At 42.4% G+C, this 72,089-nt stretch overlaps 1 protein-coding gene across 1 annotated transcript; it reads left to right on the plus strand.

Moving 5' to 3' along the window:
- The first annotated feature begins 6,245 nt into the window (after nucleotides 1-6,245).
- On the plus strand, nucleotides 6,246-55,378 carry LOC149455145 (pancreatic alpha-amylase-like). The gene is made up of 10 exons (XM_089686606.1): nucleotides 6,246-6,445; nucleotides 18,692-18,838; nucleotides 21,174-21,371; nucleotides 25,321-25,551; nucleotides 28,668-28,801; nucleotides 28,900-29,022; nucleotides 33,622-33,721; nucleotides 35,113-35,234; nucleotides 44,129-44,254; nucleotides 55,152-55,378. The coding sequence occupies exons 1-10, from the start codon at nucleotides 6,266-6,268 to the stop codon at nucleotides 55,339-55,341; spliced, it is 1,551 nt and encodes a 516-aa protein (XP_089542732.1). The 5' UTR covers nucleotides 6,246-6,265; the 3' UTR covers nucleotides 55,342-55,378.
- The last annotated feature ends 16,711 nt before the right edge of the window (nucleotides 55,379-72,089 follow it).

The following is a 72,089-nucleotide window of genomic DNA, read 5'->3' on the forward strand; positions in this document are numbered from 1 at the left end:
GTTATGAGCATCCTGCAATTCATAATTTAGCCAGTGACCCCATCCCTGAGATGTCTTTTCCCAGTGAGCAAAAAAACTACCAAACAGAGCAGATCAATTCTGAGGCTATGAAAAACTCTTGAACTAAATAAGTCACTGTACCTTTAAACTACAGTTAAGGATCTTCTGCGCACTTGATGGGGCACAAGTTGGTGCACTTTAAGAATTCAAATCCCTCTGGAAGCAAAGGTAGAAGTTCCTTAATAAGGTGTGAATAAAATGGAAAGGAGCTGCCCTATTAAATGGCAGGTAACCTGCAAAGTTCCCCTTAACATACAAAGGGTGAGATGTAAATTTATGTAGGGATTAAAGAATGAGCAGAAGCCCTTTCTGTAGGGAATAATTCATCTTGAAACCCCAGTAGTGAACTGTAGCAGTGCAGGAGCTCCTTGGTGAATGTGGACCGACTGCAATGGAAGCAATGATGTGGCTTAACTCGTGGAGGGCAAGGGCCTCAACAAGTGTGTGTTTATGAACAATGCCAGTTAAACTAGGCAGAAAGCAGCAGGCTTGAATAATGTCATTGGCCACTTGAATGTCTTGAGAATGGAACTCTCTCACCTGATCTGTGGCACTGGTCAGGTAGCTAATGGTCTCCCTGTAGATGGGGGTCCCCAATGTTCCTGTGGTTCCTCCTTCAAAGATCACTTCGGACAGCAGCACTCTGGACTACAGACCTGCAGGACAGCTCACCAGACTCATTAGTGGGGTCAGCGAACAGCAGCTTCTCCATCTCCCCTCTCTCTCTGCAGCCTAGCCTTGCCAAGTCCTCCAGTATCCCACACGGCCTTCTCTTCCAAACTTGCTCTCACCCCTCACTTCCTGCCCCTGGGTTCCCAGGCTTCTGTATTTATCTGCCTCAGCCCGCGATCCAGCTTCTTTCGGAAATGTAGTCAATTAGCCCACTGTCAAACAGCAAAGTCCTGCAGTCAGCCTATGAATCCCACAAAGCTTGGAAACAGGGTCTCCACAATTGGGCTGCAAGACGCTGCCACCTTGTGTTCATTTAACATCCTGCAAGCAGTATCATGACAGGGTGTTACATAATCATACTACTTTCATGGGTTAAATCACATCTCTGCTACTAGTAAAATTACCTTACATTTGTATCTATGTTACAGGGGTCTGAATAAATTGTGCATGAATGAGACTGGCAGAACTACCCCACTGTAGAGCTCTTTCTTCCTTTCTTTCCCCACCAACACAGATATAGATATCATCAGGGCTTTTTTTCAGCAGGAACGTGGGGGAACACAGTTCTGGAACCTCCAGCACTGCATGTATGTGATGGCATGGGGTGCTGGGGTGTGCTGAAGGGCATTGATACAGCACTGAGCAAACCTTTTAGCGCTATATAAATACTGTATAATAATGATAATAATACTTGCTGCTAGGGGATCTATTGTTGCTGTAGGGGATTTATGTCTGAGTGTGGGTATAATGTTGCTGGTGGGGATCTGTTGATGTTAGGGGGGTCTTATGTTTCTGGGAGGTCATTTGTTGCTTGGAGGGATCTACTGTTGAGGGATGGGTCTATTATTGCTGGCTGCTGGAGGGTTTAGAGATCTGTTATTGCTGCTGGGAATCTATTGTTGCTGGGAGCATCTGTTGTTGCCTGGGGGTGTGTTGTTGCTGGCTGCAGGGGATCTATTGTACTGCTTTTCTTGTTATCATTAACAAATTTCAAATGACTTAGCACCACAATATGATACTTGGTTCTGTATACTCTACAAGGGGCAGTACTGGCAGCTTGGTAGGAGGTTGAACCATAGATGGGTGCTTGGAGGAGGGTAGGAGGTGGAGACAAAGGTGACTTAGAAGGGGGGAATTCCTGCACCTATTCCCTGAAACAAAAAGCCCTGGATATCATTATGGATTTTTCCACAATTCCCATAGCATCACAAGGCACACCATACACATTACACTCTGACCATACAATGTCTGTACAATTTATCAAAACTATGTAATAAAAGGACCTACTGGAACTATCCAATTAAAGTGGTTCTAAAGGCTGAAGGTTTACAAAACCTTCAGTGTACAGCTCCCCCCTCTTGTACTTACCTGAGCCCAATCTCGATCCAGCTATGTGCACAAGAGCAGTGGCTCTCCTGGGTCTGTCAATCACAGCCAGTGATGAAGGAGCTTAGCAGGCTGGGCAACACTCTGTGTCTTATGGACCCACAGAGGAGGCTCGGGAGTGAGCATGCATGAATACTCCCAAAGCAAGCAGCTTGTTGTGGGGACACTTGACAGGGGGAAGAAGCCAGAGATGCCGGCGAGGAACCGAGGAGGACTGGGGCTGCTCTGTGCAAAAAAAAACAATACACAGAGCAGGTAATTATGACATGTTTATTATTTTAAAAAATACAGTCCCTTTAATCTGTATGCAATTAGGCAAACCCTTCCACTACATACTTATTTGTAGATCTAAAGGAGATTGAAGAATTAGAAAAATCACGTCTCAGCCCAATCCAGTTTATGTGGTTAAAATGTGTAAGATGACCTCAACCTTGCACCACTCCACAAGCCACTTGTTATGTTCGAGATGAGGGGGTGCAGAGGAGGGATCATTTCGCACATGGTGAAGAGCTGCTTTAACTAAACCTTCTGAGTCTCCTCCAAATTCTTCTTTTTTTTTTGCTGTGATTTGACTTTCTGTGGCTATGCTTGTTCTCTATGATCCTACTGTATGTATAGATGTAGCCACCGTCTCATGCTCACTCCTGAGATGGACTAGGGGCCATGGGATTTGAAGTGTGCATAGAACAGTTCACATGACCACAACTAACATGCACTGCTCTTTCCAAGCAAACAGAATTAAGAGGGAAAAGGTGAGGTTCGGTAGCTCATAAAGCAGGGCTTAACATTTCAAGTTACTAGCCAGGCAAAAATCTTACTCTCCACCAGTTGCCCCACCCAACCTTGCCCAGGTCCGCCTCCACCCCACCCCGGCCCATCCCCCAATCCCTCCCCCAGCCCTGCCCCCAACCACGCCCCCTTAAAGCTTATGAAAGTACATTTTTCTTTAGAATAAAGCATCCAAAATACAAAAAACAGCAATTATAACATAGCTTTATTATGTCAATTTAGACATAACATCAATAGCTTAATAGCAATAGGGTGCAATTACAGCCAATAAGGAGAGAGATGGGCAGGGACGAGCTGCGGCTCTGCATGTGAATTGAACAGGGTGCCCCATAGCAAGCTGCTTGCTCTGGGGCAGGGGTAGGCAACCTGAGAGCCGCAGGAGTACAAGTTCCATCATGTCTCTGCAAGTCAGAGCTGTGTCAGTTTTGTAATCTTTGCAATGCCTCATGGGAAATGTAGTTCCACAATAGCTAGAAAGCCACAGGTTGCCTACCCCTGCTCTGGGGGCACTCAGCAGGAGGGAGGGGCCAGGAGCGCAGGAGGGGGACCCAAGAAGAGGAGTATCGGACCTGCTCTGTGCAAAACCACTGCACACAGCAGGTAAGTATAGACATGTTTGTTATTTTTTCTTATTCAAAATAAAATTGCCTTTAAAATCACTTGAACCTCTGACAGGGGCAGCTTAGCCACACTCTGAAAAGCAATCCACCATGGATCACTTTTCAGAGCAATGAAATAGTGTGAACCTACCCTAAATGTGTGGAGATCTTTGAAAAGTCAGTTTACAAACTTCAGAATAATAGGAGCAGAGTGGGAATAACTGAAATCCAGTGTGAAAATCAATGTATGCTTTGAGGCCAGACCACAGAAGCCAAGAGTTACCCCACAGAGATGAAGGCAGCGCCCCCTGTCAGGGCCCCCCTCACCTGCACTCAGTCAGGCCCAGGATACTCCATGCAGATAGGTGACCTGCCCCCAATCCCATGCCCTGTCCACTGACACTCACCCTGTCACTGCTGTTGTCGTGCTCAGGCTCCCCCGGGCCTCTCCTCCGGAGCTCAGACATGTCGCTGTGTGTGGTGATGAGGGCTCCGGATTAGCAGCAGATAAATAGATTGAGGAATCAGTGGGGAGGGGGCGGGTCCTGGCACTCCTCTACTCCCAGCCCGTTACCAAGGGACACAAAGGGCTTCACTGCTAGTAAGGGCTGTCCTGGAGGTGACGGTAAGCTGCACCTTCCCCTCCTCTCCTCTCTGACAGCAGGGCGGGGCGAGCTCAGTGAGGAAGGGCCACTGTCCATTCACATTGTACTGGGAGTGGCTGTGTGCAGACCGCACCCCCCGCACCTGCCTCGGGACGCGCCTGCTCGACACACAAAAATTTCCACTCACATTGGGCGAGCAGCTTTTTCAAGCCCTCTTATAAAAGATGTTACAAGGGGGAAAAAAGACAGTAAGGGCTCATTCACATTTGACTAATTTCTAATTCTTGCCAAACGCCCCTATAGCGTTTGACAGGCATTAGGCAGGAGTTTGGGAAGCTTTTTCAACGCTCCTCAAATGCTCCCCAAACGCCTAATGTGCATTTTTGAGGCGTTTGATAGGCATTTTCCAAGCATTAAGACCGCACCACAAATGCCTATCATGAATTTTAATGGTATTAATGCTCCGCAAACACCTCACAACCACCTCACAATCGTCCACCAGCTGTTTGAGGAGCGTCACCATAGACTTGAATGGGAGGCTTCAACTTCTCCTGATTGGACATGAGGTGTCAATTTTGCTGCGACGCTAAGTCTTCAGTGTGAACAGCACTGTGTGCTGCCATGTGTAGAACTTTCATAGGCGTTTGAGGAGTGTTAAAAACGATTCCCAAATACCTGTCTAATGCCTGCTAACAAAGCTAGTGTGAACTTAGCCTAAGAAACAATGTCATGAAAAATAGATTACAGGGTCATTAAATTGTGGGGCTGCCCAGTGGCTAAATGGTTAGCACTTCCACCTCTAGGTAAGACTCTTCTGATGTGGTTTGTTATTTAGTAGCGGCTTGACAAGAGGAATACGACATTTGAAGCCCATTTCCAGGATCCGTCTGTGTGTGGTGGCTCTTGATGCACTGACTCCAGCCTCAGTCCTCTCCTTGGGAAAGTCCCCAACACTTTTGAATGGCCTTTTCCTGACAATCCTCTCCAGGCTGCGGTCATCCCTGCTGCTTGTGCACCTTTTTCTTCCACACTTTTCCCTTCCACATAACTTTCTATTAATGTGCTTTGATACAGTACTTTGGGAACATCCAACTTCTTTTGCAATTACCTTTTGAGGTTTTCCCTCCTTATGGAGGGTGTCAATGATGGTTTTCTGCACAACTGTCAGGTCAGCAGTCTTTCCTATGATTGTGCTTCCTACTGAACAAGACTGAGAGACCATTTAAAGGCTCAGGAACCCTTTGCAGGTGTTATGGCTTAATTAGCTGATTAGAGTGGGACACTTTGAGCCTAGAATATTGCACCTTTTCACAATATTATAATTTTCTGAGATTGTGGATTTGGGGTTTTCATGAGCTGTAAGCCATAATCATCACAAATATGACAAATCACGGCTTGAACTATCTTGCTTTGCATGTAATGAGTCTATCTCATATATTTGTTTCACCTTTTAAGTTGCATTACTGAAATAAATGAACTTTTGCATTATATTCTAATTTTTCGAGTTTCACCTGTATATGTATGTATGAATGTAAGTTAGGGACCTTAGATTGTACACCCTTGAGGGTTAGGGACTGATGTGAATGTTCAATATATATATGTAAAGCATTGCATACATTATATTTATAGTATATAAGTACCTGAAATAAATAAATAGCAGATGTGTATGGATAATTTGTGATAAATAAGGATAATGTTTAGTGTTACTTTAAGGAGAAGAGGAAGCACTGCAGAACTTCATTCTGATTCATTTGGCTTTAGAGAAAGTTTAAATGAAACCATTTTGAATTCACTAAACAAACAAGGAACAGATTGCTAATGTCCTAAAATAAAGTGATACAAAATTTCTAACTGAACTATACACCTTATTTTCTCAGTACCTTGTCTCGGCACAGCAACATTTCCACTAGTTCATCTGGTACTCCTGTGCATAGTGAGAACAAATGTATCATTTTTTTCTTACCTGCTGCAGAAACAAATGTGAATGAATGATTTATAGCAACACATAGAATGGGCTTGTGACACAGATGACCTGGGGGTTCACTTCCCACAGACAGACAAGAGTATGGGCGTTTTCTGTCCCGCCTCCTCCAGAGCTTTGTATATAATTAGGCGAGCACAGGATGATATGTTGTAGTAGAGCAGTGTACTACGATGAAGATGTGGCTGAGTTCTGTGCTGGTTGGAGTGTTGGCTGGAATCTGTGTCGCACAGTTTAATCCCAATGTGAACTGTGGAAGGACAAGTATTGTCCACTTGTTTGAGTGGCGGTGGGAGGACATTGCCGCAGAATGTGAGCGATACCTAGGACCTAATGGATATGGAAGCATCCAGGTAATGAGTGACTCATTGACTGATTAGCTGAACTAGTATTGCATGGGCTTTGTTTTTTTTTTTATTGCAGCACATTGTTAAGTCTTCATGCACACGGGTGAATTTGCCCATGCAGTGTAAGGAGGCTGCGTATTTTTGGTGTCCAGGATGTCCTGGAGCTGCAAACAGTTGAATAAGGGCTTTGTGCACTATTTGGGTAAAGTAGTGCATGGGGACAGACGTCAGGACAATATGTCTGTGTTCAGCCTCTTTCACCTATTCGTGTCAATGGATGGGTGTACATAGTTACCAAACACCAAAAAAATGCACAGCCTCTTTACACGCATGGGCAAATGTGCTCATGTGCATGTAGCCTTAGAGCTTAGTTGCTTGTAAAGGTACTGGTGTGGCATACGGCATGTGATTCGCACAGGAACTGCACACCTGTGCAAATCACATGCAAATTACAGTATTTGTGGTGTGATTTGAGCCATTTTGTACCATGTACCCCATGCTCATTCACATAGAGGGGGGGATTGGGATCTGGGGGCAGATCTTCCAGATTCCGATAAGCCCCCTGCTTTCAGACCCCCACAACCATCAGCCACGGTTGTGGGAAAGAGGCCCTTGTCTCCATCAACATAGGGACAAGGTGCTTTGGTGGGAGGCCCCCTCTGCCCCAAAGCACTTCCCCATGTTGAGAGCATCTGGCCTGGTATGATTCAGGAGGGTACGGGTTTACTTCAAAATCCATACCAGACCCGAAGGACTTGGTATAAATGGGGGGGCCCACGCATTAAAATAAAAATAATTACCAGGTAACTCTAGCAATTCTTTTTACATTCAGCTGTCACTGGAGAACCATGCTGACAGCTGCTACATTAAATGTTTTTTAGTAGCTGTGCGGTATCTTACTGCTTAGTAAATTGTCCCCTCTGTTGATCGTGAACCAAACAGGGGGGTGTTTTGCCCATCACTAATTACATGTAATACACTATGCCAAATGATTGACAGTTGGTGTATGTCACGGATCCAAATGCACACGCCCACAGCAACTAGCTATCGAGGCTTGCACGTCCGGCCATGACTTGGAGTAAAGAGGGAATGAGGGGGACTTACTTAGAACATATAAGACTGGCCGTGATACACCGTAAGGGCATGAATATGTGAGTAATTTACAAGGCTGTTAAGGCCTTAGTATATTGTTTTTCCTTTTAAAATAGTAGGCCATATAGGCCAGTTTTTTTTTTTTGCAAGTAGGTCGCCCTTTATAGGGTTTAAAATGATATGCCTTTATGCTACGGTCGTACCAGTTTTTGTGTTTCTGTTACTTACTGCGGTGTGCCCTGGAGAGGTATCCAGTTTCTATTTTGTTTATTACCAGTATGATGGCTTATGTTATTTATTTTGTGTATTTTTTTACTTTTGTATAAAATTGTATGCTGGTTGCAAGATCTATTTTGAATAAAAATATTTCCAGCTATCCTACAAGCTAGAACCCCGGTGTTAATCACTCTTCCACTGTCCACACCCCCCCCACACCAGACACACAACAAACGGTAGCTTGCCACCACCCAACAGTTGACCAGCAGACTGGTCTGCTGGGCCACCACACACACAGATCTCCATCTGGCAGATGGATGTCCAAAATATTTGATTGCTGATTGCAGTTCATTGTAAACTTTAAGTTTAAACTGTTACACTTAGTGGTTGTTCAAGGTTTTTTTTACCTTCATGCATTGTATGCATGAAGGTAAACCTTCTGTGTGTAACAGTGCCCCTGGCCCCCTCAATACTTTCCTGAGCCTCATCGCGATGTGAACGACTGTCTCCGGTGGCCTGGGTCCTGCCTCCTCCTTGGCGGAGACAGCAAGCGATAGCCATTAGCTCTCACTGCTGTCAATCTGACAGTCAGCCAATGAGAGAGTGGGGGCAGGGCCAAGCTGTGGCTCCGTGTGAATGGGCACACACAGCAGCTGTTGCTTCCATAGCAAGCTGTTTGCTGTGGGGGCACGTGACAGGAGGGAGGGACTAGGAGAGCCTGCGGGGGACCCAGGAATAGGAGGATCCAGTCTGTCCTGTGCAAAACCACTACACACAGAAGGTAAGTATAACATGTTTGTTATTTTCCACAAACAATTAACCTTTAGAATCACTTTAAATATCTCTACAAAATCAACAAACTCCTCTAAGGAGCCAGTCCAAATCAGAAACACATCAATGAATCTGCACCAAACTAAGACTTTGCCAAGAACCTCCTGCAAATCTACCCTAAAGAACAGGTCACGCTCCCAACCCCCAGGGTGATGTACGATGGGGTACATTTAGTCCCCATCACAATGACCTGCGCCTGAAGGTAGTGGGAAAACTCAAACATAAATATGTTGGTCAAAATAAACCAAAGTAGGTCTAGAATTAATTGATTATAGGGGCCAGCCAGGATCCTTCGCTCCAAAATGAAGCCCTCCACAACCTGAACCCCCATATCATGGGAGATCGAGTTAGAGTGCCTCCACCTCCACCAGTCAGGCCCCCCACAGGACAAATATCCCATCAAGGGCTCTAGGTAGGTCCATGGTATCCGGAATGTAGGAAGAATGCCCTAACACAAGTGTGCAAATAGTCTTCTACCTGTTGACTGGTTCGGTCAAACAGCCTCTCCCAGAGACTATGGGTTGTCCCAGGGAATGGGTCATACTCTTATGAATCTTTGGCATTGCATATAAGGTTGGAGTCCTGGGAATTTTTTAATGTTAGGGCTCCTAAGTATTTTTATTGCTGACATTATTATGGTATGCCCCTCCAATGAGGCTTCTATATTGGCTTATTACACGACCAACAAACCCATCGGCTATCCTCCTATACCACTCTGTTATTGAGGATATCCAACACCATCTGTTCATACTAAATACGATCCATAACCACTAAATTTCCTCTTATCTGAAGGTTTTCTAATGATCCGCATATCTTGTTGCAGAGCAGGGATTGCTAATTGCTGTGCAGGAGTAAGACTGGATAAAGACGGCCCTTTCCATTTTGTTTTTTTTTTAATTTCTTTGGGGACTTGTTTGGTAAACACCATAATATTCAGATTACCATGGAGTAGTGGTAATGCCTGAGATTTAGGTTTGTATTATTGGGGGGAGGGAAAATCTGACTTCTTTGGAAATTCCCATCAGGGACCCCAATAAGTCAGCGTTAGTAGATGACTCCTCCTCGAAATTACCCTCCCCCCCCATAATTCCATTAAATCATTGAGGGCTTTCATGTCATTTATAGTTAGATCTCTCCAATAGGAATTGTCTAGGGATCACGATTTTGAAGTCTGATAGTTTTTATCATACAAAACCTTAAACATTAGTTTCCAAGAAATTAGATGGACATCTTTCATTAGTTCAAATTGATAAATTTTTTGTGTAGGAAAAAATGTTAAACCTAAACTCAAAATCTGAATCTGTTCCACTGAGTGAATAGGGAGACAAGTTTATTACTTCGAATTTGGTTTCTTCACCGGAGGTTTTAGATTCTCCACATTGAAGAACGTTTTGGGATCCAGTGAAAATCAACCAAAGACATACCCGTGTTAGTCTGACTTGCCTTCGTCGAGATCAGTAAGTTTTGTGCTTGAGAAACAGTGGAAAGTGTAGTGCCCGGATAACCAAAAAGAGAGATAATCTTTTGGTGGTACAGTTGTGACCAAAATTATTCAACCCCCACTGAAATTGAGTGTTTTGGCCAGTTTGACATTGCTTTTGATCATTCAGTCATCTTGCTTACATTTACATTAAAGAGGCACTTGTAGGTCAGACAAATATAACATAACAGTTATAATGAAATAACCACAAATGTCTTTTCTGTGCTCACAGCATTATCAGTTTTATTCAACCCCCAAGTGACATTCAATCTTAGTACTTAGTACAGCATCCTTTTACAGTTATAACAGCTTTTAAACGTGAAGCATAGCTTGACACAAGTGTCTTGCAGCGATCTACGGGTATCTTCGCCCATTCTTCATGGGCAAAGGCCTCCAGTTCAGTCACATTCTTAGGCTTGCGCACTGCAACTGCTTTCTTTAAGTCCCACCAGAGGTTCTCAATCGGATTTAAGTCTGGTGACTGCGATGGCCACTCCAAAATGTTCCAGCCTTTCCTCTGCAACCATGCTCTAGTGGACTTGGAGGTATGCTTGGGATCATTGTCCTGTTGAAAGGTCCAACGTCTCCCAAGCCTCAGGTGTGTGACGGACTGCATCACGTTTCCATCCAATATCTCCTGGTACTGAAGAGAATTCATGGTACCTTGCACACGCTGAAGCTTCCCTGTACCTGCAGAAGCAAAACAGCCCCAAAGCATGATTGACCCTCCACCATGCTTCACAGTAGGCAAGGTGTTCTTTTCATCATAGGCCTTGTTCTTCCTCCTCCAAACATAGCGTTGATCCATGGGCCCAAACAGTTCTAATTTTGTTTCATCAGTCCACAGAACACTATCCCACAACTTTTGTGGTTTGTCCACATGGCTTTTGGCATACTGCAGTCGACTCTTCTTATTCTTTGGAGACAGCAAGGGGGTACGCCTGGGAGTTCTGGCACGGAGGCCTTCATTACGCAGTGTGCGTCTTATTGTCTGGGCTGAAACTTCTGTACCCACATCTGACAAATCTTTTCTCAGTTCCTCAGCAGTCACACGGGGACTTCTCTCCACTCTACGCTTCAGGTAGCGCACAGCAGTCGAAGTCAGCATCTTCTTTCTGCCACGACCAGGTAGCGTTTCAACAGTGCCCTTTGCCTTGAATTTGCGAATGATGCTTCCTAAGGTGTCTCTTGGTATGTTTAACATCTTTGCAATCTTCTTATAGCCATTGCCCTTCCTGTGAAGAGAAATCACCTCTTCTCTTGTCTTCCTGGACCATTCTCTTGCCTTCACCATGTTTGTAACCACACCAGTAAATGTCTAGAAGGAGCTGAGTATCACAGTCATTTTAAAGCTGCCTAATTGGTGCTTATTATGCTTGATTGCTGCTCGGTGACATCCACAGGTGTTTTCAATACCTGATGGAAAGCACCTGTATGAACCTCTGTTCTTCAGAGTGGTAGTCTTTAAGGGGTTGAATAATTGTGGCAATGAAGAAACCACATAAGAACCATTTACTACTGTATTACATAAACAATTGATGTCATTTTAGTTGCATTTGGGTAGTTACAACGTCCTTGTAGGATTTGATTCTGAATACAATTCCAAATGTACACTATAGTCCCTAAACCCCTTTACAGCATTGGGGGTTGAATAATTTTGGTCACAACTGTATTTAATCACCACCTTGGTTTTTTTTTTGCATTTTCTTTTCTTCAATTCTGTTCTAAAATTTTGCAATAAGTAATTTTTTCTTTATAAATTTTGGCCAGAATTTATACAGATACATTTCTTTGGTAAAAAATAACCAAAATCTGTGTATATTATTTGGTTTAACTATGCTGTTTAACTTGTAAACAATGCAAAAGCATACCATTTTATATGGACCTGCTTACATGCTGCTGCAAGGAAGACACCGCTATAGAAAGTGAGATTTTGTCATTCAGTAAACATGCCAAAGGAGTTAGAGGGCCTGTAAAGAGCACAATTCAGTCCATGGTATTTGTGTCAGATATCATTTAATTAATTGTATTTATTACAGATACTTATATAGCACCATCAATTTAAGCAGCGTTTACATATGTATTGTACATTCACATCAGTCCCTAACCCTCAAGGGGCGTACAATCTAAAGTCCCTAACCTACATTCATACATACATATACTAGCGCCAATTTAGACAGGATTCAATTAACCTACCAGCATGTCTTTGGAGTGTGGGAAGAAACTGGAGTACCCGGAGGAAACCCATGCAGGCACAGGGAGAACATGCAAACTGCAGGCAGGTGGTGCCATGATTTTCGTTTGAACCAATGACCCTAGTACTGCTAGGCGGAAGTTAACCATTTAGCCACTGTGCTGCCCATATAGTAAGGATATGTTCTAGAATAGAACTTCACATCTGCAAATATTTTATAATTTGATTTTACTGGCAACAGGATTGCATAAATCATCAAAGTGTAAAATGTCCTAATCGAGTTAATTGTTTGCTTTCTGTCAATATTTCAACATAAAACAAACATACCATTGCAAAAAAAAAAAAAAAAAAAGAATCCCTTAACATTGGGATATAATGACTCCTGTTATACATTGTATGGCTTTGAGCTTTTTCCTTAATCCATAGGAGCACACAATTGATTCCTGTCTTATTTTAGGCTCCCCTTCAGAGACATACAGCTGTAAGTGCTAGTCTGAAGTATACCTGCAATGGCTATTTGTAAAGCATCTTGTAGGCTTCCAGCATGTTTATTGAACCCTTCAAGCACCTCCTGAGCTCCAGTGTGGAAATGTTGAATTCATACACAATATTGCCAAAAGTATTGAGATGCCTGCTATTCCACGCACATGAACTTTAATGGCATCCCAGTCTTAGTCTGTAGGGTTCAATATTGAGTTGGCCCACCCATTGCAGCGATAACAGCTTCAACTCTTCTAGGAAGGCTGTTCACAAAGTTTAGGAGTGTGTCTAGGGGAATGTTTGACCATTCTTCCAGAAAAGCATTTGTGAGGTCAGGCACTCGTGTTGGACAAGAAAGCCTGGCTCACAGTCTCCACTCTAATTCATCTCAAAGGTGTTCTCTCAGGTTGAGGACTCTGCCCAGGCCAGTCAAGTTCCTCCACCCCATAATCACTCATCCATGTCTTTATGGACCTTGCTTTGTGCACTGGTGCACATTCATATTGGAGTAGGAAAGGGGACATCCCCAAACTGTTCCCATAATGTTGGAAGCATGAAATAGTTCCAGTGAAGGGAATTCTTAAGGCGTCAGCATACCAAGACATTCTGGACAAAGGGGCCAAGCCCAACCCCTGAAGAACAACCCTATGCCATAATCCTCCCCACAACAAACTTTACACTTGGCGCAATGCAGTAAGGACAGTACCATTCTCCTGGCAACCGCCAAACCCAGACACATCCATCAGATTGCCAGACAGAGAAGTGTGATTCGTCACTCCAGAGAACACTTCTCCATTACTCTAGAGCCCAGTGGTGGCGTGCTTTACACCACTGCATCCTACGCTTTGTATTGCACTTGGTGAAGTAAGGCTTGGATATAGCTGCTCGGCCATGGAAACCCATTCCATGAAGTTCTCTAAGCACTGTTGTGCTAATCTGCAGGAAATGCAAAGTTTGGAGGTCTTTAGCTACTGACTTTGCAGACAGTTGGTGACTTCTGCATACTATGAGCTTCAGCATGTGCTGACCCCACTCTATTATTTTATGTGGCCTACCACTTCATGGTGGAGTTGCTGTTCCCAGTTGCTTCCACTTTATTATAACACCACTAACCATTTACTGTGAAATATTTAGTAACAAGGAAATTTTACGGATGGACTTGCGCCGGTGGTAACCTATCACAGTACCACACTTAAATTCACTAAGTTCCTGAGATTCTTTTACAAATGTTTGTAGAAGCAGTCTGCATGCCTAGTTGCTTGATTTTATACACCTGTGGCCATGGAGGTGATTGGAAAACCTGAATCCAATGATTTGGAGGGGTGTCCAAATATTTTTGGCAATATAATGTACCTTAAACTGAACCTATGAAAATAGAAATACAGTAGCAGATTTTCATTTTTGAAGGAGCAGATTCCTTGCATCTCTTGCTAGTAACTTGTCCTGGAATAAACTTTCATCTGGGTTAAAGCCTAAATTTTGTCAAAGTAAAAAAGAAAACAAAAATCAGCAGATGGGGCATTACTTGCCACTAATTGTGTCCCTTGTGCTGCTGGCTCCTTCTTTACTTTGAAGTCTTCATTAGTCAATCTACCCCCCCCACACAGCTGCAATCTTCCAGTGTGGTAAGACATCAAAGAATTAAAGGAGCTGTGACAGGTCAAGAGTGCCCAACTATGCCCTCTATTTGTGGGGTAGGTGCAATGACAGAAAGCACACAAGTCCCAGATTGCAGTAAACGGTGAATTGCAGAACTTTTAAAGCAGTACAACAGGCCGGCGGGGAGGAACATCCAACCGGGAAACTTACAACAGTTTATGCAGAGAGTCAGCAGCGTGTAGGCCTGAGCTGGAGACAGCAACCCAAAGGGGATCTTTCTGAGATGCAGATGAAGTCCCTATGCTTTTCCCTACTTTTCTGGAACCTCTCCCTACCACTAGTGTTGTCCCTGACAGGTGCTCTGTACCTACACTAGCCACTACTCAAATACTTAGCAAAACCTGGGGGCTTGACTTAAAAAGACTCTGCATGACCCAAGATGGCCACCAGGTCGCCTTGATCCTGCATAGCCAACAAACACTGCCACGGAGGACTGAGGAATTAATTGAGAAACCCATTTTCACTTGCCTTCCTACTGCAGCTGCATTGCCATTCCGGATGGTAGCCACCTGCAGTGGAAAATGTAGATGGCATCTGCCTATACAGCTATAGAAGCCCTACTTCAGCTTCTATTAATGTAACGTGATCTGTGAATGGTGGACAGGCAGATGATTGAAAGGTCTGACCCTGCCATTCATAAATCCCTTTTCATTCATTGAATCTGTAGTACTTCTTGTATGCATGGGGGAGGGTGGCAGAAAGGGTGGGGAATAGTCACACACTCTTGGTGAGTGCCTGTCACAGCTGCTTCAATTTTATTAACCCTTGAGGGTCTGAGGATGAAGATTTCAAGAAATCAGGAGCCAGCAGCCCAAGGGACACATAGGATTAATAATCCTTTTTTTTCTAACTAAACTCAGGCTTCAAAGTTTTACTAAAGTCTCTAATTTTTTTTTTATTATTAAAATAGAAAACATGTTATACTCACCTGGTCTGTGCAATGGTGTTGCACAAAGCGGCCCTGATCCTCCTATTCCTGGGTCTCCTACTGGCGATCTTGGCTCTTGCTCTTCTTCATGTGTCCCCATAGCAAGCCATTTGCTATGGGGCACATGGTGTCTGCTCATTCATTTTTAATAAATGGGTCTACCCCTGGTGAGCCATACATATTACATGATTGCATCAGTAAACATAACCAATTTCTTGATGTCACTGGCAGGACTGTCTTGGTCATTATATGCTCTGAGTTATCACAGATCTTGCAGGCTCATGTTTCCTGGATCCTTGTGAGCATTCCATGACTTGCACACTTTTTCCAACACTTGTTGGGTCCACAAGCTGGGATTATGTTTTAATTCCACTTGGCTGACAAGTATTTAGTCCTTTGATGTGATATGAGTACTCCTTATCCCTGATGAAGACTTACAAGATGCACTATAGAGCCAAAAGTATTGGGACATCCCTCCAAATCATTGGATTCAGGTGTTCCAATCACCTCCGTGGCCACAGGTGTATAAAATAAAGCACCTAGGCATGCAGACTGCTTCTACAAACATTTGTGAAAGAATGGGTTGCTCTCAGGTCAGTGATTTCACGTTTGGCACTGTGATAGGTTGCCACCTGTGCAATAAGTTTATCCATGAAATTTCCTTGCTACTAAATATTCCACGGTCAACTGTTAGTGGTATTATAACAAAGTGGAAGCAACTGGGAAAAGAAACTCGGCCACAAAGTGGTAGGTCATGAAAAATGACAGAGTGGGGTCAGTGCATGTTGAAGTGCACAGTGTGCAGAAGTCACCAACTGTCTGCAGAGTCAGTAGCTAAAGACCTCCAAACTTTGTGTGGCCTTCAGATTAGCACAAAAGTGTGTAGAGAGCTTCATGGAATGGGTTTCCATGGCCGAACAGCTACATCAAAGCCTTACATCACCAAGTGCAATGCAAAGCATCGGATGCAGTGGTGTAAAACATGCCACCACTGGACTCTAGAGCAGTGGAGTGTTATCTGGAGTAATGAATCACGCTTCTCTGTCTGGCAATCCAATGGATGTGTCTGTGTTTGGCTGTTGCCAGGAGAACGGTTCTTACCTGACTACATTGTGCCAAGTGTAAAGTTTGGTGGAGGAGGGATTATGGTGTGGGATTGTTTATCAGGGGTTGGGCTTGGCCCCTTAGTTCAGTGAAGGGGACTCTTATGGCGTTGGCATACCAGGACATGTTTAGACTATTTCATACTTCCAACTTTGTGGGAACAGTTTGGGGATAGCCCCATCCTGTTCCAACATGAAGGTTCACAAAGCAAGGTACATAGAGACCTGGATGAGCGAGTTTGGGGTGGAGGAACTTGACAGAGTCCTGACCTCAACCCAATAGAACACCTTTGGGATGAATTAGAGTGGAGACTGCAAGCCAGGCCTTCTTGTCCAACATCAGTGCCTGACCTCACAAGTGCTCTTCCGGAAGAATGCTCAAACATTCCCATAGACGCACTCATAAACCTTGTCAGCCTTCCCAGAAGAGTTGAAGCTGTTACAGCTGCAAAGGGTGGGCCAAGTCAATATTGAACCCTACGGACTAAGACTGGGATGCCATTAAAGTTCAAGTGTGTGTAATAGCAGGCATCTCAATACTTTTGGCAATATAGTGTATGTGTAATATGGAGAACCCCCTATACAAAGGATGAGTGACATTGTTACATCAGCCAGTACTTTTAATGTGCTTTAATTTGTGCTACAATATGTTAGTGTTTTCTACAGCAGAGCCACTGGTTATGTCGGGTCTTCTGTTCTTACCTTGGCAAGTGCCTCAGCACCACTGACATTTCAGGTATACACGTTTAGTAAAGATAAATTAGTCATTTTTGTTATTGCGTTGGGGTCATCCTAAAATGAAGCCAGAGACCATGTAGCAAATAACAGGGTATAATGTCAATTTAATTATCAGGTAAAGAAGGTAAAACAGTGAAAATTTTAATGGCGTACACAATACACACAGGATTTCTTGAGATGTTTATGGCATTACAATAAACTCAGATCTGACCAGCATAAACTGTAGCTCTTTTCACTAGCAACAAAAGGCAACCAAGATAAGTCGCAAACACAATTAGAGGCTTGGTTGGCAATGGGCTCTTGCAACGAGGGAGCTAAGCCTAGGCTTTTGTAAAAGAAGATTGCAATGTAATGAAAACTGCCCTCAGTTGTACGTGAACTATGTACAGTCCATAATGGTCTTCTGCCAGCACATTAGGGCCCTTGAAAATGTTGGCACACATAATAAATTATGTGATGTGGGGTATTTCTACTCTCCGTGAAATGGTTTTAGAAAACAATGGGTTCCTTGGAACACTGAAATGGAAGGGGCCAGCAAAGGTGTTAATGTTCTGTGGTATAGGCCAAACTAGTGGACAGTTGTGAAATAACAGTAAAGATAAGACTTTCTAAGAGGTATGCACAAAATGAACAAAGAAGTCACTAATGGATCAATGACCCACTCAGCAGCGCCACTTTATCTGTTGTAGTATGCTTTCTTCCATAGGGGGGGACCCTCTTTAAGATAGTGTTGATTCCAGGTAGCTTCCTGCAGAGATCAGATGAATAATGGACTCTGACACATCAGTGATCTCTGCTTGGGTCCTGCATGGCAGCAGTAGCAAGCAGCATACCTGTGCTCTATGCTCCAGATCCCCTGGCAGTGCAAATGACAGGCCTCTGTGCGGAACTTGACCACAGCAGCCAGCTGCACCCTCTTTGTCTTAGTCCAGCAGTCTTCAGCTGATCGATTGGCTCTCCAGAACTGATAGGTCCCGCCACCCATACAGCACACAGTCTCATTCTGACTTCCTAAATTCTCTCACTCTCCCTGACAAGTTCTTTCCTTCTCCACACACTGGCAGCAATCTCCCAACGGCTTCCACTCTTTCCCCGGCTATTTATATTACTCCCCCTGCCTCCGGGCACCCTGGATCCTGTAGCTTCTTTGCCTGAAATAACGGCACTGCTCCAAGCCTAAACTACATCTACCAGCATTTAGTGCTCCATGCTTGTGCCTTAAAAGTCCCAGGTGAACATTCTGTTTGATCAGTGTAGGGTTTATTTGCTAAAGCTGGAGATTGCAAAATCAGGATTCTGCATGGAAACCAATCAGCTTCTAACCTCCGCTTGTTCAATTTAAGCTTTGGAAATAAAACCTGGAAGCTGATTGGTTTCTATGTGGAAAAGAGCCTGATTCTCCAGCTTTAGTAAATAAACCCCAAAATTTGTAGGGATGTTGACACATGAGTATGGTTATAAGTCTCAGTCAGTTTCTTACAATGGTTCCTAATTTTAATGCAATCAGTATTTCTTAACTTGTTTATTTCAGATTTCTCCGCCGAGCGAGAACCTGATCATCGAAAACCCTCATAGACCATGGTGGGAAAGATACCAACCAGTCAGCTATAAGATCTGCACCCGCTCTGGGGATGAGCAACAATTTAGAGACATGGTCACCAGATGCAACAATGTGGGGGTATGAACCTATATATTCTGTTTGATTTAAAATGCGGTATTTTAAGGGCAGTGCATGGAGACAGATAACTAGAAACTAACTTCAGTTTTAGGTACATGCTTAAAGGGTCATTCCTCCATTCAGCTTCAAATTGTTTTGAGACCAGCTCCATCTAACACATGCAAACAAGTCTTAAGGACTGTACACGCGATGAGGAGCAATCAGTCGATAACACTGTTCAACAAATTTTTATTTTTTGCCAGTTTTGGAAACAAAAGGATCCATTTCTTAATGAATTTCACATTCTGAGTTCAAATATAACAATGAAATTTGTCAATTGGCTCTAGTTTTTCTGTAAACGGAAAGTTTTCTACTATAGGCGTTATGACTATATAATGCACAATAATTATATAGATAGATGTCTTTCCACAAATATAAAGCAAGTGATATTGACTACATAACAAAGCCTAAATGGCATAATATATTGCATAGGATTACCAAGAAAAATTATAGCCATAAGCTAAGTTGAATCATTTTAATACTTAGGATTCTCACTAGTTTTGTCTTCAGTTTGTGTTGGTTTTGCTTCTCTTGGCTTTTCTCTTGTATTCGAGGAAAGGGCTATCTCTTACAACTGCACGTGACTACACGCTTCAGGTTCTTCCTCACTTGACTCAACCACGAAGGATTCTGGTGCTTTAGGAATTGGTAGCCCCTCTCCATGAGGAACTGGACGTATTGCCGATGGAATATTTGGATAGTGCACAGATAACTTTTTCTTCTTATTTAGCCCTTTTACAATTGGAGGCACCATACAAAAGTAACAATTACTAACATGATCTGTTGGCTCTCTCCAAATCATTGGCACAGCGAAAGGCATAGATGCCTTTTTTCCATTCAACCATTGCTCCAGTGCCGTCCCACAAGAATTGCAGCATATATGTGGTGCCCAGCTCTTGTCCTGGTCTCCTATCTTGCAGCCAAAATACAAGTTGTAGGCTTTCTTAATCATTCCTGTTATCCTCCTTTTTTGTGAGATAAAAGTTATTTCACCGCAGATATAGCAGAAATTATCTGCTTTATTCACACAAGTTCAAGACATTACTGAGTAGCCTATATAAGCATAAAACGAAATGTAAAGTCGCTGTCGAACTACAATCAGCTACAGATACTGCAGCTTTTATGCAGTGAAGTGATGCAATTAAAGGCTAATATTGCATCATCTCAGTATACATGCAATTTTCTATTGGTCACCAGTATCAATTGCGCAATATGCAGCTGAAGTTGCATCATAATTTTGAATGGCTTACGTCATTAGATGGGTGAATATATCATGGAAACTAGAGCCAATCAACATTTTTTAGGGTCATTTTCGTTTTCAGCACCCCAAAATTATGTAAGATTAGCTAATTTTATGCCCAAAACTTTTTACCTGTTGAACAGTGTAATCTGTTCATTAGTATAGTACTTTTGACAGCCTATTCTACCTGTTTGGATGAAAAAAAAAATTAAGGTGCAAGCTAGAAATGTTTTCTCAGTCGTTAACATGTCTAATTTTGTTCAATGTGTACAGTAATTGTACGGAAATAATTGTATAGGAAATGCTGCGCATGATCGGAAATAAAGAACAACCCAGAAGATGGCAAGGAAAATACAAATTGTGCAGAAAGGACTTTCATATTCTGCATCATTAAAGAGCCACAAACAGTGAATAGTAGCATATTATTATTTTTTTTCTGACAATCGCGTTGCCTTAGTACATAGCTTTGTTTGCCTACCTCATTCCAGAATTTATGTACAAGTTAAGATCATTCTTGGTTACATGATATGCACCTCCGTGGAAAATCAGATGATCATTCATCCGATTTTTCTCATATTGTGTATTCTGCTTTAAATTGAACAGTGTGGAATTGTTTAAAAGTGACCAGCACATGTGGGTGAAACATCTGCAATATTATAAACTGTAGGCAGCCTTGGGCATATTGGGCAGTATTTTGGCAAATGGAAGTAGTAAAGGTGTCTTATAAACACCACAAGCCTTCCATGAAATGTTTGCTGGAAAAAAAACACAAATGACTTTCATTCATTTGACACTTTATATATTGCCCTTTTTAGAATCTCCCACTACTTTGTATTTATAACTATGTATGTCTGTCATGAAATTATATAATGTAACACTATATATACTCGGGTAACAAGCTTGTTGGGCACGGATTTGCTAATTTATAGCAATAAAGCCACTTTGGGCGCTAGCTGAATATGTCTGTCTATTTTACTGGTATTCAATTCTTACTTGGTTGTGTTTTCTTGTACATCACATTTTTTTAATCGATAAATTTATTAAATTTTTTTGCAGGTTTATATATATGCTGATGCTGTTATAAACCATATGTCTGGAGCTGGAGCTGGAAAAGGAAATTCATCAACGTGTGGCAGTCCATATGATGCAATTAACAGGGAATTCTCAGCTGTACCTTACAGTAGTGCAGACTTTAATGATAAAAAGTGTAAAAGTCAGAGTGGTGGCATTGAGAACTACCAGGATGCTAATCAGGTAGAGTACAGTTTTACTTAAGCTGCTTTTGGCTATGATTAAGGATATAATGAAAATTGAGATTTTGCCTACCAAAAAAAATTACTTTGGTTCTTACGGAGGAGGATGTTATTGGTATATTCTTTGATTTTAGACCACCCAAAAGGAATAAGAAGCCAGTGGGAGATTTACCTGTTTGCTTTTAATAGTAAGCAGTTGGAGGGACTTGCTGGCATATTCTATAAACTACTCACCTGTATCTGACAACATGCAGGTGGAAAAATCCAAATTAAACTGACTTGACTTGGAATATATCACTCTGAAATCTTGAATCTTCTCATCAGAATATAAGACATACCATGTGAAATGCTAAATCTTTCAATGAACCTGTGAAAATAGAAATACGGGAGCTGCCATTGCTGATGTGTTTTTAAGGTAGAACCTAGAAACAGAAAAGTGACAGTAGAAAAAAGACCAAATGGTCCATCAAGTCTCTTCTTTCTTCTTCTTCTTCTTCTGTTCTTGAATTTAGCTTCATATTGAAAACACTGCTCTCCTGAATCTTATTCACCCCCTTGATGCATTTAAAGGTTTCAATAATGTCTCCCCTTCCCTCCTCCCGACTGACCTTATTAAAATTACTAAACCCAGGACCCTGCATTCACTATATCTGGTCTCCCACAGTACACAGACCATGGAAATGCAATTATTTTAGTAAATATAAACTGTTAAATACATTTTCTCATCAGCAGTTAGAGCAGTCTTGTGATTTCAGCTGAGCACTGGTTAAAGCTTGTAGGAGGAGTTTTCTTTCTGATCTAGGAGGAAGTAAAACCCCTGACCTCTGCCAGTAGAGTGCTGATTGTTCCTGTGGCGATCACATGCACTCTCCCAAGAAAAAAACAAAACCTTGCAATACACATTAAACTGAGCATGTGCTGAAGGCTACGGGTTCAGTCTGTCTTATCAGCATGTGAACATTTGAACAAAAGGAGGGGCAGAGAAGTCAGAATCAAACAGCCTTTTTACACAGTGCAGAGGATTAACCCCCTAGGTTCCACAGTGAGTACAAAAAGCATGCTTTACTGCACATACAGACTGATTTTACTGTTGTGGGTTTAGTAACACGAAGTTCCTGAAGTCTCTCCTGATATGTTTCATCCCCCAGACCTTTCACCGTTTTTGTTACCCATCTCTAGACATGGTCTATCGTATCTATCTTTCTGTAAGTGAGGTCTTCTGAACTGGACACAATATTCTAAATGAGGTCTCACTAAAGATCTATATAAGGGAATCAGGACCTCCTTCCTCCTATTGATGACCCTTCTAGTAATGAATTCTATTTGCTTTTCCCTCTGGCCACACTGTTTGCTTATTTTGCAATCATCTGAGATAAGCACATTTAGAAACACAGATCTGCAGTTTCCACCACTTTGACCAATCTTCCAGCAATGCCAAATCCTGTTTCATGTTACAGACACCTCCCAGGATAGCAACCCTATTTCAAGAAAAAGGGGACGATATTATTATTATACAGTATTTATAAAGCGCCGATAGTTCGCTCAGCGCTGTACATTACAAAGGGGGACAGAACATGTGACAAAACAATACCAATACAATGCAAAACATGAGGGGATTGAGGGCCCTGCTCTTTCAAGCTTACAATCTAGGAGGGAGGGGATGGTGGCGCAGGAGGAGATAGCTGTGGGGGATGGAGTGGTAGGAAGAGTGGAGGAGGTCGGCAAGTTAGCAGGGGGTGGGGTAGGCTTCCCTGAAGAGATGGGTTTTCAGGGTGCGCCTAAAGGAGAGGAGAGTAGGTGATAATCTGATGGGTTGGGGCAGGGAGTTCCAGAGGATGGGTGACACCCTGGAGAAGTCCTGGAGGCGGGCATGGGAGGAGGAGACCAGGGAACTAGAGAGAATGAGGTCTTGTGAGGAGCGGAGTGTGCGTGTTGGGTGGTACTTAGATATTAGGTCAGTGATGTAGTTCGATACAGAGGAAACCACTGTAACACCACACAGGGGAATCAAATATTGTGTTAACTAACCAAAAAACAAGGTGCGGTTCACAGTACTCAGAAAACATTAGATAAAAAGATATATGGAGGAGAGTCTCCATAGAAAAGAATGTACTCTCATGTGACCCATCACCATTAAAATATGACAATGTTGTCACTTAAAACTAGGAAAGCCCGGGTAAGATGTAAGATGTCAATCCCCAAAATAATATATTACAAGGCTCACATTCATCACCACAAAGTCCTCCCATATGACCTGGTTAAAGAAGACGTGTGGGGGTGGAGCACAGACATAGCAAATAGGGGAATAACTAATCCTAAAGAGATGAAATCATGCATATAAATCAATGTTGGTGTCAAATCGAGATTATACAATTTTTAGCCATATATATAATTGCAGAAATTCACCACTTCAATTAGGAACTCAAAAACCTAAAAGTCCTATCACCCTCATAAAAGTTGTGCTGTAAATGTAACTGTAAAACCTCCACTAGATGTGAACATACTACTGGAACCTTATAACCTGATGTAGTTCAATACAACACAGAAGAAAAAAAAAAATATATATATATATACTGTGTGTGTGTGTATATATGTATGTATGTGTGTGTGTATATATGTATATAACGGTCATCAAGCAATTTAACATTTTTAATTTATTTTATCAAAAGTGGATGGATTGCACAAACTATTTATTCTCACCTGGAGGTTGATGGAAATGATAGGGAAACTCATACAAGTGAGCGCAGAAAGGCCACTCCAGGTGGAAACATGTGAACAGTTAATCATGAGCTCACCACTGTTGCCTTGTTCATCACTTGCATGATGAAGAGAACTGAAAAGAATAGGAGCTGTGGAAAATGCTCTGTCAAGCACCTTAATGAAGGTGCATCTTTATTGGGTGAGACAAAGTAGCAAATATAATAAAATTTGACAAGATGTGAACATACTACTAGAACCTTATAACCTGATGTAGTTCAATACAACACCAAAAAAAAAAAAGGTTGACGGAAATGATAACCTACTGGAGCTGGAAAGGTGTGTGTGGTTTTTTTTTATTTTCTCAGGCAGTAAAACCACACACACACCATTCCAGCTCCAGTAGGTTATCATTTCTGCCAACCCCTTTTTTTTTTTTTTTCTCAGGCGGTACATTTCAACATGTCTATTTGGTACAAATATAATACATAGTCCTATTTACTTGTTGATTTTTATGTGATTTAATGATTAACAGATTAAGATTGTTTCCTTTCTCCAAACGTACCCTTGTGGTGATTTGTGCCCAAATATTTCAATTTTGGTTAGAAAAAATACCTTTCAACTTATTTAAATGGGTTTTTGCATACTTGATGTCCCCACAGCATTAAACACAATGTATAGACCCCCTAGTTTTGCCACCTCCAGTGATACAAGGTGCACATGTCCATCGTTTTGTTACATAATTGTTGTAAATCGTGTTTGCCTTCCTTGCTCAGAAAAATCCCTACAATGCTCTGTCTGAGAGTGCATTTAGTTGCTAGCCGGGGCTGTACTTCAGGCCCTCTCCACCAGCTCCTGTCCAGTGAGAAACTTTGCCATCCAATAAATGCACTTGTTGGACAGAGGGTTGCTAAGTGGGCCAGGTATAGGCCCAAAATCAAGGCCACACTAGCAAACTGCAATCTTATGGGGTACTGGAGAGGTTTCTGGATAGCTATGTTGTAACCGGCAACTGTGACGCTTGCTGTTGAGCAACATCTTGTTTTAGATTTTCAGAATTTTTTAGGAGGGTTACTTTTTAAAGTAAGACAAAGGATTTTATTCTATAATTTGAAGTAACTAAGTTGCATAGCAATATGATAAACACGAGAAGGTTAATCCTGTGGTGTTTTATTTAAAAACAAAACGAACTTAATTTACAAGATAACTTGGTAAATACACATTTTTCTCTTTGCATTCTTGCTTACACAAAGGTGAGAGACTGTCAGCTGGTAAGCCTTCTGGATCTAGCTCTGGAAAGAGAATATGTTCAGACAAAGATTGCAGAATACTTAAATCATCTTATTGACATTGGAGTAGCTGGGTTCAGGCTGGATGCAGCCAAGCACATGTGGCCTGGAGACATTCTTGCAATTACAAGGAATCTGAACAACTTGAACACTAGATGGTTCCCCAATGGCACACAACCATTCATCTACCAGGAAGTAAGTTTGGCAGAAATCACTGCTGTGTCTATCAGTTGCAAATGTATCTAATATTGATGAAATGCACATATTAAAGGATTGGAACACATTTTGTTAACAATTTTAAAAAAGTATGTGAGCTGCCAAGCTAAATCCTCACCTTCCATTTTCACTGCTTTTTTTTTTAATTGCTGAACTAGAACTACATGGTTGGCTAAGCCTGAAGAACTTGTTAAAGTAGAACCGCACTTCATCTGAGCACCACAAACCAAAAATGCTATTTTTAATTCATTGTTAATATTCAAAGCAAAGTCACTTGTCCATTCATGTCTCTATTCTTTATTTCGCTGATAAATGATTTTGAAAAACACCCCTTAGTATTTCTGGCAGTGGCCAGCTTGAGTAAAGGCAGATGATTAATGTAGCATTTATTTCTAAGAATCCATCTGCCCTTTGCTCAGTCAATGGCTGAGAGGACAACCCTCCCTCCCCTCCTGAAGACTGCTGGAATGTATGACATAATTTGCTTTAGCATGGAAGTAACTGAAGAAATTAAAGTATAAAATAAATAATATACTTCCTATCCATTTACTAGTGACGTTCCACATTAAGTCAGAAGGGACATCCTGCAATGTCTTAACAGCTTCCCTTTAAAAAGCCAGGGAATTAATTTGTACTGCTAGCTTTAATATTTTCGGGCAGATTAGTTAACACATTCTTGGTATTTTATATACCAGTTGTGTAGTATTTCATTTCCACTGTAATTCAAACCACAGAACACTGAATGTGATTAGACCATTAGATTAGACCATTTGGTGTACTAATAATGTGCCATATGAGCTTGCCATCACATAGTGTCTCTGTGTTCCACTAAACTTGTAAGCAGTGTACACTGCTGCCCCTAGAGGCTGACAGAGGTATTTGCCTAAACACATGTAGTGGCTTTAAGGCAGTACTCTCTACAAATGGATAGCGCTTCTCTCAAATGGACATCATCCCTGCTCTTCTCCATAATGATTCTACAGCTGAATCCCATTCAACCCGTACCATCTTGTGCAGAATCTGAGGTGGTGCCAAATAGTTTGACTCCACCTGCCATCCCAGTGACACAGTTGGGCACACTTAACTCATTTATTCAGATAAAGCACTCCTAATCTGCATGTTAACATTATTGTATATTGCTATGTATTCCATGAAGCACAGCACAATGCTTTAATCCCCAAAGCCAGATCCCTAGGACTCCCTGTACTGCAGTTGGACTCAAGTTGTAGGATAACAACTGCTAAGGAAGGGACACAAGTTCACTGATCCCTTTACTACTGGGGACATCTGTCACAGCACCAAGTTGCCCAGCTTCCTGGCTGGTTACTGTTAGTAGTGGACACTTGTACTGTATTTCCCTGGCAGCAGTAACCCAACCGCAAGGGTTAACTTAGCAGCACATTGTACACTTGTACTGCATCTTCATCTTACAATGTCTGTCTTTCCCTTTTTAAGATAACCTTGTCTGGAATACACCATTTGGTGTCCTCCAAATAACTTCAAACCAGGCAAAGGTTTTCCAACATAACACTTTCCAAATTCCCATCATACATCTTTTTAAAAAATTCTAACAGCAAAGGATTTATAAGTGGCTGCTGTGAAACCTTGACCAAGTTCCTGCTAGAGGTGACTTGAAATGTGGAATGTTCTTGCATCCTGCACAAGTGTGTGTGTATTGTAACTGTGCAGGGCCCTGTCACAGGATAAAAATAGTCAGAAGTGGTCAGGTAATGGACACAGGGTCTGTATATGTGCAGAACTGCAGAGCGTAGATTTTGAGTGGAGAAAAGTGCTGTTGCAGGTTTCTCTGGATTTTGAGATTTCTGGATGGGGCTCAGTAGTTTGGAGATTTCAAAGTGCTGTGGGAGGGAAGAAATCTCCAATCCAGTGTATAGATTTTGTGGTCAACAAGCAGGGTGCAGGCCCAGGTGGCCACAGCCCTTATGATGGTCTGCTGAAAGTTGCAGGGGGAGTGGAGTGCAGTTGGAGCAGTGGCTACCATTTTTGAGTCTGTGTGAGACGGAGGCTGTGTGCATCAAAAGGGCTCAAGGCTGTGTGCATTTGAAGTCCGAGGCGGTGCGCCAGGAATAGCCAGTGGTCTGGGAGACCCATACCAGCAGAGGTGCTAATGAGTAGCCAGGAGGCTTGGCATTTTTCATTTGTATTTACCACTGGAGAAGAACCCCTATGTGGCAAAGCTTATTTTGGACTTTGTGTTTTTTGTTTCTTGCCTTTTTAATAAGTGTGCTACCAAGCCCTGAAAAAGAGTTTGACTAGCATGGACTCGCTTGGAAAGCATCTACCACTAGAGCTAATCACATATATATATTATGGCACAACAATACCCCCCCCTCCAAATTCCTACCAAATGCAGATCTCCTCCTGTATTTTAAGTATATGCTCCTAATCCTAAAGTCGGTGAATACTGGAAATCCCCATGACTAGGTAACAAAGTGAACACATTAAGTTCTTTGAGCACAAGAGAGAGACATGCGTGGTGCAAACAACATTTTACAAGGAAAACATAACTTTTAGCATGCACAATAACATATCATAGGCATCCGCCTTCAAGACTCCCTTCGAGCAGTTGCACCAAAAAAATAGCTTGTTGGCTGCACTGGCTTTTTATGGCTGATCACTATCGTTTGAGAAGGTAGAGGACTATATTAATATACTGTGTGTATGAATATTATGTCCGTTTCAAGATTATGTATGACTTTACTTTGTACCATTTTTTCTTTTTTTTTTTTATTAATCTTGCATTGTGGATTTATGGAGTGGATAGGCCTGCTTGGAAACAGGGAATGACAAAATCTACTTTAATCTCACTGATGTTAAACTGTGGTGCTTGCACTAGCATAGCATACAAATTTGAAAGACCACTGAAAAGCACAAAAAAAAAACAGGTGAAATGCATATGACATCTGTTTTTCCACTTGGAACATATACTGTATGTATTTATCTACATCAATGTCTGAGGTTTATACACCTCTGTCAAAGACTGCCTGGTTAACACTTTTTTTTTTAGTTATAGGCTTTAACAGAAGTGTATGTGGGGTAAATATTGTCTCAAAGCTAATAGGGTTATCTTGCAGGTGATTGATCTGGGTGGGGAAGGTATCTCAGCAAGTGATTACATCAGTATTGGACGTATCACAGAGTTCAAATATGGGGCTAAACTTGGAAAAGTAATTCGCAGATGGGATGGAGAAAAGCTGGCCTATTTGAAGTAAGCTTAAAGCGGAATAAAAAGTGCACAGAATGTTTTGTTTTTTGGTTTTTTTTTTCTTGTAAGATGTGTCTAACTTTTTTTTTTTTGTAATACAGGAACTGGGGAGAAGGCTGGGGATTTATGCCTAGTGACAAAACCTTGGTGTTTGTGGATAACCATGACAACCAGAGAGGACATGGTGCTGGAGGAGCCTCCATACTGACCTTCTGGGATGCTCGGTAAAGCATAGCTGTTAATATCAGGGGTACCTGTTAAGTACAGGGTAATGTCCTTTAATTTGTGGAGTTTATCAGTTTACATTACCAAGGCTAAACTTACAACTTTGTGCAGTAGGTAAAAAATGTAGAGTTGAGCTTTCCAGCAAGTTTCTTATATTTGGGATGAATACCACATGTAAGATTCCTCAGACACATATTGCATTCTATAACAAACTAACTCTATAACCATCTGATTGCAAATGCAAGCTTGAAAGGGTAAAGCCCCTCCCCACATTATTTTTTTCAGTTTTAATACCCAAAATCTAGAAACTTCTCTAATTCCCTCAAATTAAAAAAAAAAAAAAACCCTGGGTTGAGGTTTTTTTTTTTTCCCCACACTTCACTCTCAACCTTGTACATTGATTACTGATTGGCAATTACTTTGTCTTAGTTTCAGGGACAAGCTGATTTCCTTACCTGTTGTAATTCTACATGTATTATTCCTTTTTAATGTTTGAATGTAAAACCACTAAAAACAATGGAAGCCATAGAGGCTCTAAAGATTTTTCACTGATAACTTTATTGTAAAAATACTGTAATTGTTCCACTCCTTGTCTTAATCATCCATAAAAAGCTCCCTCATACAAAATCTGCTTTTTCCAGACCACTCAAATGGATGCAGTGAAGACCCCTTTTTGCCATTGAACAAATTGGTTATTTTGAGCCTTGTTCTTCCCATACTACATACAAGAGTACAATGTGCTGTGATGTTTCTTTAAGAATCACCCTGTTGTTCCCAGGAATTAATATTGGGCCATTCAGAAGTCTGGTAGGAATAGAGTTAACAAATATCAGATTACCCTTTTTTTTTCTCAATCCAGATTATTTAATTTGTTGTCCCATTTCCCCTGCTGCATCACAGGGGAGCACAATGTAACCAGACTGCAAATAAAGCACAACATCATTCTAGAAAAAAATGGTCAACATTGAGCATGCTATAAAACCATCACAACATTAACATTTCAGCATGACTAAGTAAAAATTTATATTTTCCCAATTAACAAATTAGGTTTAATAGGGTCCTTCTGAAAGAGTTTGTGGTTCTAATGTGGAGGTCCAGAAAGTGTACTATTATTTTAAGACACTTCACACAAGAGTTTCTTTTTCTGCCCAGAAAATTTTATTCTGAAGTTGTCTGTATTTCACTCTACAAGGTAGCTAATATTTCCGTCTTATTCATTCAGTAAGGCAGCTTAGAAGTTAGTATAAAGAGTGCTAACTGAAAATCAGGTGGACAGACCTCTATTAATGCTAGTAGTGATGCTCTAGAGATCTGTGAGACAGTAACTCTGATAAAAATTTCTTTTTTGTGTAGACCATCCCATGCACTGTAGCCAATTCTTTTCATTCCTCTTACGAAATTAATGGAATCCAAATCTGTACTGGACACTGTGCAGACAAAGGTCTAGTCAGGAACAAATTTAAATCCTGTAGGTCATCCCTGTGCTCCTTTTCTGCTGCTGTTCTCCAATACAGGTTCCATCCTCCTTTTTTCCTGCAGGGCAGAGTTATGGGTGGAGCTTAATGCACCCTAGTGGGGACACGGTAAAACTGCACTCGCTAATACCTAAACGTGGGCATGGAACTGCAGTCATATGTCGTCAACATTAAGGCTGATCTCCCAAACTTAGAAGCGAGCAGCACTTGCACACTTACCAGAGGCCAAGCTTGTTACATTGCTAATACTAAAAATGCTACACTCAATTACTTGTTAGAGAGCACCACTTCCAAGGTGTGCAGCATTTAGGAACCAGCACCACAGAGCCTGTACTGTCCTGCTCCAATGCAGCAGTTCCTGACATCTCACTCCTAGTGACATGTCTGACTGCTGTTACTGGATACAGGAAACACACTTTAGCTATGACCACATGCTTGCTTTCAGGCTTCAGACCTACAGGCCAGGTCCCTAGGTACACTGCACCGCAAGGTCAGGCCCAGTATGTGGGGAACCGGTTGCCAGTGAAGGGGTCAAGCACGGCACCCCTTCAATACCAGAGTAACCATCACCCTTGCCATTCACCCATTCCTGGCTTGTTGGCTGCCTTTAGCAAAAGATACAGGTACAGTTGTCCCTAGCAACGGCAATGTAGCCAAACCTAGACATCATCCTACATAATGGACTAAATGTACTGCACCTACTCTAACTCTCTCTAGTCCCCTCCATGTAAGCCCTGTTCTTTTAATACACAGTGTGGATGCACCCCTTTATTGAGACTTCAGACCAGGCATTAAACGGAACAAAAGTCTTTACTGAAATGGTGCAACCAGCATACAGGAACAGTTCCTCCACAGCATCTTCACATACATTCCTGTACAGAGTTCTCGAAGTGTCCTGTAAAGTGACTGAACCTTATGAAAATGGCAAGTTTATTCAAGCAACCCTTTCAAGGCAAGATTTCTTGAAGGCAATTTAATCCTTAAGGTCCCAGATTTTGCAGTATTCTGCAAAAGGCAAGAAGTCCATAACTGATAGCTAAGAGTTCCCAGCCGCATAAGAAACCCCGACTGGGCCCCCACATGGGGGCACAGACTTCCAGAGTAACAGCCTACATCTTGGCAGTGTTTCCAGCTGCTCTCCCTTGGATACTGAAGAGCTCTCTTTAGATTTGGTATGACTTGCAAGGGCTTTGCTATACAGTGCAGGGAAAAACATGAACCCTTTCTGATTAGTTACCACCAGCTCAGCAGGTCAACCCAAGCACACAGCACACATCTATATTGTAGAAGTTATTATGAAAATAGCTCAGTGGACCCAGATAGCTGCAGAACATAAGTTAGCACTGAAGAAAAATTTTAACCCTTTGGAAGCACCTGCTTAGAGTATTTCCCTCCCTATGTCACTCTGCCTGCAGCAAGTATTGAAATAGCCATTTTGGAGTAGTCTAAAATGTAGTCCAAACAATCTCCATTGTCCTAGTTTAATGTGTTGTGGCCACCTTGGATCATCATCTATAAAGATTCCAACCATTTTCAAAATTTAATATAGCTTTGTTCTATGCCCATCCCTGTGTGTGTGTGTCTGTCTGTCTGTCTGTCTGATCGGCTCCTTTTTTACAATGCATTATTACATATATACAATGGTGAAAGGTCTGGGGGCTAAAACATATCAAGAGCGACCTCAGGAACTTAACATGTACAGTCTGGAGGAAAGAAGGGAAAGGGGAGACATAACTGAAACCTTTAAATACATCAAGGGGGTGAATAAGGTTCAGGAGGGCAATATTTTCAACATGAAACAAAATCAAGAATACTGGCACATTACCTTAAACTAACTGGAGCAAAGTTAAAAACTGAACTCAGAAAGTACGATTTTATTTAAAGAATAGTTAATGTTTGGAAAACTTCCAGCAGAGGTAGTGAGCCAGTCAACAGAAAATAACTTCAAACATGCTTGGGACAAGCATAGATCTATACTCAGACAAAAAAAAGTCACCCCCCCCAAAAAAAAAAAGTGCACAAAAGGGGCAGACTCAATGGACCACTCAGTCTTTTTCTACCTTCACGTCTTTATTTTTACAGTATATGTAGTTCTCACTAACAGAAGGGCTGTTGAGAATGACCAGACTCCTCTTTAGAGAGTACAGAGGCTGCCAGACACAGCTGCAAGCACACTGATGAATGTAGGCTCAGTCTAGAGAAAATTTATTATTGTGGATTTATTGCAGAAACTTGAACAGTAGCAGAATAAGGGTGCAGGATACTCCCAAATGTAAAAAAAAAAAAAATTAACAGGGGGACAAACGTTAAACAGAAAAATCTTACAACTGCCTTCCTGGTCTTAGAGGGAATGGCCAGCTAATCTGGGACCAGCTTCCATGCAACATTCTTCCATGATAAAAGGATCCCTCTTTAGGTCATCTTTCACAGATGATGCCCACCAGAAAGTACCCTTCAGTCTGGATTCCCTAAAGCACAGGCCGAGGCCCAACATCAGCTCTCCAGTTCATAGGCTGCATCCCAGGGCAGCAGCCCCAGGAAAAGAACACTCTGAACATCCTCCCAAATATTTATCTCCCAAGCCACCTTTCTGGGGATTTGCTCAGGTCTGAATATTTATAACTCAGTGGTTGATCCTCCTAATTTATCTATTGAAAAAGTCTACCAGAAACATACAGACAGGTTCAAACAACCCCCCTAAGCCAAAAGGCTGCTTGGAAACAATTTGTCTCCTAGAATAGATGCAGGAAGACATTTTGGGTAAGACAAATGAACAATGCTGTGACTCTACAGCTCCAGCAAGAGTTTTAAAAGTTTTTTTAAACCATCTGTTGTCCCCTTGGGCTGCCCCCTTTTTGCTTATTTTTTTTTTTAGAGTAACATGAAGGGGCTAAATGTATCCAACCAAGAATCTTAATACTGCCCCAAGGAATCAGTTATGATGATCCCTTGTCTTATTATGATTATGTCTGTCATGACATCAAAAGGTAACTGTTCCTAATGCATGGTTAGAAACATAGCTTTTGAACTACAAAACTGAAGTGACTATATCTTGATAAATGCCTTACTTTAGTTAGATACAAAAACTCAGTATTTTATTTTGTCCCCCCCCTTGGAAATCAGCTTATACAAAATGGCAACTGGGTTCATGCTGGCACATCCTTATGGATTTACGCGAATCATGTCAAGCTTTCGCTGGCCAAGGAACTTTGACAATGGAAAGGTAAGCTTTTTATAATTTGATTAGCCATATCTCAAATTCGGTTCCCCCTTCCTCCAACTGCTACTGAACAGCAAAAAATCTGTGTTTTTATTCATTACATATTTTTCATAAATATTCCTTGTGGACATTTTAGATTGCTATTTGCTTAAATTTGAGCCTCTCTCAAGCTTTATTCCTTAGGCTGTACAGAGCCATTTTTCTGCATTTGACTAGAAGCTAGTTTGTGTTTTTGTTTTGTGCTTTATTAACCACTTGCCCTCGAGGATTTATTCCCACCCCCACTTCCTGACCAGGCCATTTTTTTGCATTATGGTGCTGGTTTATTTTTAACTGACAATTGTGCACTCATGCAATGCTGCACCCAAATTAAATTGACATCCTTTTTTTCCCCACAAATCGCTTTCTATTGGTGGTAATTGCCTGTGCGTGGTATGGTTTTTGTTTTATTTTTTTTTATTGCGCTATAAACAAAACACCGACAATTTGGAGGAAAAAAATATTTTTGACTTTGCTATTAAACATGTCCAATATAAAAAAAAATCAAATTATGTCATAAATTTAGGGCAAAATGTATTCTGCTACAAGTCTTTGCTAAAAAAAAATCCCAATACGAGTAAATTGGTTTACGTAAAAGTTGTAGTGTTTACAAATGGCGGTGTATGTATTCTGGAATTTTATTTTTTACTAGTAATGTAGGTGATCAGCATCTTGTAGCGGGCATTCTGACATGCCCCAGGGACACCAATACAGTGATCAGTGCTAATAAAAAGCACTGACACTGTACTAATGGCACTGGGCAGGAAGGGGTTACCATCTGGGGCGATCAAAGGGTTAACTGTGTGCCGTGTGTTTTTACTATGAGGCTGTGTCTGTGCTTTCCACTGTAAGCACACTGCTTTGTATGTCTCTGCTATGTAGATCCATACAAAGCAGTGTGCTGGAGCTGACAGGGGAGAGAACTGTATTGTTTACATACAGTTCTCTCCCGCATCGGTAATACTCGGCAATCACCGGGTGCCGGGACCCGGCGATTGACAGCCGAGGCCGCAAATGGCGATGCGCATAGGGCACGTGCCTGGCTTGGCTACCCGGAAATGCAAAAGCACGTGTGTGTATGTATGTATGTGTGGTTCTGCGCACCCCTGCCGCCCTGTAGCAGTATTTCTGCTATAGGGCGACAAGAAAGCAGTTAATGTGAAGCTGTAATGACAGACTGAAATGTGCTGATTAATCAAAACGTTTTTATTTTATCTTTCTATCTCCCAGTGAAATGAAAGTGAAATACAGCTGGCTGCCATCAGAACAGTTGTGTTTTTATCTCTTTTGAAATAGTTTTAAAATGGAGTCCATAAGTAAGATGAATAAACCACAATGATGCTGTTTATCTGCAGGACATTAATGATTGGGTTGGACCACCAAGCTACAATAATGGGTCAATCATGGCTGTCACAATTAATGAAGATACAACTTGTGGCAATAACTGGGTTTGTGAACACAGGTGGCGTCAGATAAAGTAAGTTGTCACATGTGCATTCACATATGCACAACCCTTTAGAATGGAAAGTTATTGTTGTTATACAAGATTTACAGTGGGTGTAGAAAAGAATCACCCCCTTTTTAAAATCACATGTTCTTGCTTTGCAGCCTGAAATGAAGATGGACAGACAGTGTTTGTGGGTTTTGTTTTTTGTTTTTTTGTTTTTTTATATCCAGCTGTAGCATCCAAGTGAAAGATATCGAACACCAACATGTCAGAAAAAAAAAAATTAAAAATCAAAAACAGAATCACTGAGTTGGAAAAGAGATCACCCCTTGTGTCAATGTTTAGTTGAACCACCTTTTTGTATTAATTACAGCCTTTAGTCTATTGGGATAGGTCTCTACTAAGTGTGAACATCTAGATTTTGCAATCTTTGCCCACTCTTCTTTGCAGAACTGCTCAAGTTCATTTAAAGTTTGATGGTGACCATTTGTGGAATGCAGTCTTCAAATCATTCCATAGATTTTCAATGGGGACATTCACCTTTTTTCTCCAACTACTATGTGGTCATTTTTCTCTTTACCTTTCAACATGTCAATGACCCAAATCAAACCTTCTTCCCATTGACAACTTTCTGGCAGAGGGCAGCAGATTTTCCTCAAGAATTTGATGGTATTTTGCCTTATCTATTTTACCTTCTATCCTGTGTCGATCATGGTCAGATGAGGCTGCAAAGCAACAAAATGTGATTATTTGAAAGGGGATGATTCTTTTCTATACCCACTTTATATATTAAGATATTGTTGCTCAGTGGACAACAGATATGTTTTAAGGGCATAGTGTCCTCTGCTTCACATCAATACCTATTGTAATTTTTTTGTGGAGGCAGATTTTAAACTGCTCACCTGTGACTCTATTTCAAATGACATGAAAGTTTGAATGAAACCGGATCTTTATACAGTGCCTTGAAAAAGTATTCATACCCCTATTTTCCACATTTTGTCATGTTACAATCAAAAACGTAAATGTATTTTCTAGGGATTATATGTGATAGACCAACACAAAGTGGCACATTGTGAAGTGGAAGGAAAATGATAAATGGTTTTCAAAAATGTTTGCAAATATCTGAAAAGTGTGGCGTGCATTTGTATTCATCCCCCCTGAGTCAATACTTTGTACAACCACCTTTTCGCTGCAAGTCTTTTTGGAAATGTCTCTACCAGCTTTGCACATCTAGAGTGAAATTTTTGTCCATTCTTCTTTACAAAATGGCTCAAGCTCTGTCAGATAGGATGGAGAGCATCTGTGAACAACAATTTTCAAGTCTTTCCACAGATACTCAATTGGATTTAGGTCTGGACTTTGACTGGGCCATTACATAAAATACATTTATGTTTTTGATTGTAACATGACAAAATGTTGTAAATTTCAAGGGGTATGAATATTTTTTTCAAGGCACTGTAGATGTACCAGGTGATCCACAATGCTTATATAAATCAATACCCTAATGGAGGAAAAATCCTTATAGGAAAGTTCTATTATAGATCCAAGTGTGCATAAGTTAAACTTCACAGTTCCATAGAATAATATTCCAATTATATCTCTATAGCCCTAATTTTTAATCTTGGTAGGAGTCTTATTGGCACCAATCATGTCTATGCTCATATGCCTGGCTATTTTCACTGGCATCTCCCAGCTTTATCAGAGGTGTAAGGTCTCTGAGTCAGCTGGAAGAGATCCTCTAAACTGGTCAGGTGTACAGGCCTGGACATGATGGAATGACGATGAGACAACTGCCATAAGTCACCATTGAGACAATCGAGATATATTACCTGGGAAATCATTCCATAGAACTGTATGCTTTAACTCATCACACTTAAATCCGGGATCTTGAACTTTAGTATGTATTAAATAAGCACTGTGAGGGTATGTTAAGCCTATAGATCCTGTTTCATTTGAACTGCTTCTTATATAATTGGAAGTATTGTCACAAGTGAACATTTTAATATCTGCCTTCACAGTAAACAATTACAGTATGTATGGATGTGAAGCAGTGGATATCATGCAACCATACATTTTTTTTTTTTTTTTAATAAATCTACATTTAACCACTTGCTTACCGGGCACTTTTACCCCCTTCAGGCCCAGGTCAATTTTCAGCTTTTGGCACTCCCACTTTTAATGACAATTGCGCAGTCATGCAACACTGTACCCATATGAAATTTTTATCATTTGTTTTTCACACAAATGGCTTTCTTTATGTGGTATTTAATTGCCACTGAGTGTTTTTATTTTTTGCACTATAAACAAAAAAATTTGCAAAATTTTAGAATAGAAACGCTTTTTTTTTTTTTTTTTTTTTTTTAAACTGGTAAATTTTTCTCCTTCACTGTTATGTGTTGATGAGCTGGCACTGATGTGCATCAATGATGGGCACTGCTGGGCAGCACTATTGGGCCTACAGTGCCCTGATGATCAGTGCCAATCTGCTCTGTGAGATTTGCTGGTTATTGGCAATACTTTCCTCGTGCTGTGACAGTGTGAGGAAAAGTGCCGCCGATAACCATCAACTGTACCTACTCATGATCTCCTGTGTCATTGGACACAGCTGATCACATGGTAAAAGGCCGCTGTGATTGGCCTTTTATCTCATGTGATCAGCTGTTTCCGTAGGACACAGCGATCATGGAGAGCGATGGGGGCACATGGGAGGGTATGTTCTGGGAGGATGTCATATGACGCTCTCCCAGAACTGGACAACTGCGCTGTAGCCGTCATTCGGCTATAGCACAGTTGTGATGTGCTTAAAGTATTATACCAACAAGAAGTCTTACACATTGATGTCCACTGTGAAAATATTACCTATACTACCATAATAGGTTAAAGACACTTTAAGGATACCATACTTATCAAGGCACTGGAGTTGATTTACTGAAGGCAAATGGACTGTTTTCTTAGCAAAATGCAACTTTCCTTGCAAAGTGAAGAGAGCTTGCTGAATGTTGAGAAATTTCACTTTGCAAAGCATATTCAATCACTTGCACATGATTGGATGATGGAAGTCATCAGAACTTTACCTCATTCACTAAGCTCTGGGGAAAATTTGAAAAGTGCAAGTTCTTTTGTGAAGTGAATAGCCTATTCCTCTTGAATAAATCAAACCCACTGTGTCTGAGTTCATGCTGACTTGACAAGAGTGCACACAGGGGAGATACATGTGCAGCCTCTCAAATTCAGAATGTAACTATTTGATGTTTTCGGGGTCTATATTGATAGCTTAACACTTGCAACATTTATGGTTTCATTGAGGATAATGGATGTATGAAGGTAAATACTTCCTGTGAACTGTGCATACTATTCACTACTGAGTATTCTATATACTATCTTTGTGGGAATACATGTTGTACCAAACTTGCTCATCAGAGTTGGACGCAGAGTTCCCCTTTTCCTTTTCTTTTTATTGGAAGTATTTCTTAGCCCTCATTCCCTACCCCCTCCCTTCCTGATAGGCAAACGTTATCTCCTGAGTGAATGGTAGGGGGTCAACCCAAGTTAAGGCATCCTCAGTCTGGTGCCAGGCCGTCTGCGGAAGTGTAACCTTTCTCACTTAAAAGCACTGACCTGAGAAACTTGTGTAGGCTCACCCATCATAAAAACAGATTCTCCCTGGACTTGAAAGACTTGAAGACAGCTTCTCCCTGGACTTGAAAGAAGTTGGAACCTCATAAAACTGACCAGCAGTTAATTGAACATTCCTCAGGTCAGCTGTCACCTATGTTTCATATCATGGAGTATGAAGCTGTTAGTTTTAATTGAGAGTGCACTGACCTCCTGCCCAAAATATTGTATTGGGCAGATTAAGAGCCACTCCCCCTGGCAGGGGGATTTTTAAAAAAAAGACAGGCTAGCAGGCCTGGATGTTGAACACACACATCTCCTGAGTTTAACATCGTAACAGAGGAGATCAAAGACCCTTCCTGCTCTGCACTTGGATCTGCTTACAAACCATGGCATAGTGGCAAGTAACTGAACTCTTTAATTTCCTTCCTATTATCTCTTTGCTGTACCTTTTTTATATGCATATATATATATAGTTACATTTTCTTTGTAAATATTTTATTGCACCTGTTTAACACTTTCAGAAAGAAAGATTTATTACTAAAAGAGTCAAACTATTTCTAAGTGCTTACTTGCAATTCATGAATTCCTGCCTTTGAAGAGATGCTACTGTGTTTGTTTACTCCTCTGCCCAATCGGCCTGCGGTGACCGTATTGGACAGGCGACTTTTCAATCATTATAGTGTATATTTGATAACGGGAGCTTCCCAGTCTCCGACAAAAGTGGTGGTGGCAGTAGAGGGTTGGTTGCGTAATTAACCCGACCCAGTAACCAGCGCATTCAGGCTGCAGGCACCGATTGTAGCCCATTAGCTGGACAATCGCTGTGCAGGGTGCAGCTGGGTGTGGCCTTATTACGCGCGTCACACTGCGGTTTTAGATCGGCCGGTCCTTTGGTCACGAGTTTGGTGAGAAGGTCTGGGGTCTGACGCCGCGGGCGTAACGTATTACTGTTAGTCGCGGTTGTGCGATTGTCGCATGTTGGTGGCGGCAACCGTGCGATCATGACACATGTAAGCAAGTATATCTCCCCTGCACCCCAGGGTTGAGAGGTGACACACCTTACCTCATGGGGTTTAAATAGATACTGCTAGAGAAACAGTTGAAACGGCTATAGAAGAGTTATGTTGAGAAGGAGTTCTGGTGGATATATTTGTGCATATAATATAATGTTGTAGATATTTTGTCTCGCTAAAATAGGCACACATCTGTTTAGCATGTTTTAATTTTACCATGGCATCCTTCCTTTTTAGGCTTTGTATTAAAGCAGACTTTGTATAAGAATAAATCTCAAGTAGGCTTTTTTTTTTCTTTTTCCATCTTTTTAGCATTTGTTGTGTTTTTGTCCAGAATCTGGGACTTAATCCAATCACACAGATACAGTGGGGCAAAAAAGTATTTAGTCAGTCAGATACAGGTAATGAGTGCAGGACAGAGGAGCCTCTTAAAGAATAAGGTACAGGTCTGTGAGAGCCAAAAATCTTGCTTGTTTGTAGGTGACCAAATACTTATTTTCCACCATAATTTGCAAATAAAATCTTTCCAAATCAGCCAATGCGATTGTCTGGATTTTTTTTTCTCATTTTGTCTCTCATAGTTGAGGTCTACCTACGATGCCAATTACAGGACTCTCTCATCTTTTTAAGTGGGAGAACTTGCACAATTGGTGGCTGACTAAATACTTTTTTGCCCCACTGTATATAGCTACAAAAGTTTGCACAGCATTTTAGGAATACTGTACAGTCCACTCCAATACAGTAGGGTTCAAATGGCCATGCTTCCGAGAGCCTTCAATCTAACGGGAGAAGCAAATGATGTAAAAGCTAATTACTGTGGGGGGATGAGTTAATGGTGCAAGCAATATTTCAGTTGCTTAGTAGAGGTGGGATACGCTTCCCCACAGAGAAGTTGACTGCTGAGATGGATTGCAGTAGGGAGCTCTATAGAAAGGGGGAGGCTCTGGAGATATCCTTGAGATAAGCATGCGATGAAGTGACAAGGGGCTACAGGGCAGGAGATCTTGGGAGGAGTGAATAAGATGGTAATGAATAACATTTTGAGATGGGGCTGATGATGCAAAATGTGAGCTGTGGAGTGGAGAGATAGATTTGGGTGTCATCAGCATGGAAATTGTGAGAAGGTTGGGAGGAGGTTTAGACTGTGAATGGAAGGGGCCCAAGGACAGAGCCTTGGGAACCCTTACGGAAAAAAGTGGAAGAGAAAACTGAGTTTAGGTAACTCTGAAATTGCTCTGAGATGAGTCTTGGAGGCTGAAGGAGTGCAAAGAGGGATGGACTATATCAAAGGCAGCAGAAAGGTTGTGTAAGTCTGCATATGGAGTAGTGGCCAGTGGTTTTAGCAGTTAGCATGTCTTTTGTGAGCTTTGGGAAGACAGATTCCTGGGGAATGTTGAGAGTGAAAGCCAGATTGGGAGGGCTCAAGAAGCTTGATAACAGTGAAGTGGTGTTTAAAATAGGAGCAAGGAGATGGTTCTCATATTGTTCAGACGAGAGTTTCAGTATTTAGTATGTGGGTGACTAGTTCATGTTTGAGAGTGGTGGGGAAGATGTCAGTAGGGAGGGAAATATTAAAATGTGAGTTGGAGACTACAGAAAAAAGTCAGGAATTGTGCAAAGTAGTAGGGGACAGGTGGTTAGGTGGGCATCAGGCAAATACAGCAACCTACTCTGTGGTAACTGGATCAAAGGAGGAAAGTGTTAAACGTGGGTAGACAGGCAGAGAAGCCATAAAGGAAACATGACACAAGCCCCAGAGGCTGATAAATCATAGTGATCCCTAGAAACTGGAAAAAACGAATACAGTAAGCATTAAGAGGAAAGCGATAGAAAAGGAGGTATGGGAGGAAAAAAAGCTTTGTGTATTGTGGGGATAGAAGGCATTTCCTCTTCTGTTCACTGAGTTGTGGTGAGTCCAGTGGAGGCCACTGTGGGAAAGGGCAGTTGAAGAGGCATAGTCAGTTTCCTGAAGTCAGGTTTCAGTAACAGGAAGTATGTTAAAGGAGTTGGAAATAGAGGTCATGGACAAAGGTGAGCTTGTTAGAGACAAAGCTGGCATTCCAGAATGCACAAGATTAGCGAGGCTCGTTCTTTGAATCAGGAGTCTCAGACTTAGCCTAGGCTCACACCTATCCAGGTCAGGAATGCAAAATCGCACACATTCCTGACCTGCAGGCAAAACACCCTGCTCTTTAGCAGACACACAGGGGTGCCAGTAATTGTAAATGGTGCCTCCACACATTGGAAAATGCACAAGAAATCATATGCACCAAATAGTATGATGCTGCTACATCATGCAACTCCGTGTTTTCAGCAGGAAGGGCAGCATACTGAAACGTATATAAAACATAAACAACAACAATTATATACATAGTGCTATGTGAAACCATTTAAAAGATTACAGCATATGCCAAGGACTGACAGCAGAAACAGAGGAAAAGTGTTTAAAATGTGAAGCTTGACAGTTGCTAAATGCCACAAAAGTGTAGCCTTCAAAATGAGCACTGACTTAATTAAATAAATAATGCTGATGATTCTGAAGACTAGTTAAGTTACAATGTGTACAGTATCTGTGCATATTTGGAAGTCAAAAATAGGAATAAACCTGAGCTTTACTTTTATCAAACAACATTAAGGATGTATATCATAGATCAAGGACATCAATAGATTGAGAGCAAGGCCTGCCCTCCAGCTTTTGGAAAAGTAATGTAAATTACTACAGTAAAGTCATCCTGGTCAATGTGTGGTTTTCAAAGTGCTGAGAACTCCATGGTGCTGACTACATAACTTATTAGTTATAACACTTTATATGGAGAATGATGTACTGCTCACAATGGAAACATTGGTAGACTGTTTTATAATCAGCTATCTACCTCATTGTAGCAGAACTGAAGCTAAACCAATATGAACTGCTGAATCGGGCATTCAAAATCCTGAGGGATAAGAAATGCTATGAAACTTGTTTAAAAGTTCCAGACAATAATGAATAAAATGTTTCCTTTTTCATTATTCAAGCATTCATGTGGTAAGTCTTAATATACCACTTTTTGAATTCTATATGCAATACCAGTGCGCTAAATCTGGCCCATAAATGCATAATCTGATGGCTGTAAGGCAAAATGTGAAAGTTCACCTTCATTCTTCCTTCTTTCCTGCGTCTATAGACAGACAGCATGGCTTGACTTCCCTCCGCATAGCATGTGTTTGAGAGTAACAGGAGCCAATGGCTTCCACTGCCTCAGTAAAGCCTGTGAAACCAGGACGTGAAGGGAGAGAACCACTGCAGAGGAGCACAGCTCTGGAGGAGTGAGTGCTCAGATATGTAGGGGGTGAGGCAGGATACTATTGCCTAAACGTTTTTTTAATTAATTATTTTTTTTTTATTTTATGCAAGGAATGCATTCAGGTAAATATTTTCTTTACAACTACTTAAATGCTCACTTTGCAATGTCAGTTGTCATTCAGAACATCAGACATATTTGGGGCCTCAGATTTTTTTTTTCTGTACTGATGTTATCAAAATGATGTATGTATTTGCCATGCTATGCAATAGAACTAAAACTGGTGCGTGTGTATGTAAGAAAATTACATACATCTTCAGAACCTAAATTTTATAGTTATGTTGCAGTTTATCTCACACTGGCACAATAAGTCCTCTAAAGTACAATATAAAGTCTATTTATAAAAAAAAATTGTACAAATGTTACAAACATTTTGTACTTTCGACAGTGCCATCTAATGTTTATAATGAGGCGAAATTCCTCAATCGGGCAAAAAATATTGCATTAGGGCCACTAGATGGCACTGACCATCTTGGAAAATATTTAGAATAAATTCAGCATTTTTTGTGAGGATATTAGAATAAATTCAGCATTTATTTTTTTGAGGCTGTGCGGATGTTTGCCAAATTCAACTCATTTTTTTTTTATAAATAGGCTTCTTTCTGTATGTCAGTCGGCCAGCTTGTACATGTATTTTAGTGTGTGAAGAGGGTTTATTGAAAACCGTTTTCTTTTTATTCCTGGCTCAGATGGGATACCAAAGCACTTTAACATACTTGAGGACAATTCATAATCACTAAACTGAGTGAATTTTTTACTTTACAATCTCAATGTTGTCAGAAATAAAAACTAATGTGCTGATTGGAAACAGAAAAAATGAAAATGAGAAAACAGAAGTTAAGAGTTGGCACCGAAATGACCTTAATGTCCGCTACAGCTTAGGAGTGTTAAACATAGAAAGGCATTGGATGGGAAAACCTGGCAGTAACTTTTACCAAATCTTTTTCTGTAGGAACATGGTCATCTTTCGTAATGTAGTTAATGGTCAAGCTCTTATTAACTGGTGGGATAATGGACAAAATCAAGTTGCTTTTGGACGTGGTAGAGCTGGATTTATTGTATTCAACAATGATGATTGGTAAGTAAATTTGTCCTCCCAACCCTTTTTAATGCATTTTTTAAACAAATGTACTTGCATTACAGTGTTTATGTATTTAGTGATACTGGTCTCTTGTATAAAAGTCAAGGACTCTAAGGGAGATGAGCTGCAGGGCTTTCTTGCTTCTGTAATATATGTAATAAACACAATACATGGCCAGCCACTCAAATTTAGCTCTTTTCAGACAATTCGCATGGAAACCTCAACATGGGCATTACAGAAAAGAATGAATTGCGGTCATGTTGATCCACAGAGCTAATTCGACGTATGCCTGTGTTCTCTGCTGCTACATATATGGCCAACATGGACCAGCAATGTACTGGTACATCGTTGGACTTTGAGTGGTTATACGGGGATGATGCCTGCAGCTACAGGCACCATTCTGGTAGTGTGTTTTTGTTTTTTTTTGTTTTTTTCAGTTGGCGGTCAGCTTTCATGTAAAAGCAATCCTAGTGGCCAATTAGCTGCTGAATTGCACATCCCCCGCTGCCTTCCAAGTTTTTTTGGGGGGGATCTGAGAATGCAGCTGGCAGTTCCGCTGGCTGACCAGAGCTGATCAGAGTCCAGAATGGCTCCAGTCCTCTTTATAGCTACAAGCATTTCATCACTTCAGTTTGGCAGGATATAAACAGCGCCATTTGTAAATTGGGAAGGCATCTGATCACACTGATATTGGTGATATTAGATAATGTAGGGGCAGAGGACATATCTAGAGTCTCCGATAGACCCCAGATTTAAAAAAAAAAAAAAAAAAGACAATGCCCATTGAAGATATAGGGGGTATTTGCATTCCATGTGATAGCATTAAAAGTGAAAGGGACAGTGTAAAAATGATTACAGAAAATCAAAATAAGAAAAAAAGCACCTTTGCCTCCCTGCTCGCACGTGCACCTGTGCACAAGCGTTGACCCTGTTCCGGTATGTAGAAATCTAGTGTAAATATAAATTGGTGGCTTGTATTGTATCGTCGCCTGTTGATAAAAAATATGTCTGTACTTTGTTGTCATTGCACGGGCATGTGTAATTTTAAAGCATGTCATGTTGGATAAAATATTAAAGATGATGTTATGTTGAGTAAATAGATACCAAACAATTGGGCAATATATTGTGTTTTTGTGCATTAAAATTCTAAAAAGTGTATTTTTCTCAGATTTTCATTTGAAAAATTTCTGCACAAATACGGTGACATAAATTTCAACACCCACCATTTTATTCTCTAGGGCCTCTTCTTTAAAAACATATATATAATGTTTCCTTACATGAATATAACCTTTTTTGCTAGAAAATTACTTTGAACCCCCAAAGTGTCAAAGGCTTGGTCTTCAAGAGTGGGTGATGTGTGGCATAAGCTTGTAATGTTGGCCCTGAAATGCGAGGATAGTAGAAGCAACCCCTCCAAATTACCCCTTTTTGGAAAATAGAAACTCAAAGGTATTTGCTAAGAGGCATGGTGAGTGTTTTGCATATCTTATTTGTTGTCACGTTTTGGAAAAAGGAAAAAAGAAAACCAAAAGTGTGTCTGTTTTTTTTTTTTTCTTTTTAAACCCTGTGACAAATATATGTAAAATACTCCCCATGCCTCTTATCAAATTCCTTGGTGTCTACTTTCCAAAAAGGGGTCATTTGGGGGGGGGGGGGTGTTTGTACTATCCTGGCATTTTAGAGCCTCCAAAACTGTGATAGGTAGTGGGGAAGTGATATGAGGAAATATGCCCTTTGAAAGTCTGGAGGTAGTCATTGGTTTTTGGGGGTTTGTATGTAGCTAGGCTGCCAAAAAGTCTCACGTGGTATCCCCATACTCGGAAGAAGTAGAATGTGTTTTGGGGTGTTATTCAACATATACGCATGACATGCATGAAGAATGTGTTTTGGGGTGTTCAACATATACGCATGACATGCATGAAGAATGTGTTTTGGGGTGTTATTCAACATATACGCATGACATGCATGAGAAATATATAATGTTTTAAAAAAAAGTGATCAAAAAAATTTGTGGCAAAAGATAAAATGTTCCATGGACTCAACATGCCTCTCTGCAAAATCCTTGGGGTGCCTACTTTCCAAAGGGACATTTGGGGGGGGGGGGGAGTTGTACTGCCCTGGCATTTTAGCACCTCAAGTAATGTGATAGGCAGTCAAAGACTTTCACACAAACCAATTAATATACATGTACTGAGATTTTTTTTTACCAAAGACATGTAGCAGAATACATTTTTAGCCTAAATTTACGACCAACTTTTGGTTATAAAACATATCCAATAAACTTAAAGTGAAAAAAAGTTTTTTTGGTTTTTTTTTCAAAATTAGCGTTTTTTTTTTTAAACTTTCTTTTACAAAGGATTTTATTGTAGAATAAGCAGAGATAAACAAGCACTCATGAAACATATACATTGACCAACAAGTATGAGACATACCGGGCATTTGAGAAATATTTCAGAACATATACTGGTAGAAGCATAAGGATAAACTGAATATTCAAGTGCCATGGAAGAGAAAACAGGGAAGGGGGGGGGGGAAAGGAGGGAATGAGGGGGAAATAGTGAGCAAACATTTGGAGGTCAATGACAATGCTATATCAGCACATAGAAGACAGGGAAGGCATAAGGTAAGGCCTCTCCAGAGGTTAATATATATTCCAGACATTGGGCTCTCAATGGAGTCCAGATTGCCTAGGTAGTATTGCAGATGTAGCACTCAGAGTAGCATAAGGACGGATTGGACAGAAGAATAGAGAGACACTCAATGAGAAGATGAAGACAACAAAAAAAAAAACAATCACAAAAGGGCTCCAGGGCAGCTGCAACAGAATCAATCCTCATATCAACAGAAGGGACTGGTCAAATCTCGAAGGCTGGGCTGTATCCAGCCAGGGACGCCATATCTGCAGGAATATTGTATGGGTATCCAGCAGAATAGCCGTCAGTTTTTCAATAACCATTATGAAATTCATCCGGTTTTTGACAGCCTCGAAGCTAGGGAGGGGAGTATTCCAAGCCCTCGCGATTGTCAATTTAGTAGCCATAAATAAATGTGATGCCAGCTGCCGTTTAGAGCGGAGAAGGCCCTCCAATGGTTTAAATAGGAGTGCTTCATATTGGTTATTCTTAATGTCTGCGTGAAGCATAGTGCGGAGAAGGGCATAAACCCTAATCCACAATCTGCTAACTTTAGGGCAAGTCCACCAGATGTGAACCATAGTACCGAATTGTTGGCACCCCTGAAAACAGGCCGGAGAGTATGTAGGATTAAAACCAGCAAGACGAGCAGGTGTAAAATACCATCGATAAAGAATTTTGTAGGCATTTTCAAGAATGATAACATTCCTAGAACATTTAGATACTGCTTGGGTCATGGTCCGCCAATCCTGTTGATCCAAAGTCCCCCCAAGTTCAAACTGCCAACATAGATGATATGAACGGACCAGAGGAGTTCTATAAGAAATAATGGGAGCGTAAACCAAAGAGATCAGACCCGGAGCATGGGGTCTATGTCTGCACTGGCTTTCAAAGTTGGACAGACAGTAAGGTCCCGAGTGCGTCCGTATTAGTGTATTAATAAAGTGATTGAGTTGAAGGTAACCAAAGTGTTCTCGCAAAGGGATGTTATAGGCAAAGTTTCAAAGGTAAGTATTTGAGTAGGAGATGGTAACAAATGTACATCATAATAACCATGTGTTTGCCACCAAGCAAATTGCCTAGGATTGTCCTTGCCTGGAGGGAATAATGGGTTATGTAACAGACGTAACAATGGTAGATGGGCAGAGATAAGGCCAGCGGAGTATTAAATGGAATCCCAAAGGCGAAACGAGAGCATCAGCATTGGGCTAAGGGTTGATGGACGATGAGAAAAAGGAAGCCACGGTAAGGAGGAGAGTGGTATCGGATGGGAGTCTAACACATCCACAGTAGCCCACAAAGGGAAATGGTGAGATGCATGAATATGAGCTAAGGGGGCAATATTAGCAGCCAGGTAATAAGACTGGAGATTTGGGACAAATAGTTCCCCCTCACTCCTTCGACCAAATAAAATATGTTTACTAATTCTGGGTCGAGAAGAACTCCAAATAAAGGACCAAAGTTTTCGCTGATGGATACACAATATATGCGAAGGAACAGAAACTGGTAAAATGCAAAATAAATACAATAATTTAGGGAGATAGGTCATACGGATCGCATTGATTCTACCGAACCATGAAAGCGGGTAATGAGACCAGGAGGACAACATCTCGGTCAGCTCTTGGAAGACAGTGGGGAAATTAGCCCGGTATAGTCCGTCATATGTCGGGGTGAGCTTAATTCCTAGATATGGTAGGGCCGAGAGCCATTGAAAAGGGAACAAATGTTTCAAAGTAGCCAAAAGTGATGAGGAGAGAGAAATTGACGTAGCTTTTGATTTGGCAGGATTGACATAAAGACCCGAAAGAATTGCAAAGGAATCCAGAACCGCCAGTAAATTTGGCAAAGTAACCCCTGGATTCGTAATTGACAACAATATATCATCTGCGAACATAGACAACTTATGTTGGGAGCCGGCTACATCAATTCCCTTAATATCAGGATGCATGCGAATGGCCTCTGCCAACAATTCCAAGGCTAGAATAAAAAGTATGGGGGAAAGCGGACAACCTTGTCTAGTACCCCTGGCAATCGAGAAGGTAGAGGACTCAAAGCCATAGTATTTAAGTTTTGCTTGAGGGGATGTATATAGCGAAGAGATCCATCGTAAGAATGAGGGGCCAAAGCGGTTAAGGACTGCTAAAAGATAAGGCCAGGATAAAGTGTCGAAGGCCTTGTTGATATCTAAAGCTAGGAGCATCATATCAATCTTGCGAGTATGAGCTAAATGTTGTAATTGTAAAATGCATCTGATGGTATCTCCAGCCTGTCTGTGGGGGACAAATCCCACCTGGTCCCTTTTCATCAGACGAGAAAGGAAGGAATTCAGTCGAGTGGCCAAAATTTTGGTAAGGATCTTCATATCAATGTTGATAAGAGAGATAGGCCTATAATTTACCCAGGAAGAATGATCTCGATCCGGTTTAGGGATCATTAATACATTAGTAGTCAAAGAATCCTGGGAAAAGTTTGAACCTCCCTTCACCATGTTAAACATGGCGGCAAGGTGAGAGGCAAGCACGTCAGCTAATTTCTTGTAGTATAGTGCCGTGTATCCATCTGGACCTGGGCGTTTACCCGTCTTCAGGTCTGCTATGCATTGCAAAACCTCTGATATTTGGATATCACGGTCCATCAAGTCCTTATGAGCTGGAGTCAAGGTAGGCAGGCACAAACGAGATAAAAAGTCAGAAATTTACTGAGGATCAGCCCGTGTGGGCTCAGTATAAAGTTTGGCAAGTCGATACCGGAACTCCTCCAAAACCGCTACAGGATTAGCGTAGAGTATTGTGACGAATGCGTAAAGAAATCAGTTTGGGGTGATGTGTAAAAGAACGTAATCTACGAGCCAACATGGAGTCTGGTTTGTTTGCTTTACTATACCACTTCTGGCGTGTCCAGCGTAAGGAGCGTTCAGCCTCATTGGTTAAACAAAGATCCATTTCTAAGCGAGCCTGATCTAACAGTCTACGGTTCGACGGGGTAGGTAACTGTTTAAATTGAGCCAATGCGGAAGCTAACTTTGATTCCAACTGACACTGTTTAGGCTGCCTATCCTTCTTTTGTCTTGAAGCTATCTGGATAATATGTCCCCTAAGAACAGCCTTGTAAGCTTCCCATAACGTCACCAAAGAAGAGACAGAACCTGAGTTTAGCTGAAAATATTCCTGAGATTTGCGCCGTAGTTCTACCTGAATCTCCTTCAGCAAAAGCAAGGAGTCATTCATTATCCATGGAGAATAGACCGGCTTACAGAGAAGAGATCGACAGACCACCAAAATTGGATCATGATCAGACCATGGAACCGTAAGAATAGAGACAGAGCAAACCAAAGGGAGATGTTTACGTGATACAAAAGCATGATCAATTCTGGAATGAGAATGATGAGGGTGAGAATAATAAGTATAGTCTTTCCCCCGGGGATGAAATTCACGCCATAGATCTACCAGGTCATGGGTACTTAACATACGTACAAAGGATTTAGCTGATGCGGAAGGGTCAGGATGCTCTGCTGGATATTTATCTAGTGCGGGATTTAACACCAAATTGGAGTACCCTGCCATCAAGAGAGTACCCCGTTAGTGTATAGCCACGAGGGAACAGAGGTGTGACAGAAAAGGTCCAGGATTAACATTGGGAGCATAGTAGGACATTATGGTAACTTCTATACCTTGGATCGTGTCCTGAAGCAGAAGGTATCTACCATTGGGATCAGCAATACGCTTCACACAGGCAAACAGAGTTTTGCTATGGAAGGCAACTAGCACTCCTCTCTGTTTAGTGGGGCCAGTAGCCTGAAATACCTGAGGGTAGCGTGCATCAAAATATTTTGGGGCAGAAGTAGTTGAGAAATGAGTTTCTTGCAGACAAGCAATGTCAACTTGACAACCCCGAAGAAACTTAAATATCTATACCCGTTTCTGCAGAGAGTTTATCCCCTGAACATTCAGAGATAACCTGTCAGGAATGGACTCGGCACTGGTGGTGGGACTCACCTGCCGTGTGGGCTGCAGTACCAGAGCTGACCAGCGGGTGCTCTCAGCAGCCAGAAGCTCACACGTGCAATCAGCCAAACCTGGGGCTGATTGCAGAAAGGTGTATTTAAGGCATGACTAGGCCTGTGCTCTGGGCCTTGGTGTATGTTTTCCCATGAGCCTCTGTACCTGGTATCTTGTGTTCCTGCTTCGTTGCTGACCCGGCTTGATCCTGACCTCTGCTGACCGTCTCCTGTTGAACCCCTGGCTTGCCTGACCATCCTTCTGCCTGATCCCCTGTACCGTGCTGCCCATGAGTTACTGAACCCGGCTTGTGACCTTGACCATTTTCGGCCTGCTCCTTTGGTACCTTGCTGCCCGCACGTTGCTGACTTGGCCCGTCTGACCACGCTAACTACTCTGCCATCCATCCATCCTGCACGGATCCAGCCGTACCTGCACATACCTCTGGCGGATCCCTCTACCACTAGCAGGTGTACTCGGGGGCCGCGACCTGGTTCCTGTCTGCTCCAAGTCCATCCCCACCATCAGGGGCCCTGGTGAATAAGCAGACTGGGACTTAGACTCCGCGCCCTGGGGAATCCTGTCCTGGGGACCACTAGAGGTACCACCAAACGGTCATTACAGAACCCTACGGCCGGCCTGACCGTTCCACCTCTCCAGCCCTGACTACGCCTGTGTTCCTGCACCTACTAAGATTAGTGGAAGGTTGGTTTGTTCACTGTGCGTTTATATATATATCTGGGTGGCTAATAATAAACTGTATTATTATACTATACCTGAAACCTGCGTTTCCCTGTGTCAGTCCACACCTTTCTGGTCATTCCTAGATTCCTGACATAACAAGTTCAATGACATAGTGATCGGAAAGAAAAAAGATCAGATTCTCCGTGATCCCTGGGAGCCCTGAAAAAAAATTTACAAAAACACAAAACACACATGACGAGACAAAGAAAAGGAGGTGGAGAAGAGAGAAGAAAACAAGAAGACAACTGATATACAAGCAATATATCTGTGAAACAATAAGATTAATACAAACATCGTAATAATCAACTGTGGGTAAAATACCCACATAGAGGCTGGGTAGTGGGCGGGGCAAATAACCAGACCACTAGCCAGCTCAGAGGGGGACACGATAATACACCAGGACAACTCGACATTAATAAAAAAAAAACCAGAACATTATTATGCAAACACCTTAGGCTAATACACCTGTGAGTGAGTGGTCAACAGGAAACTTGCAAGACAATGAAAATCTCAACCAATCAGAGTGGAGAAAGAAAGGGAAGAAAAAAAAGGGGGGGGGGAGCCTGAGATCCACTCTGGCTTGGAAGAGATAAATCACATGAAGATTATGAGCCCCCTGGACCTGCGGATGTTGTAGCCTTCCCATTCGGGGAGTGGGACAAATCCAGGTTCAAAACCAGAAAGTGGCGGCAAAGATCCACATGTGATAAAGCTGAATACTGACGGCCAGCCACTAAATAACAAGTCGCGGAGACTTCCTGAAAACACTGGGCCTGTAGAGATCGAAGGGCCTGAGAGCTACTCTGGCTTGGAGAAGATTTACGCGAAGACTGTGAATTCCGAGGGCGTGTAGAGACCGTAACCTCCTCACTCTGGGAGTGTGGCAACTCCAAATTAAGCTCCTGAAAGTGACGGCAAAGGTCCGCTGGTGAAGAAGCCTGGAATTGACAACCTTGGAAGGAGAATGAGAAGCCCCATCTGTACTTGATATTAGCTGATTGAAGAATTTAGAGATAGGGTCTCAAAGTACGACGTTTGGCAATCGTAGCTGGGGACAAATCCGCAAACAGATGGATTGAATGTCCCTGAAATTCCAAAACCGGACGGTTCTGAGCCGCCAGTAACAGACGCTCTTTAGTGCGGTAAAAGTGTAATTTAATAATAATGTCCCTGGGAGGACCCTCTGTGAGCTTAGGGGCTAAAGCTCTATGGATACGGTCAAACTCCAAATGCTCCAGGGGAATCTCAGGAGCCAACTCCTGGAAAAGAGCTGTAGCAGTACCCTGTAGGTCGGTGATTACTTCGGGGACTCCACGGATGCAAAGATTATCTCTGCGGGCTCAATTCTGAGCATCTTCCAATTTATCTTTTAAAGTGTCCAACTCAGCACGCAAATCCTCCACCTCCTGTTCATGACCCTCCAAGACTGTAGTCACCAGATCCATAAGTTGTTCCAATTGATGAGCGTGAAGGCCCAATTCTTTTAAGCCTCTCACCAGATCAGAAGATAATTTACGGGAGGCGACTGTAATCTCCTCTCGCACTATAGCACGGAATTTGTGTAGTAAGGCTTCAGGATTTTGTTCAAGAGGGTCAGCCATCCCCGATGGGAATTGCCGCTGACTATCGCCATCCGACTGAGGTTCTCCCGAAAGCTGAGTGTTGTCATCAGGTTCAGGAGGGCTAGGTGTTAGCTTAGTGACGTGGCCCTGCAGAGGGGATTGCTGTTGGGCCCTGTCAGGAATGGACTGGCCAGCAATAGTGGGACTCAGCTGCCTTATGAGCTGCAGTACCAGGGCTGGCCAGCGGGTGCTCCCAGCAATCAGAGACTCAACCTTGCAGCCAGTCAAACACCTGGAACTAATTATACTGGTGTATTTAAGGGACATTCAGACCTGCAGACTCTGCCTTGGTGTTGTGTTTCTCTTGGGCCCTGTATCCTGTTCCTGCTCTCTGTTCCTGTCTGATTCTCTGCTGACCCTGCTCTGATCCCTGGCTTGTCTGACCATTCTCCTCTGCCTGACCCTCTGTACCACGCTGCCCGCTACCTGCTGAACCTGGCCTGTGACCCCGACCATTCTCCGCTTGCTCCCCCTGTACCTACCTGCCCGACTGATATTGACCCGGCCTGCCTGACGATGCTTGCATTGTATGTACTGTTATCTGTGGGTGGTTGGTTGGTTTGTTTGCACTGTTATGTTTTAGTATTGCACTGCGTTTATGTTTGTATGGTTAGTGTTAATAAATTACATTGTTTATAACATATCTGAAGCCTGCGTTTCCCTGCGTCAGTCACACACCTCTGGTCATACCCGGGAGCCCTGACAGACCCGATGTTTAGGTTTGGTACGTGGAGTGCGATGCATTGTTAGGATAAGTCCAGAGGGTCCCAAATCGCCTTCAATCTAATGGGGTAATACACTAGGGTGTAGAAGCCCAATTGTTGAGATAAAGATTCCGGTGGCACGGCACAGGGAGATCACTTAGTCATCTTCCCCTGGTGCGTGTACGTGTCCCCCCACCGGGGATGTGTTCACATAAGATCAATTATTATAATACAGCCAGTGTAATGCGGGTGGCTATGGTGACTAGGCCAGGTATACCTTTATTGTGGAGGCTAGCCAAGAGGTTCCCCTAATTCATCTTCCTGGGAAGGAGGCTGAAAGATGGGGCTTCTCCCCCCATCCAGGACCACCTCCTCACCAAGTTGGGTCTCCAGTGCCTTGCTGGGATTTTGTAGGGGCTTAGTGTTGCCCTCGGGACTGACAAAAGAGCCAGGGGGACCCACTCAGACCGTCCCAGTATCTGACCTGTTTGTAAGGTCTGTAGGGCAGAGCGGCAGCCTATCATCCCAGCCGTGGCGGCGATCCGTCCCAGCCGTGGAATCAGGAAAGACTGCAGCTTCACACGCCACGGTAGGCCGCAGGCGGTCCGGCGCCATGGATGGTTGGAGGGGGGGCAAAATCGCCCAGCACCCCTCTTCAGGTGTCAGGCGGGGTCCGGAGATCCTCAGATCCGCAGTGGGTGGCTGCTAACTCCGGGATGGCAGTGGATGGAAATGTAGGGCGCCAGAGCTCAGAAAGAAGTGTCTGCTCCCGGCGCCATCTTGGACACACACTACTTTTTTTTTTGTTTGTTTGTTTGTTTATAGCGCAAAAACTAAAAATCGCAGAGGTGATCAAATACCACCAAAAGAAAGCTGTATTTGTATGAAAAGATTACATAAATTTCATTTGGGTACAGCATTGCAGGACAGAGCAATTACCAGCTGAAATGGCACAGTCCCAAACAGGAAAAAAATAGCTTGGTCAGGAAGGCGGGTAAATCCTCTGGAGGGCAAGTGGTTAAAGGACCAAAGATTGCAATCTTCTTTTTTTTTTTTTTTTAGTTTACATTATAGGATATTGGGTTCATGTTGACCTACATTTATGTGTCTTACTCTTTATCTTCTTGGTTCTGGAAAACCTGGTGTGGTGTGTGTTTTTTTTTTTTTAACTAGTTAACATGTTATTTTTTCAGGGATATGGATGTTACTCTATACACTGGACTTCCACCTGGCAAATACTGTGACATCATTTCTGGCCAAAAAGAAGATAACTGTTGCACGGGTAAACACATCAGTGTAAGCAACACTGGCTTTGCCAATTTCATAATTAAAAGTTCAGCTGAAGATCCCTTTGTTGCCATCCACATCAATGCCATGTTATAACAATGCTTTTTACCTCTAATAAACAAACTACAACTAACTTCATAAAGTATGTTTTTTGTTTTGTTTTTTTTCTTCCTCCTTATTGTTCATGGTTAAATGTTTTTGTAAAAACATAATTTTTTGGCATCACATAAGTTATTCTTTATAGTTTTTTTTTTTTCTATTCAGAGCTTGTAGTTTTTGGTTTATATTGGATCCCTTTGTTTAGTCAGGAGTTCCATTACAAGAATAGTGTAAGGAGTTGTAGGAGGGAACGTCTCAGCCACAAGCATCCACTGTGGTTCCATACTGTAGTACGGATTGAAGAAAGGGTATTAATATCTTGGAGTAGTTCTAGCAAAGGTGTAGAAACCACTCCGTAAACAAAAGAAATGTCCAAGTCTGTTGATTGTGTGTCTTTGTGCTCTGTAGTAAGTGTGTGTGTATGTATGTAGAGTGGGGCAAAAAAAGTATTTAGTCAGCCACCAATTGTGCAAGTTCTCCCACTTAAAAAGATGAGAGAGGCCTGTAATTGGCATCATAGGTAGACCTCAACTATGAGAGACAAAATGAGAAACAAAATCCAGACAATCACATTGGCTGATTTGGAAAGAATTTATTTGCAAATTATGGTGGAAAATAAGTATTTGGTCAATATCAAAAGTTCATCTCAATACTTTGTTATATATCCTTTCTTGGCAATGACAGAGGTCAAACGTTTCCTGTAAGTCTTCACAAGGCTGGCATACACTGTTGCTGGTATGTTGGCCCATTCCTCCATGCAGATCTCCTCTAGAGCAGTGATGTTTTGGGGCTGTCGCTGGGCAATACAGACTTTCAACTCCCTCCAAAGGTTTTCTATGGGGTTGAGATCTGGAGACTGGCTAGGCCACTCCAGGACCTTGAAATGCTTCTTATGAAGCCACTCCTTCGTTGCCCGGGCGGTATGTTTTGGATTATTGTCATGTTGGAAGACCCAGCCACGTTTCATCTTCAATGCCCTTGCTGATGGAAGGAGGTTTGCCCTCAAAATCTCACAATACATGGCCCCATTCATTCTGTCCTGTACATGGATCAGTCGTCCTGGTCCCTTTGTGGAGAAACAGCCCCAAAGCATGATGTTGCCACCCCCATGCTTCACAGTAGGTATGGTGTTCTTTGGATGCAACTCAGAATTCTCTCTCCTCCAAACACGACGAGTTGTGTTTCTACCAAACAGCTCTATATTGGTTTCACCTGACCATATGACATTCTCCCAATCCTCTTCTGGATCATCCAAATGCTCTCTAGCAAACTTCAGACGGGCCCGGACATGTACTGGCTTAAGCAGGGGGACACGTCTGGCACTGCAGGATCTGAGTCACCGGTGGCATAGTGTGTAACTGATGGTAGCCTTTGTTATGTTGGTCCCAGCTCTCTGCAGGTCATTCACTAGGTCCCCCCGTGTGGTCCTGGGATTTTTGCTCACCGTTCTTGTGATCATTTTGACCCCACGGGCCTCTCTCATCTTTTGAAGTAGGAGAACTTGCACAATTGGTGGCTGACTAAATACTTTTTTGCCCCACTGTAGATAGATAGATAGATAGATAGATAGATAGATAGATAGATATTATTTTTTTATTATTCATCAGCTCTTGAAGATGCCATTTCTCCCATCACAAAGCCCCCCCTAGGAGCAAACTTTTGAGAATTGGTCTTGTAGTGTTTAAAATAATAACTTTCAGTTTTCTATATCTGGGAGGCAGTCAAGAAGCAAAGTATATTACTGAGCTGATTGGTCAGAGCAGACTTTGTTAACTGTGGCTCTGTAAATTATTTTTCTGGTTTTAATACAATCCAAGATTTTAATAAGATATTGTAGGGATCTGCCACCTTCTCTATCTACTGAAAAGTCTGATTCCACATGACCTGTCTGTGCAAACGCTATTGCTGATTCCAGGCCAGAGGGTAGGGTGAAGCAAGTGCTGCATGCTTATTAGTTTGTTAATGTTGCTCATAGACTGGTGACAGAAGTATATCTGTTACCTTGATATAATCTCACATGCACTATACCAGATAGGTGTGTGTGTGTTACATTGCTAATAGGTGAACCTGTTTATTGTAAGAGTTTATGCCCTTGTTTTAGTTAACTCTGTCCCTTCTGCTTTGGAATTTGTATAGCTACTAGTTTAGCTTAGGGCTCAATATCCAGCATAAGGTAGAGCCAGGTTAGGCATCCAACAGCCATTTGGTAGTTGGAGGTCCAGTTGTATAGCAAATTAGTAGCTTCTGGGGAGTAAGCAGAGTAGATAGGCTGACTCCCCAGCATGGCCAATCTTGTCTTCAGGTCTGTAGCACCAAGTCTGATGCCACATCATGATCATCCTCAGGAGCCCCTGCAACTCAACTTGCAGCAACATTCATCTGGACATATCTCTATTAACTAAGTATAACTGGGTATATGTTTACAATTCCACCAGGACTCCTAATGGGTTCTTTGCTGATAATACCTATTTGTACAGTGGATGTATGTACTGTTATTAAAGGCTGAAGGTTTTTTACATTCATCCTTCATGCATCCTATGCATGAAGATAAACCTTCTGTGTGCTGCTCTTCCCCCCCACAGTCCCCTTAATATCCGCCTTAGCTCTCTCTCAGTCCATTGATGTGAGTGTGTGGGCACCTCGGCTCTCCTGGGTCTCTCTATCCTCATTAGCTGAGACACAGCAACGGGAGCCATTGGCTCCTACTGCTGTTATTCACAGCAACTGAGTCAGTGAGGAGAGAGTGGGGGCGGGGCCAAGCCTTCAATCTATGTCTTATGGACTCATAGAGTGGGGCTTGGGAGCGAACACGCACCAGTGCCCCCATAGCAAGTGGCTTGCTACTGGGGACACTGTTCAAGGGGGAGGAGCCAGGAGCACTGGCAGGGGACCCAAGAAGAGGATTGTGGTTACTCTGTGCAAAACCATTATGCAGATAGGGAATGCGCCTCCAGCTAAACCCCACACACACTAGTGGGTTGTCAGCCCAGTCCGCATGCTGTATACTGTGAGACAAGTTCCGGACAGCTGCACTTCTGAAAATCCACTTTATTCCAAATGAAAAAAAATCAAATGAAAGGTGGTTAACAGATGGAGCAGGGGAAAAAAAAGGTAGATGCTTTTCACGCTAATGCCAGAGCTTAGTCATTACCCCAATGACTAACCGCTGGCAATAGCATGAAACGTATCTACCTGATTGTCTCCTACTCCATTTACTAGCCACCTGCTATTTCAGCTTTTCATTTTGAATAAAGTGGATTTCAGAAGTGCAGTCGTCTTGAACCTCTTATCTCACAAGGTATGTATGACATGTTCATTTTAATCTTTTTTTATTTTAAGCTTATGTTATTTCCATACTGGTGTGCATCTTTGGATTTATGGTTAATATATATATATATATATATATATATGCTGGCTGCAGTAGTCCATCTGCTCCCAGTTACTTTGATTAGATTACTGGTTAATTTCCCAGGAAGGGAACTCCCTCTGCTCACAGGCCTTGTGCTGGGTGAAGGCACTGCCAACTTTACCACTCTTTTTTGGTTCCTTTTTATTTCCCTACAGATTTGCATTGGTCATTGTTGATACTTACATTTATTGTACAGGGGACATTGATGGATAGTGTAAATGCCCCTGTTACATTCATGGTCCATGCAAATGCCTTAATTGTGTTGGATGCTAGGAAGCTGGAGGCTACCTGGGAACTAGCAATCAATGACATTTAGCCGCAATTTTACTTTTAATATGATACAAGATGATTATACTTGATCTGATGTGTATGCATAAACCATTTCAAAACCAACCTTAATCAAGTGAATGAGCAGTAGTGTGTGTATATATTACTCACACTGTAGTGCCTACACGCACACGAAGGTGGGGCTCCCAGTCTCTGCTCTAATTCAGCCCAAAGGTGTTCTATCAGGTGGAGGTCAGTCAAGATCCTCCATTCCAAACACGCTATTCCATGTATTTATGGACTGTACTTTGTGCACTGGTGAACAATCCCGTTGAAACAGGAAGGGGCTGTCTCTAAACTGTTCCCAAAAAGTTGGGAGCATGAAATTGTCCAAAATGTCTTGGTATGCTGACACCTTAAGAGTTCCCTTGACTGGAACTAAGGGGCAAAGCCCAACCCCACAGCAAAATCTCCCCCCCCCCCCCACCAAACTTTACCCTTGGCACAATGCAGTCAGAAAGTACCATTCTCCTGGCAACTGCCAAAGTCCATCAGATTGCCAGACAGAGGTGTGATTTGTCACTCCAGAGAACACGTCTTCACTGCTCTAGAGTCCAGTGGCCGCATGCTTTACACCACTGCATCCAACGTTTTGCATTGCACTTGGTGATATAAGGCTTGGATGCAGCTGCTTGGCCATGGAAACGCATTCCATGAAGCTCTCTATGCACTGTTGTGCTAATCTGAAGACCACAAGAAGTTTGGAGGTCTTTATTTATTGACTCTGCAGACAGTTGGCGACTTCTGTGCACTTCAGCATGCGCTGACCCCACTTTGTAATTTTACGTGGCCTACCACTTCGTAGCTGAGTTGCTGTTGTTTCCAGTTGCTTACACTTTGTTATAATACCACTAACAGTTGACTGTGGAATATTTAGTAGCAAAGAAATTTCATGGATGGACTTATTGCACAGGTGGCAATCTATCACTGTACCATGGTTGAATTCACTGAGCTCTTGAGAGCGACCCATACTTTCACAAATGTTTGTAGAAGCCTTTTGCATGCCTAGGTGCTTAATTTTATACACCTGTGACCATGGTGATTGGAACACCTGAATCCAATGATTTGGAGCGGTGTCCCAATCCTTATAGCAATATAGTGTGTATATACAGTGCTCAGCATAAATGAGTACACCCCAACAGATTTGTCAAAAAACCTTTACTTTCAGAATCAATATATTCTATGGGACACTATACTACATAATACTCCCACAAGTGTGGGCCATTGATTGCAATTAAGATTTGTTAATTTGCACACACAAATTTTTTTTCCTAACAAATTCATTCAAGACCATGTTGTAAGGGAACTCCCGTGAGATGGCTGGTGAATAGATAGATGTGCGCATGTGCACAGAAATGCACGATCACTCACGTGCACACGCATGTTGAAGATTGGTGCCAGACAGACTATTTAAGAGGTGCCTCTGCCTGTGCTGAGTGCTGACTGGTCTTCAGCTGTTCCCTGCTCGTTCCTGTGTGATTTCCTTGTTGCTGACCCGGCTTGTTCCTGACCTGACTCTAATTACTCTCCAGCTTCATACTGGTTCCTGACTTTGGCTTGTTTATGATTTGGTACCTCGCTGTCCGCCCGTTGATGACCCCGGCTATTCCTATGACATTGCTCCTGTCTCCCATCCCAGCTTCCTACCTTGCTCTGGTGCACACCTGGTGACCCACCATACCAGCGCTGCATAATACTACTGTTCCTGAATCGGAGGTTCATTAGTCTTCCAAAGTCTCCAACTACAAGAGCTGCAAACAACATCTGCTGGTGCTCTTGTCCCCCTGGTCCCTAGACACCCTCTGTTCCACTTCCATTGGGGTCAGGGCTAGTGACACAAGTGAGGCCGACCTCATCATTTCAGTCTCCAATCAGGTATGTGACACATGTTGCAAAAATGAATACTCCCCTATGAAAGTCTTTGGAGCAAAGCTAAATTTTAGGCAACAAAATCCTTATTAACAACTACAGGTGAGTCTAATTATTCATTAACCACTAGCCTACAGGGCACTTATACCCCCTTCCTGCCCAGGCCAATTTCCAGTTTTCAGTGCTGTCACACTTTGAATGACAATTACGTGGTCATGCAACACTGTACCCATATGAAATTTTTATCATTTGTTTTGTGACGGATAGAGCTTTATTTTGGTGGTATGTAATCACCTCCTGGGTTTTTATTTTTTCTTAAACAAACCAAAAACCACTGAAAATTTTGAAACAAAAACATTTTTTTCTTAGTTTTTGTTATAAAATTTTGTAAATAAGTGATTTTTCTCCTTCGCTGATGTGCGCTAATGAGGCTGCAGTGATGGGCACTGATAGGTGGCACTGATGGGCATTGACAGGCATCACTGATGGGCACTGATAGGTGGCACTGACTGGCACTGATAGGTGGCACTGACTGGCACTGATAGGCAGCACTGATGCACACTGATAGGCAGCACTGACTGGCACTGATAGGTGGCACTGATGGGTGACACTGAAAGGCAGCTCAGATGGACATGATATGTGGCATTGATGTGTACTGGTAGGCACTGGCAGGTGTCATGGATGAGCACTGAGAGCTGGCACTGATGGACTTTGACAGGTGGCACTGCTGGGGCTACACAGATCATAAGGGCACACTGATCATCAGTGTTCTGATGATCTGTGTACATGTTCCCTCTGAGGAATGCCGATTACTGGCTCTTCTCTCCTCTGTCAGCGTGACAGCTCGTGAGGAGAGATACCCGGCATTTCCCTGTTTTTACAAGCGATCAGCTGTGATTGGACACAGCTTATCACATGACCGAGCCAACATCTTTGGCTCTTTCTGTGGATCGGTGATCCGCTGTGTCCGAGGGACACAGCATACCACCGATCGCTGCGCACTCCCGGAGCTGCGCATGCGCGGTGAGAATGGGAGGACGTCATATGACGTCCTCCCAGAACGAGAGAACCACCTTGCGCCTATCATTGGACTATATGGCGGGCGGGAGGTGGTTAAACAGGTGTCCAGCAGACAGCTGATTAAAAAAGGGTATTACTCAACAAAGAAAACACCTTCCAATTTCATGCTGTTGGCAATGGCACTACATGGAAGAGAAATGTCACCAGGCCTGAGAAAAAAAATAATTTCTTTACACAAGAAAGGAGAAGGCTATAAGAAGATCAGCAAAGCTTTACTTATCAGTCAGAACACTATAGCGAAAGGAGTGTCTTCTGATGAGAAGGCTTTAAGAAAGTCACCATAAAGGTTCACTGCAGTTAGCTAAAGAACTAGAAAGCCAAACTGGGGTGATTGTTTCCCTTGACACAATACAGTGTACACTGCAGAGGAATGGCATGCATGGGTGTTGTCCACAAAGGAAACCTCTCCAAAAGCCCATGCACAAAAAAGAACAGATGGCTTCAAAACTGTATGACATTGCAAAGGTGAGGAGTACAAAGAATAATGCATTGTGCCTACAGTGAAACATGGGGGTGGCAGTGTCCTTCTGTGGGGCTGCATGAATGCTGCTGGTGTCAGGGAGCTGCATTTCATTGATGGTATCATGAATTTACAGATGTATCACTCTATATTGAAAGTGAAGATGCTACCATTACTCCATGCCCTTGGTCATCATGCACTTTTCCAACATGACAATGATCCAAAGCACCAATCTAAGGCCACTGTTGCATTTCTGAAGTAGAACAGGGTGAAAGTGATTCAATGGCCAAGTATGTCTCCTGATCTGAACCCAGTCAAACACCTATTGGGAATTCTGAAGAGACAAGTTGAGCATCACTCTCCATCCAGCATCCAGGCTCTAAAAGAGGTTGTTCTTGAAGAAAGGAAAAAGATAGATGTTGCAATATGTCACCAACTTGTTCATGTCTAGAAGACTTGGTGCTGTCCTTTCAAATCATGAAGGTCATACAAATTACTAGTAGTAGTTTTTGTTGTGTGGTGTATTCATTTTTACATCAACTAATTTGAGAAAAACTGAAGATTTTGTAATCCAAGTTATATTATTAACCTTACTTTCATGTAATGAGCTAAACAAATGTTCTATAAAACTCAATTTTGTCAAAATTTTGTAAATCGTTCTTGTGTTGTGTTCATTGATATATTGATTAAAATCTTACTTTTCAAAAGGGGTGTACTCATGCTGATCACTGTGTGTGTGTACTGTATATACTATACCTATGTTAAAATAGTAATATTAATTTGTTTACATTCAGTGGTGAAACTATAGGCAAAGCAGCCAATATGACTGCTATTGGGCCTGGGGGGTGGGAGGGGCCCCATTATTGAGGCTGTTGAAGCAAAGTCTGCAGTCTAGAAAAATTTAGGTTTGTTGATAGTCACAGATTCCCATTGATTTCTATGTGTAGTTTAAAGAATTTGTTCAGATACCTTGACAGTGTATATTTCTTGCCCTCAGAGTTTTTACTACATCTAATCCACTCTGAAATGAGTCCCTGCCTAATGCAGTCTTCCTGAGGCTTTAGAAAAAGTATTTTTTACAGAACAGCTTCTACATGGATCAATATAAAGCCTTGGCTTAATGTGACTAAGTTCATCTACTGTTAATGCTTTAACTTTGTCAACACAGATAACGGTTTAAACTTAAAATTAGGTTTGGATCAATATGAAACCGTTAATGATTAAAACATCACATAATATTGCCGGTGTTACCAAGAACAGTTGTCATAGATCTTGTAGGTTTTTTTTTTCCTGTTTGCTGTTAGCTTTATATTTTTAATAGGCATTTAGTAGATACAGTTGAAACACCTATATTGATGTCAGTTCATGATAAATGTGTATATGTTTGGAACATATTGCCTAAAACAGTAAAAACTTGACATTTCAGTACTAAGAGTTCACAGAGAAACTAGCCTTAAGATGTAAAAATTCAATGACCACTGTGCAACATGGACTGGATGATTATGGCGGTGCGGCCTTCTTCAGATTGGGGAAACTTGACCTGTACAAACAACAAAACCAAAAGGGTGCAAACGCCTCGCGCATTATTTACACTGTGTGCACAATTATTAGGTAATTGAGTGTTTTGACCAAATAATATTTTTGCACTGTCCAACTCTAAGCTATATAAACTTGAATGCTTATTGGATTTAAGCCTAAGGAGATTAACACCCTATATCAAGGTGTGCATAATTATTAGGCAGCTTCTTTTTTTCAGGCAAAAATGGGCCAAAAAAGATTTAACTGACTCCGAAAAGTCAAACATTGCAAAAAGTCTTTCAGAAGGATGCAGCACACTTAAAATTGCTGCGATATTGGGCCGTGAACACAGAACCATCAAACATTTTGTTGCAAATAGTCAACAGGGTCGCAAGAAACATGTTGAGGAAAAAAAACGCAAATTAACTGCTAAAGTTTTGAGAAGAATCAAATGTGAAGCTATCAGGGACCCATTATACTCAAGTGCTGTCATATTCCAGAACTGCAACCTACCTGGAATGCCCTGAAGTGTAAGGTGTTCAGTGCTCAGAGACATGGCCAAGGTAAGGAATTCTGAAATCTGACCACCAGTGAACAAGACACATAAGTTGAAATGCCAAGACTGCGCCAAGAAATATCTGAAGACAGATTTTTCAAAGGTTTTATAGACTGATGAGATGAGAATGACTCTTGATGGACCAGATGGATGAGCCTGTGGCTGGATTAGTAACAGGTACAGAGCTCCACTTTGACTCAAACGCCAGCAAGGGTATGGTATGGGCTGGTATTATTAAAGATGAGCTTGTTGGACCTTTTCGGGTTGAGTATGGACTCAAAATCAACTCCCAAACCTACTGCCAGTTTCTCCTTGCGTCTTCCAGGACAGCCCCTTGCGACGTAGAGCTCCTCCCTCCGGATCAGGAAACACGCCACCCCCCACGCCTTTATAAGGTGGATCTCCAGGCCTCCATTCCCAGTTTTCAGTGTTTCCTGATCCAGAAGGAACACGTTTGGAACCTAGGGGGTCTCTGCACTCTCTAGGGGTGGTCCTGGAAGAGTGTGGGCCGGGGGTTCACTTACCTCCTCTCCCGGCACAATACCTCCACAGTGAGTGGAGCTGAGGCGGCGCGTGGAAGCCTTCATCCTCAGGTGAGGGACCGGCGGTGGCAGTGGTCACTTGCAGGGGAGCGGGGGGGTGTCCGGCAGTGAGTTTGGGCATCCACTCCCTCTAAGGCCTGGCAACTTCTCTCCCCCATGCGTGGCAGTACAGGCGTGCAGAGCGCTGGGCGGAAGGGAACAGGCGAGACTTCCGGGGGGCGGGGCCTTTGCGGTCCACAGGCCAGAAGTCTGATGCGACTTTGGGTGGACAAGGCCCTGCGTTCCAGCAGGGCACTGCGCTCCACGGACCGTAAGTTAGGGTAACATCCGGTGGAAGAGGCCCTGCGTTCCACAGACTGGAAGTCCGGGGCAGTGACATCATCGGCGGGCGCCAGAGACATTGGGTTCTAGTCTCCAGAAGAAAAGAAGGTGCAGGCTTCCACTTGGGGGCTCGGTAAGGCGTGAAGACCAGCAGAGACTGTGGACCACACCAGACGGAACACCATGGAAGCTGGCTCATCGCAGCAGGCGGATCCTGGTTCCGGCACCGGCTCCTCTCAGGTAGGCTTGGGGAGGGTCCCCTTTAGCTGACTCCTGGGAGAGTGGTTGGTTGTTCCCCCAGTTTCTGTGGGCAGGTGATGGTGGGGCATGCTGCAGGTTTCCCCTAGCACAGGGTGTGTAGTGGGATTTTGGAGCTGAGGGTCCATATTGTTCTTCTATCTTTTTGTCTTTAGGTTAAGACCCAGGACAGGACCCCGGTTCAGGCCCCAAAGAAAAAATGTGCAGTGTGTGCGGCTAAGTTGGGGTCTGCGTGTGAGAAACCCCTGTGCCATGGCTGTATAGATAGATTAGTCAAGGATGAATCCTACATGGCCTGCCACAAAGTGTAATCCTCTAATAGGGATGAAATGACGGCGACATTTCAGTCCTTTAGGTCCCTGTTTGACAGAATGCAGCCTCCACTGGGGCATGGGGCGCAGTCGGCTGCAGCAGTAGGGGCAGCCAGGCAGGAAGACTCAGAGGAGGAGGACCCTCGGGTCCCATCCCTCCAACCAGGCGGGTTCTGGTTCGGAGGCCAATAACGAGGAAGAGGGTACCACTTCCAGAAGCTCTAGATATAAGTTGGCCCTAGAGGATGTGGAGGATCTCCTAAAAGCTATTTATGAGACCTTGGAGATTGAGGAGGAGGAAGTGTGCTTATACAAGTATGACCTCATGTACCAGGGGCTTCATGCTAAAAAGAGAAGAGTTTCCCAGTCCATAGTTCTTTGATTGACACTATTAAGCAGGAATGGGAAAATCCGGAAAGGAAACCCTTCTTTTCGGGGGCTCTGAAAAGAAGATTTCTGTTTGAGAATGCATCTCAGCCTTGGAACAAGGTTCCAAGATTGGACTCTCCCTTATCCAGGGTTTCTAAAAGGATGGATCTAGCCTTTGAGGACATGGGGGCTTTAAAGGACCCCATGGATAAAAGAGATGAGGTCCTGCTATGTAGGGCATGGGAGTCTTCTTCGGTTAGCCTTAAACCAGCCCTATCAGCTACCTGTGTGGCCAGGAATCTAGAATGCTGGCTTACGCAGTTACAGAACCATCTGGCGGCAGGAACTTCAAGGCAGCAGATTTTAAAATCTCTGCCTTTACTTTTTAAAGCAGCTGATTTTCTGGCAGATGCCTCGGGGGAATCTGTTAAGCTAGTTGCAAGATCTTCGGCCCTAGTTAATTCGGCCAGGCGTGCCTTATGGTTAAAGACCTGGGCAGGGGACTCGGCATCTGAATTATGCCTTTGCGCCTTGCCTTTCTTGGGCGATAATCTTTTTGGGCCTGGTTTGGAGGAGGCCCTTGAACATACGGCAGATAAAAAGAAAGCCTCCCTGGAAAGTAAAAAGAGAGTATTTCCCAGGAAGAGTTTTTGTCCAAAATCCCAGATGCCGCAGAGTAGAGAAAGTCAGCCCAAGAAGCAATAGAGGGGGCATAAGAACAGGGGAAAAGAGGAGATTTTATTCAATCCTCCTCAAGGCCCCTCCAAGTCACAATGACTTAAGCGTCCCGGTGGGAGGGAAGGTTAGGGTTCTTTCTTCCTCAGTGGGCGTCTATCTCCCCAAACCCTACATTTTGGACCTGATTCAGAGGGGTTACAGGATGGAGTTCGACTCCTGTCCACCAAGCAAGTTTTTGGTCACCAATGTTCCCAAAGACCGGAAGAAGGCTCAGGCTCTATGCAGTCTGATTGGGGATCTGGTGGACCAGCGGGTCCTAGTTCGGGTTCCTCAGAACGAACTGGATTTGGGGTGTTATTCCCATGTATTTGTCATGGGAAAACTCTCGGGCAAGTTTCAACTGACTTTGAACCTGCAGCCTCTGAATCAGGCGCTGAAATACAAACATTTCAGGATGGAGTCAATTTAATCTGTAAAGAATATCCTTTTTCAGAATTGTTTTATGGCCACACTAGATCTAAGGGACGTGTATTTTCATATCCCCATTCATCAAGCAAGCCAGAAGTACCTAAGGATAGCGATAAGGATGGGTTCGCAGGCCTTCCATTTGCAGTGTCAGGCCTTACCCTTTGGGCGGGCGTCAGCACCGAGAATTTTTGACAAGGTATTGGCGGAGGCCTTAGTTCCCCTAAGGATGAGGTCTATCATGATTATTCCTTATTTGGACGATCTTCTTTTTGAGGCCAAATCTTTTCAGCAATTGACCGAGGAGCTGCAGGTGGCTTAGAATCTCCTTCAGGGTCTAGGTTGGCTCGTCAACAGGGACAATTCGGCATTAACACCCTCCCAGAAAGTACTTTACCTGGGATACGAGATTTTGTCGCTGGAGAGGAAGATTTTCCTTCCTCAGGAGAAAGTCCTAAAGATGCACCAGATGCTGGCAGGATTGCAAAGCAATCTGTCGGTGTCAGTATTATTATTATTATTATACAGTATTTATAAAACGCCAATAGTTTGCTCAGCGCTGTACATTACAAAGGGGGACGAGAGTAAGAGAGGTCTCAAGAGCAGTAGGTCTTATGATGTCTTGTTTTCCGGCGGTTCCGTTGGCAAGACTCCACCAAAGGCCGCTTCAGGCATTCCTGCTGAGGATATGAGACGGAGACAGCTCCACATTAGAGCAGGCTGTCCAGCTCCCATCCAAAGTCAAAAGGTCTCTTTGGTGGTGGCAGAAAGAGGCAAATCTGACCAAGGGACTAGAGTGGTGTCAGCTGGCTCCGCTCATTGTGACAACAGATGCCAGCAGTTATGGTTGGGGAGCCCATTTAGAGGACATGGCAGCTCAGGGGATGTGGTCTCGAACAGAGTCTTTAAGATCTTCAAATCAGAGGGAGCTGATGGCAGTTCAGAAGGCATTGGAGGCCTTTGGAACAAAATTGGAGAACCGTCACTTTCAGATTCGGTCAGACAACATAGCGAAAGTGGCCTACATAAACAAGCAGGGAGGTACACGGAGCCCTTCTCTGCAGAAGATTGCAGGCGGTATTCTGGTTTGAGCCGAGCGAAATCTACTTTCGGTATCCGCCATTCATCTAAAGGGGTCGCAAAACTCCCTAGCGGACTTCCCGAGTCGACGACCAATCAGTACCAATAGTTCGAAGATGGGGGGTTTCGGAGATCGATCTTTTTGTGTCCCAGGAAAACAGAAATGTCGGGTCAATTTTTTTCCTTGAACCCACGAGAGCAGGTCTTAGGGATAGACGGCCTGTCGACCTCTTGGGACTTCAGCTTGGCTTATGCATTTCCTCCGGCGAGACTAATCCTGGTGGTCCTGCAAAAGTTTGTGAGGGAGAAGACGAATCTTGTCTTAATAGCACCCTTCTGGCCAAAAAGGCCCTGGTTCTCCCTGATGAACAGTCTTACCTCAGTTCCCCTGTTTCCTCTCCCGGAGAGGGAAGATCTGATTTCTCAAGGACCTGTTCTGCATCAGCGGATCAAGACCTTGAAGTTGACGGCTTGATTTTTGAGGAGCAACTCCTTAGAGCTAGGGGGTTTTCGGACGCAGTGGTAAAGACTTTGGTTAACTACCGTAAGCCAGTAACCAGAGCCATTTATGCGAAAGTCTGGAAAAAGTTTAGTTCGTGGTTTTCAAGCCAGCGGCAGGGGCCCCCAGACATTCCGGCAGTCTTGGATTTTTTTCAGGAAGGGGCGGATCGAGGACTCTCGATCAGCACCTTTTAAAGGTACAGGCTTCAGGTCTAAGCATTTTTCTGCATTCCCACCCTGAAAATGTACAAGTGATGTATATGAGGTTATCTAGATATATTTGTGTCTTTCAGTGTTTTCCGCTAGTTCTCGATTAAAAACTGGGGATGGAGGCCTGGAGGTCCGCCTTTTAAAGGCGTGGGGGATGGCGTATTTCCTGACTCAGAGGGAGGAGCTCTACGTCTCAAGGGGCTGTCCTGGAAGACTCATAGAAAAGGAGTTACTGGTAAGCCTACCTCTGGTTTTTTAGAATACACATTCTTCAAGCACTGGTACAAGAAAAAGTCTTCCAAGAAAACCATGATATTTATGCAGGACAATGCTCCATTGCATGCATTGCAGTACTCCACTGCATGGATCAACAGTAAAGACCTTAAAGATGAAAGAATGACATGGGCTCCTTCCTCACCTGACCTAAATCCTATTGAGAACTTGTGGACTCTTCTTAAACTGGAGATTTACGGTAAAAGAAAGCATTACACCACTCTCAATAATGTCTGGGAGGCTGTGGTTGCTGCTGCATGAAAAGTTGATAGTCAGCAAATCAAGAAACTGACAGACTCCATGCATCGAAGGCTTATGACTGTTATTGAAAAGAAGGGTGGTTATATTGGTCACTGATTTTTTTTTTGGAAATGTCAGAATTGTTTATTTGTAAATTTTGAGTTGTTTATTATTCTCACTCTAAGGGATGAAAATAAAGTGAGATGGGAAAATTTTAATTTTTCATTTAGTTGTTAATAATTCTGCACACTAATACTTGCCCAATAATATTGCACACATAGATATTCTTCTAAAAAAGACAAAACCTCGCTTTTACTTTCTTAAACATTCAGGTTTGGGGTTTATTAACATTTTGGCTTGACCAAGAGCACTGTAGTTGTTCAATAATGAAATTAATCCTCAAAAATACAACTTGCCTAATAATTGTGCACACAATGTACAGCACTTTAATATAAGAAATAAAAGATACAAATACTACTTGAAATCCAAAGCAGATTTATTGCATTTGTTTCTGTGGGATTGGTAATCTTTAGCATCTCAATGGGCACAAACACTACAAAAACATCTCACCTTCCTCCATTTCACTGCTGTCCTTGCTTATGCATCAAATGAGGTGGAAAGATCAAGAAGAATAAGGGTGGATCATTCATGGTCTTTAGCCATCAACGGGCCATTTAATAGGCAGCCCAGTGCAGTTTTCATACTGTATTTATCTGAAACCAGATTAGAGATTTTATTATTTAACAGCCAAGCTTCCAGACTGTAATGACTGCCTTTTCAATAGCCTTTCCTAAAAAAGGAAGGTTTGTCTGTAAATGACCCGAATCTGTGATCCAATGAGAGCTTTTTTTTTAAGCAGTGGTCTAACAATGCTTCCTTACCATGTAACTAAAGGCAAAACTTTTTTTTAAAATTAATTTTAGCTAGAGTAAGGGAGGGTTATGACTCTTGTCTTTTTTTTTTCTGCCATCAGTGTCCCATTTGGGAGATCTCCAACAGGAAGTGAGTGGAAATCCCTTCAAAGTCAAGGAATCTCTGTGTGTCACCAGAGTCACCAGAACTAGTGTCCCCATTGGAAATTTTCCCCTCTATTAGTGTTCTGGTATCAACCCAAAATTTAGGATTCTCTTTTGCTTTCACTTTTGATGATAACAGTAAACAGGACAAATAGAGAGAGTAAATCTCCTTAATGGATACACAGACAGCAATAAAAACTGACAGGTGTTCTAATCCCTCTCCACTTTATCCGAAACAGAAAAACAAAAAATATTATCTTTGTTACACTTTAAAGTGGTATGGGAAGATCCTTCTATATTTTTGTGACCACTGGACCATGCACTGGACCAATGCATGCTAAAAGTGGGCCTACTGGACCTTAGTCAAATGCACATATAGTTTGACAGAACCTTTGATAATTCGCACATCTTCAACATCAATAATATGAAATGTTGGTCAAAGGCTTGTTTTTGTGGAGGCTGTACTTCTGGGCTTTGTGGGGTCTGCTGAGTTTCCAAAATTAAGTCCATCTCTAATTGGGGAGACCTTGTTGACAAATAATGAAAAAACTCCTTACATCATTCCTACACACTCTATTTCAGGTAACTTGGGTTGCACAATCTTTCCACAGTGCGGAACAGTTTAACTGGCCTGGCTCTTGCAACTTCGTGTTAGAGGTAGTTGATTTTTTTTTTGTTCAATAATAGTCAGATAATCCTTAAAGAAGAATTCCAGGTATGGATAATTTACATTATTTACATGTTATATTTGCCCACCTTGGACCAATGTAACTATGCATATAACATTCCTGGGGCACCCCTACTACAGTGATCTCCACTAGCTTCTGAGTCCCGTACCAAGTGGCTGCTGTGCCCCATTCTTAACACAGGAGCTTAGAAGATTGGTACGAACACCGCCACTTCACCTCGTCCAGTCAGGGAGAACTTTGCATTCACTCAGAAAATGCAAAGTGGCATCTGAAAAGGCATCTATGCTGAGCAGCTGACCTTCTGTGTTCAGAATGCAGCCATGTGACACGGGACCAGGAAGCTAATGAAGATCACTGTAGTAGCAGTGTCTACAACTGTGATTTCTACAAAAGTATTCAAACACTCCAGGGCTCAGATGGTAATACATCCAAAGCTGTCAGATCTCATAATGCTTCACACAATGCAGCCCTCTTCAAACTGGGAGAGCCTCTGAGTAAGGAGACACGTCCCCTGAAATATGTCAGCCTACCAACCTTTGCATGTGGTCAGATGACATCCCTCCATGGTTGCAG

The sequence above is a fragment of the Staurois parvus genome, unplaced genomic scaffold (genome assembly GCF_062004578.1).
Source record: "Staurois parvus isolate SC_StPar_1 unplaced genomic scaffold, SC_StPar_1.0 ptg000402l, whole genome shotgun sequence".
Lineage (NCBI taxonomy): Eukaryota > Metazoa > Chordata > Amphibia > Anura > Ranidae > Staurois > Staurois parvus.

Bases quoted from the DNA above. Each gene is read 5' to 3' on its own strand.
- LOC149455145 (XM_089686606.1), top strand. From the start codon at position 6,266: ATGAAGATGTGGCTGAGTTCTGTGCTGGTTGGAGTGTTGGCTGGAATC. The intron at 28,802-28,899 runs GTAAGCTTAAAG...TTTGTAATACAG, and splicing joins GAAAAGCTGGCCTATTTGAA to GAACTGGGGAGAAGGCTGGG. The intron at 29,023-33,621 runs GTAAAGCATAGC...CTTGGAAATCAG, and splicing joins CTGACCTTCTGGGATGCTCG to CTTATACAAAATGGCAACTG.